Here is a 60948-nt window from a genome sequence, read left to right as displayed (position 1 = left end):
GGTCGATATGATGACACCAGGTTGCAACCCAGACTGTTCAGAAGCTCAGTGATGACCTGGTCCAGATCTGGGAGGAGATCCCCCAGGACACCATCCGTCATCTCATTAAGAGCATGCACCACCCCTCCCCCCCGCGACCCAACCACCCCATCCAATACCCCCCCCCCCACACACACACAAACACGTGGAGGCAATACAAACTGAGTACGAATTGGAGTTGATTTGGAGACCCACAAAGATGTTTGGGGTAGCTGCCCTGTATTTTGTAATTGGTTGTAACACAGTAAAGCAACTGGCTTCATGGAGTTCAAAATGGAACTGATGCTTAGGTGAAAAATGGTGGCATTTAAGGAGAGACAGAGGAAATGACAACATTGGGGTTAGACGTGGAAGTGATGTCTTCTGGGCCGGAACCAGGAGTGTTGTCATCAGATTTGGGACCAGAAGTGACGTCATTCGGGCCAGGCGGAATTTCCCCAGAATGGTCTGCAGGAGAAGAAGAGAAAGGGTTAACACAACCTCTTGTCCTACACAGAATTTCGCTCATTCGAGCCGTTTAACTGCCTGCCATGCGCACATGTGTGACAGCATGCATATGAAATAATAATATTTTAGGGACAGGATGTGTATGAGTCCAAGATGACAGTGACATTCTATTTTTGTGATCCAGTTTTAATTGGAATACAGCAAGGAGTAAAACATCAACAGTGAAAATGGCAGCATCAGCAGTTCATAATTGCTTGCCTCCTCTTGTGTTTCGTTTCTTATTAGATTTAGTGACACGTTAACTCCTTTTACTTTCACGTAAGTCCTGGTAGGTGACACCAATGTACGCTCCTGCTCCTTAGTCACTGGGCCACTTTACCCATTAAAGCTGACTTTTTTATTGTTCCTTTAAACAGCTACACCTTCTACAGGATTCTTGTAGAAGAGAATGGACTTAGTGAAGATATTCCAAAGCCCCTTACAGACACCTTATGGTGAGGAGCGAGCTGCCATAATGAGCCCCAAGGTCAGACTCCCCAACATTACAAAGTCCATTCCTTTATCTTTCTCCCCTGACATGTGTCACTTTCAGTGTTGTGCATAAACTCGTTCAAAAGAGCGCCTTCATCGAACAAACTCATTTTTCTAAGAACGGTGAACTTAACGTAACGGATTTGCAAGTGAAGTACTTGAACGTGAGCTCGTTCAGTTTTAGGTGACATTCTGGATCAGGTTTAGGTCAGGGTGAAACGTAATGTAGGGGTGGAGCCGAATCTGAATACGGCATTCGGATATAAGCACAAATAGCGGATTTTTACAAATACTTATTGTGAACGAATTTTTTGCCATTTATGTGTATTCGGAAAAATTGACGTCAAATCAAATGGCACCGTCTGTGTCTGCCTGCTTGTGCTTAAGCTGCACCCCCGCTGACACGAGCACGCGGTGAAGCTCCGCTTTCGCTTTTAGGAAAACGTTGGACTTCGCGAGGCCACCTTATATTTTAGACATGCAATATGTGACGCGAATTTTGACAGGTTAGTTCACCTACACGCTGGTCCACAGTCACCATTTGTGTCGCGCAGTTAGAAACAGAGCGGTAATTTATATATAGACTTACATCTATTTAATTTCTTTTTTGACCGGGAGGATATTAGCATATATGGTTATACGTTTTTGTTGCTGGGTATATAACTCAAAGTGTATTTAAATAAAAAAAAGTCTTCATAATTATTGTATTTTATTCAAGAACACTGTAATAGCCTAATATATGGCGTGCAAAATTGAAAAAAGTAAACTCATGGGTCATTTGTTCTCACTCCTTAAAAAATACAAAAACAACTGAACATGAAGGAGTTCAAAATTGAAATGGTGAACAATGAACGTGAAGTTATTCATGTTAATCTGTGCGAACTGAACTTTGATCGAGTTCTTGTGAGGCGTGAACTACCACAATACTGCTCACTTTGGATTTTGGGGGATTCGTGCCACATGATGGTTATTATTAATGGTGCCTGTGGGATGTTGGAGTGGATTTGGAAAGTGCACTTTATTCCAAGTGCGTAAGCCGCTTGTCACACGTTCTGGTTCCTTCTAGCATCTAATAAGAATGAGGCATACAACATCGACTCCATCTAAGTAGCAGCGCCCGATGGCTGACATGCACTGCTATCAGACTCAGTTATACAAGACAAAAGGTGACCAAGTACAGTCAGATCGAGAGAGATCCACCCCCCTGACCCCCCCCCCCCCAAACCCCCTGTCAGGCTTCCCCGTTGTCACCCCCTTTGGGTTTTTGTCTCAGGTTAGCGTTGCTCCTTTTTGACTCTCTTTTTTTCTCTGCTCTCTGCTGCCACCTGCTGTGTGATGTGGTGAATGCATTCAGAACAAAAGTGCGGCAGAATATGCATTCATTTTTTTTATTTTTTGCAGGGTCTCCCATGAGTTTTGGGTACAAAGCAGGAACCATTTCTGAATGTGACACCAATCCATGGTAGTGCACGCTGTCTTCAATGGGTTATTGCAGTTGCTTCTGTCTCTGTGCCATTTTGTATTTTTATAACTATTCAACACCCCATCTCAGGTTGGCTCTTTATCACTAACGCCAGGAGCCATCTTAACACATTGGACACGGTGGGCATTTGCTTGGGGGCCCCACGCTAATCTATGTATGTTGAGACTTGCTAAGTGGTTGTGTAGGTAGGGGCCCCAGTGCACAGCTTTGCCCAGGAGCCTATAATGTTGTTAAGACGGCCCTGCTAACGCCCATCAAGTCAGTATGCAGCCTTGGGTTGGTGATTAATGCCCAGATGTCCTTCATTGATCATGTTGTGGTGGTCACTCTGTCTTGCAGATTCACTCCATACAACATAAAGAAGATCAGATGACATCTCTATGGAATATGCAGCACAATTCCTGGTCCAGGCTTTGGTCTTCTCACATCAGGACTCTCTGCTGGCATGGCTACCTTCAAATGATTCAAAATGCAGCAGCACATCTGTTTTTCAACCAACCGAGGTGGGCACACGTAACCCTTCTTTTCAGATCACTACATTGACCCCCTGTAGCAGCACAAATTAAGTTCATATACTTGATGTTTGCCTACTGAGTAGTCAATGGGCCTGCACCTGAGTATATGGAGACACTGGTGAAGTCCTCTGCTCCTTCTCGACCACTTGGGTCTGCTGATGAATGGGGTCTGGTGATGTTGCCTCTGAGTGGCGTCAAATCTCAGTCCAGACTCTTTTCATGTGTAGCTTGTAGCTTCATTCAAACGTCTCACTCCCTCAATGTGTTTTAGAAGTGTTTGAAGACCCTCGTTTGGTGAATTTGTCCCTAACGGAGCTGTTAGGTTCTTGTATTTTGTTTGGTGCCCTTCTCTTGTGAAGATCAAATCTTGTCTTTGTCCTGTCACACTTGTTCCCAAACACTCCCCACTGACTGGTGTTGACCTCTTTTGTAAGTCACTTTGGATAATCGTGGCTGCTAAGCGAATAAATGTAAATGTTTGGTTACTATGATGCTGAGTGGTTGCTAGGCATGTGATGCATATGCCATATGACTTGTGACATCACGGAGGCCGTGATAGTCAACTTGGCAGCTGACATGAAACAAGTATCCAAACGTTAAGATCGTAATTTGGGTCTGGGAGGCTCTAGTTAACGCGCTGAACCCTTGAAAGCCTGAAAACTGGAAGGGGGAGGCGAGGGTTGGGGGCTGGTGTCTCTGACAATCAATTTTAAAAGAAAGCAGGGTTAGGTTACCACCTTAAGTGCCAGCAGGCCAGATAGGCATAGATGGTACATCCCGATGAGCACTTACTGGCTGTCCGCTCTCACGCACACAGAGCCCAGACAGGGACTTCAATTCCCAGCATTCCACGTTTTCGCCGCGCCACCTGACTAACTAATGGATGGCATGGCGCGCGTTTTAAAATGGACGCCGGTTTGGAGTGAAGGATGCTGTTTTTTTTTCGTTTTCCTCTCACTCACTCCTCCTCCTCAAACAGATGTTTTCGTTTATTTCTAGATTACAGTATAATTTTCAACAAGGATAGCAGTTAATTTTGGATTTGTGTCCGCTTTGTTCATCTTCAGATTTGTTCGTGAACTCTCCTCGTCCCATGGAGTGCACTACTTTCCACTACAGGGCATCATCAGACATTCACGTTATAAGGTAGGACAAAGTTTACTTCTTTACAAACGTGGCATTTCAAATCATTCATCGTTAATTTCACTTGTTGAACTGGACTCTTTTTGTGAAATCATTGACTGTGCGGGTTTCACACGATTTGCAGTCGCCCACTGGTTTTCTCAGTCGACGCGAATTTCATTTTCATGGGCCGTCGTTTCAAGCGCAGTATGCGGGGGTTCGCGATGCCCGATTTCATGTTTCGATTGGGCTGTCGATGGACTGGAAGACTTTTTGTCCGAAGTTTCATACGGCTGTCTTTGTGAGTGAGCAGTGGAGTCTCACGGGCCGATTTGCTGATGTTGCTATAAAATCTCATCATGCAGCGATGGCAGTATGTGCTGTGTATCGGGTACGGACGTTGTCGTGTTCATTTTCGCATATAAGATTTCAAAAATCGAAGTTTTAATAGCAACACGCATACAACTAAATGGCGAATGACGCTCTTGGGGAAGCCTTTAAGAACACAAATTAAACACTTAGAGGTAAAGTTAGCTTGACTGGCGACATTCGATTGACATTCGGACTTTGAGGCTTCATAATTCCAAAATGAAAAACCAACTACGGAAAATGTATCATTTTCTAACAATTTGTTTACAAGCATTCCTTTTTTCAGAGCTGTCCCTATTTATTATTATTTTTTTGTAAATATCAAAAATAGCTCTTTAAAACACAATCAAAGTCCGAAATCGGTCCAAAACGGATGAAAAGTTTTCATAAAAATCGACACTAATGTATAGTGTTGTATCGATCAGTACATAAAGAAATCTCCAGGTTGTAGTTTCCGAATACCTTCTTTATTACAGCAAAATCTCCATCTCACCCTCTCCATAGGCACTCTTTTTCCGTTCCTCTCCCAGTTCTTTATATATAATTTTTGCATAATGCCACCTACTGTCCAAAATTAATAACACAACATAACATACAGAATATTTTAAAATGTGTGACAGCCGTTACATTTTTGTGAACATAATTATTTTAAAATGCTTTTCAGAATAATACGTAACTTACACCAATGTATTGTCAACTGGCTAAAAAAAAAAGAAGCTAAAACACACATCAATCCAAAAATGTTTTTTTATTTGTTTACGATTGATGTCTAAAGTGCGTTTTACAACTCCTATTTTGCCTTTTAGTCCATCGAAGACCAATAGCGTGCGGAGGGGGCACTCCGCCCCAGGCGGCAAATTTTTGGGGGGCGGCATTATTGGCCGAAAGGCTCACGTGTGTACGCAGCAGGGTTTCGGAAAAATATCACTCATTAATGAAAAAAGTAAAATTCTCTGATTTGTATCTACAAATGCTTCAAAAATAATTTTCAGACTGTCTTTCTGTGACGGCATCAGACACAGTATGTTTCTTTTTGTTATTGCCTCATAAATTGCAACTAAACATTACACCGATAATAATTTCTAGGAAGCGAAACCACTAATTTACAATTTATAATTACGTTTCGTTATCAATCCCAATGCTTTCGTGATCTGCACAGAAAACATCCCCACCTCTCACTTGTACACGACACCGGTTCTGGTTTTCGCAGCGTAATTATATTAAAGTAATAATTAGAACACGGCTTATCAGTGCGTCTATACTATATTTTTGTTTAGTTGACGCTCATAAATAAATGTTAAAAATTAGTGCTGTTTCTCTATACTGTAGGCCTATATGAATAAATATATAAAAAAATTATCTTCATTTTTCTGTATACGTCATTTTAATTTTCTATTTAAATAAGTTAACTTATTCAGATATGTTGTAGGGCGGCAAATTGAAGCCCCGCCCCATCCCGTGCGGCAAGAACTCGAGCTACACCACTGTCGAAGATCCTTGAAATGTCATGCAGAAGTCCCTCGGATTTGTACAGCCTCGTTTCTCAAACGGTATAGGTGTACATGTTAAAATTAAAGGATAACATGACCAGGGTCTTCCATTGAATACAATTGCATGAATAAGAGTTTTAAGAGCACAATAGGAGTTTCCTTTTATTTTGGATTCTGTGATGTGACTTTGTGGCGGCATTGTGTGTGGCAGGTTCTTTAATGGCACTTTGTTTCTTTTCTGGGTTGTGTGCTTCCTCATTGCTTGACCAGCACCATTTCATTCTGGCGTTCTTTGCATATAAAGTTGGTTCTTAGTGTTTTGTAAAAACTCTCTAACAATGTAGAAAGAGAAAAAAGTTTGAATGTTTGGCAGCAGAACTCGGAACTCTAGCAGATTAAGGAAACTTGGACTTGGCCTGAGTTACTTCATGTATGTACAGAAAGTTCTTTTAAAATCAGGACCTGTTGGTATTTCCCAAATTTGTGACTCTGTCCCTGGTAATTTACCATATGGATCCTGTTCTGAAACAAACAAAAGGGTCTTTCTGGATCCTTAATGTGGATGGGATCTTTTAGGTGCCAGAAATGGTTCCCCTGTGGCATCACTCTGAAGAACCACTGTGGCACCTTCATGGTTTAACAGGGTGGGTGGTGTCCAGGCATCCCCAAATCGCTGTTTAAATCAGTTGATCTTGGCAGCCCTGCAGGGCCACTTCATCTTGGACTTAAAGACTGAACCAAAATCAAATGCAGTTGGGGTGACTTTGGTGCACACCCTGAGGTCCTGCTTGCATATGCCAAAAAAAATATGAACAGAAAAAGTTTGGGAGTTTCCACCAGCTGTACAGACACAGATGGCAGTCCGCTATCCAGCACACACCTGCTTTGTGAGTGACGTGAAGGATGTTATGAGGTCAGTCATGAAATGCTCATTGCCTGCCCACTTCCACTATGGGTGAGACCAGGGTGGTCTGAGGGTTATCGGACTCAAAAAGTGTTTCATGACTGACATGGGCTTCACTGACCGGCGTCGTAGGTATTGCAGGCTGTGTCTAGAATCATCTTGTAAATTCTGGTAAATCCTCACTGGTCGGGCAAACTCTTTGTATCCTTTAATATTTGGATGGCTGAATTTTCCATCATTGACTCTTCGATGATTTCTAATAATGTCCTGTGGTGCAGGAAAAAGCACCTGCAACTCAGCATTAACAAGACAAGAGTTGTTGGTGGACTTCTGGAGTGCCAGTCACCATTCAGGGGGAGATGGTGCAGAACTACAAGTACCTGGGGGTCCACAAACACCACAATCTGGACTGGTCTGATGATAGAACGGCCCTGTATAAGGAGTTCCGGAGCAGACTGGACTTGCAAAGGATACTCGGGTCTTTTGATGTGTGCAGCAAGCTGTTCTACCAGTCCATAGTGGCCAGAGTGGTGTTCTATGCTGCAGTCTCCTGGGGAAGCAACCTGAGCACAAAAGAAGCACAAGGCCTGAACAAACATATTGGGAAAGCCTACGCCATCACAGGGCCAAACCGGGATACACTGGAAGCTGTTGTGGGTGGGAGTTGGGGGGGAATCTGGGTTGTTAGGATGGTGGTAATATGGGATGGTGCAATGAAAAATCTCCTCCGGGAGATGTCCTCTTACATCACTTTTGGCCAAATGTGTGGTAAGAGGTTCCTGTGGGTTTTTTTTTCTCCCTGCAGGCAATTCAATGCCAATCTCCCCCCCCCCCCCCATCCCAAACTAAATGCTTAAACTCTAAGTTCATTTTGAAAGACCTGCACAATACACCTTTATTATTTAACGATTGGCTATATTTGTCCCATCAGACTTTATTCTTTGTTTTTTACATTTCTCGTGCTTATTTATGCATATATTCATGCATCTAAATATTCCCTTGGGATTAATAAAGTTGATCTAACCTAACATTATCAAGCTGTCTCAGATTTCAGGTACTTCTCTAACGTTTTGGATTTCTTTAACTGGTCATTCGTTCAATTAAAGATTGTTCAGTTTTGTTGTTGTGTTTCATCCTTTGAGTGTTTTTATTTGTGTTTGTGTGTTGAGGAGGTTGTTGCAATGAGAAATGTTTACTACTCTGTTTGATGTTCTTGCTTTTTACTTAATCAAACTTTTTTTAATGTTATTTATAGTCCCGTGACCCTGTAGTTAGGATATAGCGGGTTGGGTAATGGATGGATGGATGGATGTTATAGTGTTTGTGATGTGCGCACTCAGTAGATAGCAGGGCTGGCTGCCCATCAAATCCTGTCGTTCAGGGGTCAGCCACACATAAACGAACGCTGGTGCTCCCCCTAGTGGCCAAGGCGCTGCAGGACACCAGGTCTGTAGCCAGTGTTTCTTGACTAAGATCTGGAAAGTTTATCTGATTTTACTCGTATGAGCAGAAACCAGACACATTTAGGTACACCAGCTGACAAAATATGTGAGACAAGCTAGCTGATTGGGGGTCTGTGGCACGGCAGGCTAGTTGCCCCAGTTGGTGCGTGACCAAGAGCCCTGGTCTGCTAATTTTATGTTGTCTTTGGGCAGGGATTTTTACAGATAAAAGCCGGTCTGGCCCATTGCCTTGAAGTTTATTTCAAAGCCATGCAGCTCTGCTGACTGAGGGGGGAAACTGCCAGAGAAGATGGACAGAGGCTTGTGAAAGACACACAGGCTGGCAATTTTAAACATTACCACAGTCTATCGAAGACCTAAATGACGAGAACAGGTGAAGGTGTTATTAGGCTACGTCCACAGATAGCTTAGACTGCTCTATTGCAAGAATTCTATGGAATTCTATGGAATGTGTAAGTGTTTATAATGATGCGGACCCACCACGAAGTCAGAAGCCGTCTGTCTCCATCCCACCGAGCATTCCTGATGGATGGGCGTACAGTCTTAGCATTTCCCTACCTGAAGAACTGGCTGTGATGACTCTACTGTTCCTTGGCTTCTCTCTGGCCTGGACATGTATGTACAGGGTAAACCAAAATGAAGTAGCAGATTTCTCAAGGTCATGGCACGAGGTAGAGGCAGCCGAGTGGGTTGAGTTGGGGGTCCTTTGACAGGCAATCCCTTGTAGTTTTCAGTCGGCAACATGCCTTGGTCTGGTGTGCACCATGCTTTCGCTGTCGAAGTGTTCTTCATCACTACGCAAAGCGCCTTCTGAACGCACTTCAGCATTCCTCCTAGCAATGACGTCCCAAATCGGAAAACAATGCTTCAGTAGGTGGCTAAATTTAGACAGACAGGTACAACATAAAACAGAAAATCTCCAGGCCATCCTCAGGCTGTACGAACACCTGAAAACCTCCAACCTGTAAGGGCATCAATTTTGCAGTCTCCTAGACGTTCAGCGCACAGACATGCTTCTGCCTTAGGCATTTCCAACACGTCTTTGAGGAGGATTTTGCATGAGGACCTTAATTTCCATCCATACAAAATGATGGGAGTGCAGGGACTCACTTGGAGAGTCATAGAGAGTTGTGCGCAAACATTCTGCAAACCATTCATCTAGATGCCATCGTCATGTACAGCGATGAGGCACATTTCCATTTGAATGGTTGTGTAAATAAGCAAAACTTTTACTATTGGGTTGAAACCAACCCTCGTGAACTTCATCAGAGACCCCTGCCCAGTGAGCGTGTTATACTTTGGTGCGCCATTGCAGAATTTGGCATTGTAGGCCCTTACTTTTTTGAGGAGGGTTGAGCAGCAGTCACTGTCACTTCAGAACGTTACACTGAAATGCTAGAGAACTTTTTGCAGCCCCAACTGGAAGAAATGGATGTGGTGGATGCCTGGTGTCAACAGGATGGAGCAACAGCTGATACGGCGCAGAGATCAATGCAAGTTTAACGGGAGCTGATCTCCCTGTGCGGCGATGTCGGGTGGCCTTCACGTTCGCCTGATCTCGCTCCATGCGATATCTTCTTGTGGGGCTATCTCAAGTCAAAGGTATACACACACCAACCTCAAAACCTTGAAGCCCTCAAGGACGCTATTCTCCACAAAATCGCCACTGTTCCCCTTGAAAAGGCCGAACGAGTCATGCGACCATTCACAAATCGTCTTGAAGAGTGTATCACTAATGATGGCCACCACCTCGAAGACATAATTTTTAAAACACAGTGAAAAAATCTGTTTTGTGTACCGTTTCTTATGTCATAATGAAATGTTTTTTATCTGGTAGCGTTTGAAATACGGTACTTCTTTTTTTGGCTCACCCTCTATAAATGATTATCCATTGTATTTTTGTGGGAATGGAACTTATCTTTTAAAACCAAGTGAAATACATATATCTCTATTTGTACCATATTTCTCTCGTCTGATTGTTTCCACCATTACAGAAGGGATGAGTATTGGCTCTGGTCTGCATCAAGAAAGGACACATCCCAGGGAAGAGAGAGCGCCCCCTACTGGATACAAAGTCACAAGCACAGTCCACAGCTCCCTCGCCCTGTGTGACCCCACTTATTTCTCCTATCTTGGGGTCAAAAGAACAGGGAGACCACAGAACTATGAAGAGTAAGCAACCAACCCCCCCCCCCCCCCCCCCACCCTCTAGAATGCGTTCCTAATGGACAAGACACTGCCTGCTACAGGTGAGGGAGCTGTACCATCAGAGTGAACATGCAGGTAAGAATTTCACCATCGTCTGTACTCACGACAGTAGTGATCTTATAAAACTGTGGTGGTTGATAGAAAAGCAAATAGACAAAAAGGAGGCACAGCAGTGGGATTTATTAATAAAATGTTCCCAGTCATAAATCCATGGCAGTGCTCATGCTCACTGTGTCTGGTTCATTCATTGCCCACCATCTTCCATCATCCTGCAGTTTTTGATTAGTTGTGCTGGGCTCTGAAATGAAGAAGTAAAGGACAGGGTTAACCGTACTGAAGCAACAAGAAAAGGAAACCGTTGAAAATGAAAAAAATGTAAAATTATTAATAATAATAATTGTAGTACTGTTCTGACCCACTCAAAGCTGTTTACATAGAGATGCGTGGGCCACTTCAACCCTCACCAATGTGCAGCGTCCACCTGGATGATGCAACAGCAGCCATTTTGTGCCATTACACTGACCACACATTAGTTTTTAGGTGGTGAAGGGATGAGACCAAAGATGATTAGGAGGGCTAAATGACTAGGCTTTGGTGGGCAATTTAGCCAGGACATCTGGGTACACCCTACACTTTATGAAGAGATCTTTTATGACCACAGAGAGTCAGGACCTCAGTTTTACGTCTCATTTATGCAGCACAGTGTCCCGGTCACTGCACTGGGGCATTGGGGTCCACACTCATAAATCGGCATAAGTGCCTCCTGCTGGCCTCTCCCATCCAAGTACTGGTTGGGCCTGAACATGCTGAGCTTCAGTTAGTAAATAAATAAAGATACTAAGTGTCTCATCAAATTAAAGGGTTATGGAAATTCCAAGCCTATTCCTGCAGCATCAGACACAAGAAAGGAACCGGAGGGGTGCCAGTCCACAGCAGGGCACACTCATGCCCACACTCAAGCAGGGCCAATTTATATTAATCAATAACCTGTCGTCCTATCACACAACCTCTAGTCAGAGGGGATGCCAAACTTCCCAACTGCGTTTGCTCATCTTGTCCCCTGAGGAGGTGGAATTACATGACTACAAATCGCAGGGGATGGGGTTGAGTAGGTGACCCTTTTTGTAACCATTAGTAATGTGCCATCCAACTGCACCAGTGCTACATGAGTGCTTTTCAGGTACACCAGGTTCAGCTGCAATTTCTTCCCCAACAACCCCCCCCCCCCCCAACTTCATTCGTGGTACATAAAACACAAGACGTTTGAGCTGCTCTTCTCCTCTTTTGTGGGATCTAAAACGCCCTCATTCTTTATTCCTTGTCACTGCATTTTATTCGTAGGACGTCCAACTGATCACTAATTGGCGGACGGCCCTCTCACACAAAGAACAGGGGGAGTCACAGACTAGTGAGAATTGGTCACCGGAGATGTCGGATTACATGCCTGTTGACCATCGGGGCACACCACAACCATCTGACTCACCAAGTCTGTGTCTGAAAATCACTGGACAGGTTGAGTAACATGTTGGGGCCATGACATGTCTTTGAGCTGTTGGAGGAAAACTGGAGCAAGGCCTATACAGGCACAAGGGGAGAACATGCAAATGTCGCTCAAACAGCAACTGGGCTGGGACTTAAAGTGAAGAATGATGGACCAGTGAGGCAGCAGTGCTTCAAGCTAAGCTATTGTTGTGTTCCCTCCCTGGCTGGGGTTCAAATGTCTCGTTTCTCTATTTTGCTCATTTTTATGTTATCAGGTTGGATTATTTAGTCTTCCTGTGTCAAAGTGTATTCCGTATTCCATGTACAGTCATGTGCCGATTTACAGCTGGTCAAGTTAAAGCAATGTGTACCAAAGGTGATTGGAAAACAATAAGGTGATAATGTTCTCAGAATTCCCAAATCCAGTCGCAGCCACACATTTTTCATTATTATTGTTATTTCACAGGGTCTTATGTTTTATGACGTTTGGAAGGCCCTTTTATGTTTGTTTTGTTGGGCGCTGCTCTGCTTGGCTATTTCTTTTGTATTTAGCCCACACTGCCTTCTTTCCGACGATGTTCCTCAACCTTTATGGTGCAGCACCCCAGTTTTGCCTATTTTAAATGACAATTGTTTCACCAAGGGAGCAGTTTACAAGCACGATCAGGGGGTCCCCCTTGGTGAGACACATCGTGCAGTGCTGCTGATCGCTTAGATGAGCCAACTTAAAATGGCAACCTGCTGCCCTCCAGTAGATGAGAAATCATGCCTTACACACAGACCTGATGTGCAGCGACAGAGACATGAAGATCAGTTTGGGCAACTCTGTACCAGCGGTCATACCAGTGACTCACACCAGACCCTCAGAGCCTCAAAGACATACAGCCAAACGGAGCTGTAATTTGAAACAGGACTGTTGTTCAGTGGGTGCTTCCCCAATTGGCTGAGCCACCTGTCCATCACTGCATGGGACAGCCATCAGCCCAATAAAGGCTGAGGAAAACCCACAGTCCATTGCGGTTCATTGAATGCACTTGTGGTGGTGGCGAGTTCTCCTGTGTATTTGGCTTTTTGATTTATTTTGTGGAGTACTGGATGTTTGACTCCATGCCCTGATTTTGTTTGCTGGACTTTTGATTGGGACTTGTCTTCCTTGCATTGCCTATTCAGCCATTCCCTGCTGTGCCTTTTGTACTCTTCAGAGATGTTTAACCGAGATTTTTATGTGATTAGCTAGGGTTGACTGTCCCCCTCACTTTAATTTGTGACTCTCAGATTCACAACTGCTGTCTGTATGACAAAACCAGACTATCAGTCTAAAAAGAAAAGATGGAACAACCGAGGAAAGTTAAGGAGATTGCCACTGTAGCCATTTAGACAAAACAGCCGCACAGCGCTAAGAAGTCAAACTGTACCAGTCTGACATGTCTACTTGGCCAGAAGCAAGCATCCCCAAACCGTCCTGCTGGCTCATATGAGCACTTTCGGTGGGGTGCTGTGCTGTGGTGTGGTATTACCTTTTGTCCCCTTGGTCCAGTAGATGGTGGTACTTTGTGATTTCAGTCTCCAGCTTGGACTTGATGCCCAGCAGCACATTGTACTCCTGCTGCTGATGAGCGGCGTCTGTCTTGATTTGTGTCAGGTTGGCCTCCATCATGTGTATGAGAGCTTGCAGCTCACCAAGGTGGCCGCTGTTCTGTTCCTCCGTCTCCTGCAGGCTCCTCTCCAGAGTGTCATTCTTAGGAAAACAACCATCCCCGATGTTAGTTTTGACACCTCAAAGGGCACCAGCTGACTTTTTGTCTTGATGTTACAACCTACCATGCTGAGCAGTGAACTCAGGGTGATCTCTAGGTCCTGAGCAGAGTGCCTGAGTGAGGAGACCTCTGTCTGGCTGGACTGAAGCTTGTCTGATGGGCAGGCTTCTGGGTGACAGTGGCTTTCAAACTGCAAAGGAGCAGAAAACAGTGAGACTTTGTGTGCACTCCCTCATCTTCACCTTTTTGTGACCCATGCACAGGAACCATTTGGAATAACCAGGTACATCTTTAGGGATGTGGAACAAATGAGGAAAACGCACACAAACACTGGGAGACCCTGCATAGTGCACATGGACAATGACCAGGAGTGGGGATTTGAACCCAGAGTGCTGGATCCTCATAGCATATGCCTCGAACACGGTGCCACTCTGGTTAAAAAAAGGAATTAGAAATGATTGATGGTCAGTTATTCTCAATCATTTTGGCTACAGAAAGGGAAAAGGCCATTCTTAACTTAATGCAATCATCTCGGCTGTGCAGCTCAAAGATGGGCACAAACAGGAAAACTAATAATCGATATTGACCAAAGTGGGACGCCTAGCCTCACAGGGGCTTTAAGTGGTGGACACGGACTCTGATTTCCTGTATAGCTGGACTGGCAGATCTATAGCCATTGTTGGTCTCATGTATTCAGGCACATGTGTTTCAGTCAGTGCTGGTCATTTAATAACTGCAAAACCCACCACTTGTACTTTCTTACCGTCCAGAGTCACGGCATTCGGGCCTAATGAACAGGCGGTGCAGCCTCACCTTAGTCTTTAGCCAGCTGTCCAGCTGTTCAAGGCTTCTTTCCAAAACATCTGCACATTGAGCTCTGACTTGGTCCATGACCTCACCAAGGCTGTCCTGCTGGGTAAGCTTCACGTCCACATTGATGGCTCTGCCTTGTTGACGACTGGCCCTCAGTAGATCCTGCTGGGAGACATAAGAAACTGGTCAGCCCACCCCATAGCAACCCAGCCTTTTTTTTTTTTTTTTATGACTTTTTTTAAATCCACTCATTCCAGGTTCTTGGCTCTGCCATTTTGTGCTTGTCTGTCATTTGAGATTTTGTCATCAAATTTCACCTATAAAAGATGGCGGCTCATAGCTTGTGACATCCATGTATTAAGTCCTCTTTAAAATCCACCTCATTGCCCAAGATATTTGGGGAAACTTAACACAAAGTTATAGTAGGACATTCTTCAAGTGTTCTTTGAGTTTTGGTTTGTTTCATGCACCCTCTGACCCCGTTTTTCCCCATATCCTCAGTAGTTTGTTTCGTGGCCATACCCTCCTGTTCACTTCCATCCCATTTCATGCAGATCACAACCAAAGGATGGTCTGCTCAGGGAGAAGCAAACATGAAAAACCAGAAACCCCGAGACTCTTGCCTTTGATGGTCCGCTTTAAATACAATTCTCTTATCCGGCCTGTTGACTTTGGGTCCAAAATGACTGCTGAGTTTAACAGTAAGCAAACCCGACTAAGTCTCCACTTTTCACTATGAAATTTCCAGATGTGACTTTATTTACAAAACATTAATTGCTGTAATTTTAAATGCTATATTGTCCTAGAGACAATGCACAATTAGGCTACAATGCTTGTCTTTAGGGTAATTTTTTTACCCATGATGTATTAGATCATGTAGAAACTAATTTACCATATATACTTGCATATAAGTCGGGTCTTGGAAACCCAAAAAGTCGACCATAAAATCAAACCCTGACTTATATGCCCATTCAAAAATGCGACACTTAAATTTTTTTTGCTTCCTCTAATCTCTCATCAGTTTCTCAGACACATCAAATTTTGATGCAGCAGCTCAGTTATCAATTTCTTTCATCACTTCAACGACTTTTAATTTAAAACCAGCTTCATATTTTCTTTTGATTGAACGCTCCATCGTAGATAAGGGATGCTCTTACGATAAAGATGTAGGAGGACAATTTAGAATCTCTAGTTAACCTGCACCTCTTATGGAAGTGGAAAGTAAAAAACCCAGAAGTAGAAAAAGGGTTTGGTTGAGTGAGGGGAACGTGTAGACTCGGCAGAGGAATGACGGAGTGTGAGCTGCAATGGTGAAACAGCTTTAGAGAGCAGATGGATGCTTTTACAAATTCTAGATGGTCTTGATGGTCTGACCTCCTTGTGGTTCATCTTCATGACCAACTGCTCCTCCTGCAGCTGCTGGGCCTCCTGTGCCAGGCCGACTCCTGCTTCTGTGATCTCTTCAAGGGTCTTCCTCAGGTCTCTTATGAAGGCCTCATTGCTGAGCCTTTCTGCCCTCTCCTCCTCATACCTAAAGTCACAAAAGAAGAAGGACATGTGACACAAGGGTCATAGCAGTGAATGAGGGTGGAGTGAAAATGGCAGACTGCAGGGTGTGCCATAGAGGTAGAGCCACCAGGTGACCAGAAGACCCAATTACAACCAAGTCACACAGAGACTCACAAAGCAGGGACAACGTGTGGCAGCAGTGCACGCTATCACATTTTCATTTGAAGGCACAGACATTAGTCTCCATTTTGTCTTTCGTCCACACCACCTTGGCATTTTGAACCCCCTAAAATGGAGACTTTTGAAAACACCGGCTTGGTGGTGCAAAGTGGATGGGCCGAGTTGGTTAATCCATTAGGCGACATAGGCAGCTGCCATGTTCTCTGGACACTGGGTGTTGGGGCGGGGGGGGAGACCCCAGGTCGTAGAAGTCTGATATTAACATCCCTGGGGCTGTTTGTGCTCCTGAACGGTACATGGTCTCTGTACACCGAGGGGAAAAGGTCATCGGGCTGTGATAATGAGTGGGTGTCATTAATTAAAGTAAGCCTGGGGTGTGTTTACCCCCCGCCCCCCCCCCCCCCCATTGTCAAACTCTGATGATTCCGAGTGTGGGCATTGCTACCCGCCATTTATGAAATTAAAAGTGTGCACTCCTTAAAGTCCGCAGTATATGCACAAAGGGGTGCACTATTTAAGGGGCACAATGGACACCAAAGGGTGGATGGGGTGAAAGGTCATTGATGTCCAATAATATGAACTACGTGTTGTGTATGATGGACCCCGCCTAGAGCTCCAAATAGGCTTTGACCATTTCTATCGATGGGTGAAAACGGAGAGTTTTAAAAATGGCAGACCCTAGTCTCGCTCTGATTGGTTTGTGCTCATTACGTAGCCCTTTACTGATTGGATCTGGCTAATTACAACGTCTCATTGCCTGATTGGTTGCTCTTCACCATAACCCAGCACAGAGGAGTTCTGTTCCATGGCACTGCTTGTGTTGCTTACTCCTGTGCGTCTCAGTTGTGTTTTGTGCCATTTGAATGCTACGTATGTGCACATGAGGCAAATAATTTACCAGATGCTACAGTTTTGCAATAATCCTGTGGCTGATGGAGTTGTCATTTCTTCAAGGATTTTTCCACCCATGTGCACGTGCCCAGTGTAGGCGAACATCTGCGTCATATGCATTTCCAGCTGTTTTACTAAACAATGTGAGAACGCTAATCTGGACGGAGATTATTTTCCATTTGGAAATGTTGTGGTATGGAAGAACACATGGAAATGTCATGAGTAGTATCAGGTTCTAACAGTCAGAGAAATGAGAAATATGGCCATAAACTCTAAGAGGTACTCTACAGGTGCCAGGGAGCATAACCAGGGGGGGTACTGGCTAAAAGCACAGTGGCACAGAACCTGCCAGTGCACAGTATTACAGATGAGTGCTAATGGGCAATGACAAGGCAACTGGCAGCATATACAGTAGCGCTGGACAGAGGTGCCCATGAGTGATAACAAAGAGCTTCATGTGCCAGGAAAAATTCCTAGAAAATGTGGTGCCAATGGACAATAATTGAGGGATTAGGCTCTGGACAGTACTATATTGAGACGACAGAAGGATGTAACACAGGTGGGTGTGAGTGGGCAGAAGCAGAAGGGCATGCACTAAGTGAACAGAATCAGAGAGAAGTGCCAGAAAATACTCTAACCTAGAAACATGCCAGTCAGGAGTGCCAGAGAGATGAAAACAACCAAAGCAATTCTACAGAGAGGTGCCCATGAACAGCAGAGTGCTGGCAAGCAGTGCCACCGACTGGCCTCACAGAAGGGTATCACTTAAGAATGCCAGGCCCACTTCTGGCCCCCCAGGGCTCGACTCCACATTCCTGAGCCTGTGACACATGGGGTGTCATTCGCACTCACTTTGACTGCAGCTGGAGGGCAGCCAGGTGCAGGTTTTCCGCTTCGGTTACCAGACGGGACTTGTCTTGTAAGGCAGAGAGAATCTGTCAACAGAACAGAAGAAATAAAATAAATGAGATGTGACAGCCGAAAATACAGACGGGCGGCCATCACCCTGTAGGACGCGGTCAGGTCACAGCCTCAGTGAGAGTCTCATGCTCCAGTGACTTCCTCCACGTCCCCTCCCAGGTTTACAAAAGGCTGATTCTAACAAGCAGGCCACCACGCCTTGGGGGGCCGGAGGCCTTTTTTAGGGGAATACTGAGGCTGAGAAGGAGGTGGGGGGGGCACTCGGTCCCCGGGCCTGATGGGGCAGGTCGCTGTACATTTATGAGAATCCAAACAAATCTGATCATCTATCTCCTGAATGACGGCAGTGAGGTGCAAGGTAGGAGCTAATCCTGCCAGGGCGCCAGGCCCACTCGCATTGATGTCTACTCTGCCACTTTAGTGCTGCCAATTTAACTGCAAACAAAACGGGGGGACCCGACCCACAGGGGCATTCATTTGCACTAATAACAAAAAGGCTGAATTACAGAGGACGTGTAAAGTGATTTAGACCAAATTCAGGGGCACGAGTAGATGTAAGGTAAAACTGGCCTAATCTAGTTCAGGGAGCGCAGGGGGGCTGGGGTGGGTCAAAGCTTATCTCAACAGCAGTGAGGTTGAGGCAGAAACCAACCCTGGACAGGCCACCAGTCCATCTGAGTCACACCCACAAGTATATAGAAGAAAAAAGAACAATGAGAGGGTCTTGAGGAAACCATGCAGACTCAGAGGGGCATACTGACTCGATCAGCAGCCGTGTCGCCCACTGGGCCACTAATGTCACCCCATCATTTGTCATGACCAGTTTAACTGCCATTTCCAGGGTAGCAGGCTGCCCCCCTAAATGTTTTTATGTTTACTTTTGTTCACTTAGCAGATGATTTTATCCAAAGTGACTTACAAAAGAGGTAAGCGTAATCGAGTAAGCTGTGTAAAAGAAACAGCCAGACACACAATGAAGGTTTGGGGCAGCCACCCCTATAGTTTCCCTAGCTGCAAAAGGCTTTATAGTAGATTACAATGTGTACTGGTTAGAGTCCAAAACAGAACTGTTTAAGAATGGAGGATGAGGGGTTTTTATAGCTGGATCACAGGAAGTGACGTCCTCGGGGCCAGGACAGGAAGGATTTCTGGTGTTTGGTCTGCGGAGAGAAAAGAGAGAGGTTCAGTGCACCCCACCACCCCCTGGCCTGGTGTTGAATTGTCATTTTCTGGTCCCTTTGGTTGACTCCCAAGCGCACGTGTGTGACAGCTGGGGACTGTTGTGAAACAAGAAGAAGGTTAGAAAACTGACCCTCACAAGTGAAGATCTCAGAACTAAACAGAACGACACAGGAGTACTTCATCCTTCGTAGCTACCAAGAACCTCATGTCAAGATCATCGTCAATTAGATATTAAGATATTCACAGAACAGGAGAGTCTTTGAGTGTGCAGTGGTCTTTCACACTCTCTAGACCTCAGTACCCTGTTAGGTGGCACCACTTCAGGCTTCCTCAGAGCCTCATCCTCCTCCACCTCCATCTTGGTGCACCTGACTCATCCTTTGCCTTTTCCTGCATACAATCAGACCACCTCAGTCTGTTTTGTCCTCCTCCACCCACCCAGTTCCATCATTATTGGTGTAAGAAAAGTTCATCTCTTTACAGGAGCCGTCGGCCTCATACTCACTCATACCCGCTTCTAGGCCGGGTGTCCACAGTCCGACTCCTCTCCTACTTATCCCTGCTCACCATCTTAAAGTCTGTGCCAAGTCAGATGGGCATCCCCAACGTGTAAGTCCGTTGTGCACTAAGGTGGAAGTCAGGATGCTTTGCATCAATCCCAGCAACCATTGCACTCCCATTTGACGTTAGTTGAGTCATTTGTCCATTTTCTAAATTCAGGGTCATTGGAAAGATGGGGTACAAGGAGAGAAACCACACTAAAGAGAGAGTGCCAGTCTGCCACTGAGCACATTCATGTACACAACCAATGGCTGATGAACCTAATGGGCACTGTGGGGAGAACAAGCAGAGCTCGGGCAGTAAGCTGATCTCAGGACTGCGGACTAACCTCAGTGTGGTTATGTCATGAGATTGGAAAACACATTTCAAAATATAAGAGTTTGCCGTCAAATGCTGACTTTGGTTATTTTTAAAATAAATTTGAGTATTCAATGAGCGGAGCCAGTGCTGTCAGGATAGGTTCCATCCCTTGCCACTCTCAACCAGACTAAATCGGTTTGAATGTCGTGTTTTGAAACAGCACATTTTGCAGAGCTGCAGTCTGGTGCCCCCTGCCCTGCGCCAGTCCTGTGACCGATTTGACCCTATGGGGTATCCTGCTTTTTCATTTTTTTTTTACTTCTTTGCAAATGGAAGTCTGATGATGGGGTCCACAATCTGCTATTGAGTTAAGTTCATACTCTGATTCTGTGATGGTCAAAACATCGAGGAAAAGTTGTTCTTTACATCATGGCATGGCATCTGTCTGTCTGTGTCTGTAAAGAATCGTAATTGATTTTCACATCTTAAAATTACAATTTCCGTCCGCAAATGCTTTTTGGCATTGTGTACAGCTTCTGGATGACTACATCCTAGCAGAAATCCACAAAATTAGAATGAGTGAATTCTGAGGTACTCGCCCCGAATGCAGAGACTCGTGTACAACAATAATGAAGAGCTCATCCAAAAACGGACGCCTCTTCTTCAAACAAGTCTGTCGTGTTACAGGCTGCCTGTTTGTGGTCCGGTGCTTGTCCTCCTGTTCTTCATAAATGGTTACACTCACGTCCAATGATCACTGCTGTGGAGTTTGCTTAATCTAACCAGAACTTTGGAATTCTTCTCCAGTTAGCCATGGGACCAGGCCTGCTGATTTGTGCACCAGTAGTTTTTGAGAGACCTCATTTATCTAAGTATACACGGGGCGTACACACGTATGGAGGCACACATGAGAGCAGGCACTGAAAGAAATGAGTCGGTGAAGGTAGCTGACCAGAACACATGCTGAAGTGCAAGAATTGTACACACACACACACACACACCTTGATCGTGAACAGAGGCATTAAGCCACTCCGCACCGATCTGTTTGGCCGGTTTGTGTTTAATTTCAAATTAAATCGTCTTCAGGTCGTTCATGTCATTCAATTCCCCGTCTACATTTATTTGTGTTGTCCCGAGGGTCGCCCTCCGGCCTCATCAGAAGTAAGCACTTAGTACCCCAGTATACGGGGGGGGATGGGTTGCAGTGCGGTCACATACTCTCCTGTCTCTTTTGTCACCCTCCACTCCAAGAAGACGGCCACTGAGGACAACGGACCCCGCCCCCTTTGTGGTCTACGAGCTGTAAAAGCAGGAGGTGACGCCATGGAGCTCCAATCCGGAGGCCTGACCACTCTTCAGAGCCTTTTAAGCTGCTGGCTGTGTCCTGCTTGTGTTTATTTACTGTGCCCATCAAACACTTGTTAACTTGAGTAAAATGGATGCGGAGGGGTGGGGTTGGTCATCTTCACTCCAGTCTCACCCTCACGTATAATTATCATAAATGTTAATGGACTTGATTGTATCATATTGTAAAATCTTCTTGATTTGACTTCACTAAAGGGGTTGTACTGCGTGGACCACCCCATACTGATTTCTCTTCTCTGTGTCCTAACCACTCACACAGATATAGGAAGGACACTCTGACTTTAGGGAGCTTCAAAGCTTGACTTGATGCTGATTTGGTTGGCAAGCGTTACTGGGCTGGATGGCCTCTTCTCCTTTATATTTTTCCAGTTTTCTTGTAGATAAACAGCACCTGATTTAGCTTTTGACACTCAAACACACAAAATATTCATAAAAAATGGAAAAAAATCAAACTTCTGATTTGGTGAATGATAAGAGAGCGTTCCCAGTAAGGCACTATAAAGGCATATTGTCGTCAGTATGAAGAAGTCCCCCTTGCAGCTAATAACCCACAGTCTGTGGACTGGCCTGTCGAAATGCAATCCCTAACCCCAACGGGTGGGCCCACAAGCTAAAGGGGAACTGATGTGGACTGCCCACCATGTGAAAGGAGAGTGATAAACATCTGAACGTCAGGATTGGCCATTCAGCCCAACAAGTTCCTCAAGTTCTGTTCATCGAGATCCTCCAAAGTAACATCAAGTTGACACCTGAAGGCCTTCTTTTCACCGCACTGCTTGTAGACATGTGGTCAAGTCTGTTTAGGTCATGAATTAGCGTACATTTGGTTGGCATAATGGGCACGGTTACATTTTTTTTTTTTGTATTGTGCCAATTGCAGATGCAGAGGCCTGTGAGCAATTTTCAGTTCAAATATGAGCGTTGCTTACACAAATTACTGAATCCAGAACTGGCACACATAGGGTACTATTGTGCCCTGACCCACTCACCATCTCAGTGGTGTCCTCCCCACATTCTCCGTGTGGGTCTTCTCCTTCCTCAGCTGTTCATATTAAGTGACGCGTGTCTGAAGGACTGGCACAGCCCACAGCTCCCCACCGTCTTGCACTGCACTAAGCCTTGACACCGGTGACCTGGTGGTGGTGAGTAACAGTGAGACGTTCATGTCCGACGCAGCGGCCTCCTTAAATCCGGTTGCCAGCTGTGTGAAGTTTGCCTGTTCTCCCTGTGCTTTTGTGGCTTTTTCTCCACATGCCCCAGTTTGCTGTGCATGTCCTACAGGTGCACCTTATCTTAGCTAACAATTCATGACACCTGGTCCAGGGTTGGTTCCTGCCTTACACCCAGCAGTGACAGTATAGCGCCCCTGCCCACCCTCCCTTAGATTAAGTGGGTTTAAGGATGTAAATATCCATATGAATTGTTTTCCTCTTAATTCTCTGCACCCCACTGATGAACTAAGCCAGATGCCCAGATCGGTTAGTCAAGGGGTCATTGTGGTGAGGACAACATATGGCTATGCGGCATGACACCTGTCATTTTAGCACTGTGCCCCCAAGAGGGATTCGGATGGAGGGCTATTTTAGGTCCTCCACGCTTTAGAGTCCATTTATTCAAACTTCATTAATATGAGCCTAGCATTTTGAAATGTGCCAATGGACAAGGGCCATTTTGCTGCTCATCTTCAGAAAGTGAATGTCAGTATGTCCTAGTGAGCCCAAGAAATTCTGATGCAGGGTGATGGACAGCATGAGGGTCACTTTAGAGGAGATTGGGTGTCATTGTGCTGTGCCCTAGGGCTATTTCTGAGCGGACCCCTGTCTCACTGTGCAGCTCACAGCCCTCCACTCTCTTTCAGATGGTCACACACTTTCATATGATCTAATCATCCATACTTCCCACAATCCCTCCCATCAAATCATATGAATCTCAAATTATCAGCCACTCAGAGTTTCCCCAACTAGGACCAAAGAAAAGGTGCCCAGCCAGCAGAGGGCAGCACCTCCTACCTGATCACACAGGCAGCTGATGGCCACCACGTATCCACTCGTGTCCCGAGGCTTCAGTGACCGCGTCTCATTCCATTCGCGGATGTGCTCCTCCAGGCTGCAGTTGGTGGACTCCAGCAGACGCACTCTTTCCAGATAGGAAGCCAGGCGGTCATTGAGGTCCTTCATGATCTCCTTTCCACTGCTGCTCACATACGTATCGGTCAGAGAAGAATCCCCTACAGTCATGGAAGTGACCTGAAGACTCATCCCAGGGATCCACCTTCTCTGTTCAACTACTGCTGCTCCGACAGGTGGGAATCTATGTGGATGTGTCAAACTATCGGTGTTTGTAACTAACCTCACAGGCCTGATTCCAGAAGGTACCCCCTGGCTCATGATATCCGAGTGAGCAGGGTCCATGTGTTTTCGGTTGACGCACATTACTGATCTGAGAGGCATCGTTCTGTTTTCTGATTTCTCTAGAGTCATTGATTTAGCAGGATCTACAGGAACAAGCTCCTCCCTAGCAAGTAAGACTGATCCAGCAGGCATAATGAAGGACGGACCCTCCTCTGGCTGTAGGGTTGATTCACAAGGCATGATGGAGGCCGGACCCTCACCTGGCAATAGGACTGATCCAGCAGGCATGATTGAGGCAGGTTGCTCCTGTGGCTGTAGAGTGGACTCATCTGGCATCATGGAGGCCGGACCCTCATCTGGCTTTACAAGTGAAGCAGCAGGCCCGTTACATGCAAGCATGAATGATCCAGCGGGCATGATGAAGGCCGGACGCTCATCTGGGAGAAGAAATGATCCAGCAGGCATAATGGAGGCAGGTTGGTCCTCTGGTAGTAGGATTGATCCAGCTGGCATAATGGAGGCCGGACCCTCACCTGGCAATAGGACTGATCCAGCAGGCATGATTGAGGCAGGTTGCTCCTCTGGCTGTAGAGTGGACTCATCTGGCATAATGGAGACCGGACCTTCACCTGGGAATAGGACTGATCCAGCAGGCATAATTGAGGCAGGTTGCTTCTGTGGCTGTAGAGTGGACTCGTCTGGCATCATGGAGGCCGGACCCTCATCTGGCTTTACAAGTGAAGCAGCAGGCCCGTTACATGCAAGCATGAATGATCCAGCGGGCATGATGAAGGCTGGACGCTCATCTGGGAGAAGAAATGATCCAGCAGGCATAATGGAGGCAGGTTGGTCCTCTGGTAGTAGGATTGATCCAGCTGGCATAATGGAGGCCGGACCCTCACCTGGCAATAGGACTGATCCAGCAGGCATGATTGAGGCAGGTTGCTCCTCTGGCTGTAGAGTGGACTCATCTGGCATCATGGAGGCCGGACCCTCATCTGGCTTTACAAGTGAAACAGCAGGCCCGTTACATGCAAGCATGAATGATCCAGCGGGCATGATGAAGGCCGGACGCTCATCTGGGAGAAGAAATGATCCAGCAGGCATAATGGAGGCAGGTTGGTCCTCTGGTAGTAGGATTGATCCAGCTGGCATAATGGAGGCCGGACCCTCCTCTGGCTGTAGAGTGGACTTAACTGGCATAATGGAGACCGGACCCTCACCTGGCAATAGGACTGATCCAGCAGGCATGATTGAGGCAGGTTGCTCCTCTGGCTGTAGAGTGGACTCATCTGGCATAATGGAGACCGGACCTTCACCTGGGAATAGGACTGATCCAGCAGGCATAATTGAGGCAGGTTGCTCCTGTGGCTGTAGAGTGGACTCATCTGGCATCATGGAGGCCGGACCCTCATCTGGCTTTACAAGTGAAACAGCAGGCCCGTTACATGCAAGCATGAATGATCCAGCGGGCATGATGAAGGTCGGACGCTCATCTGGGAGAAGAAATGATCCAGCAGGCATAATGGAGGCAGGTTGGTCCTCTGGTAGTAGGATTGATCCAGCTGGCATAATGGAGGCCGGACCCTCCTCTGGCTGTAGAGTGGACTTAACTGGCATGATGGAGACCGGACCCTCACCTGGCAATAGGACTGATCCAGCAGGCATGATTGAGGCAGGTTGGTCCTCTGGTAGTAGGATTGATCCAGCTGGCATAATGGAGGCCGGACCCTCGCCTGGCAATAGGACTGATCCAGCAGGCATGATTGAGGCAGGTTGCTCCTCTGGCTGTAGAGTGGACTCATCTGGCATAATGGAGACCGGACCTTCACCTGGGAATAGGACTGATCCAGCAGGCATAATTGAGGCAGGTTGCTCCTGTGGCTGTAGAGTGGACTCATCTGGCATCATGGAGGCCGGACCCTCATCTGGCTTTACAAGTGAAAAAGCAGGCCCGTTACATGCAAGCATGAATGATCCAGTGGGCATGATGAAGGCCGGACGCTCATCTGGGAGAAGAAATGATCCAGCAGGCATAATGGAGGCAGGTTGGTCCTCTGGTAGTAGGATTGATCCAGCTGGCATAATGGAGGCCGGACCTTCCTCTGGCTGTAGAGTGGACTTAACTGGCATAATGGAGACCGGACCCTCATCTGGCTTTACAAGTGAAGCAGCAGGCCCGTTATCTGCTAGCATGAATGATCCAGCGGGCATGATGAAGGCCGGATCCTCACCTGGTAATAGGGATGATCCAGCAGGCATGATTGAGACAGTTTGCTCCTCTGGGTTTACAAGTGACGCAGCAGGCCCGTTACATGGTAGCATGAATGATCCAGCAGGCATGATGAAGGCCGGACGCTCATCTGGGAGAAGAAATGATCCAGCAGGCATAATGGAGGCAGGTTGATCCTCTGGTAGTAGGACTGATTCACCAGGCTTAATGGAGACTGGACCCTCACCTGGCTGTAAAGTGGACACATCTGGCATAATGGAGGCTGGAGCCTCATCTGGCTTTACAAGTGAAGCAGCAGGCCCATTATCTGCTAGCATGAATGATCCAGCGGGCATGATGAAGGCTGGACGCTCACCTGGTAGAAGACATGCTCCAGCAGGCATAATGGAGGCTGAACCCTCATCTGGCTGTAGGCTTGATTCACCAGGCTTGATGAAGGCCGGACCCTCACCTGGCAATAGGACTGATCCAGCAGGCATGATTGAGGCAGGTTGCTCCTCTGGGTTTACAAGTGACGCAGCAGGCCCATTACATGCTAGCATGAATGATCCAGCGGGCATGATGAAGGCCGGACGCTCATCTGGGAGAAGAAATGATCCAGCAGGCATGATTGAGGCAGGTTGCTCCTCTGGTAGTAGGACTGATCCTGGCTGTAGAGTTGATTCTGCTGGCATCATGGAGGCTGGATGATCATTTGGCAGTGGAACTGATCCAACAGGGTTGATACCAGTGGGCTCTGCATTTGCATTCATTTGAACATGCCTTCTGCAGTTGTACATGACTGACCCGACGGGCATTATTCTGTGCACTACTCTCTTCGGTTGAGTACCTGACTCTGCAGGCTCCACTCCAATGATCTCCTCACTAGCCAAAATAATTGATCCAGCAGGCATGATAGAAGGTGGCACTTCATCTGCACATTGAAGTGATGCAGTAGGGCGGTCAGCAACTGGTACTTCTTTTATTGATCCAGCAGGCATGATCACTGCCAACTCCTCAGCTGGCCCTGGGACTGACTCAGCAGGTGTGGCTGCAGCAGACCCTTCATCTGGCTGTTGCACTGATCCATCAGACATGATAGCCGCAGTAAGCTTCTTGCTGACCTGCAAGTCCAGCTGAGTCTTGCTGAGATTCTCTGACCCTGAGGCGTGTGATTCACCTGCTCCTGGCTGACCCTGTTCTGTCACTGAATGGCCGGCTCTAAGTTTAGCTTCAGCCTTCATAGACAACATCACACCAGGAGATGAAAGAAAAAGTTGCTCTTCCAGATCCCAAATAAACAGCAGGAGTCGGCGGTCGAGATCTGCCCCTTCGTGCTGATTGGTTGTTGGTAGAGGGGGAGGGGGACACCTCTGGAATTATTTAAAAGTTGTAGAAATGGAGAGCCCGCCTTAAGCAATTTGGGAGTTGCATATGTGGTTGGGGGGAGGAGGGTGAGAAAGGCACACTAGACGCCTTGTATCCAGGGGGCATGGAGCAGTGAGTGCCACCTAATTGCTCGTGTGGTTGGACGATTGTCCTGTAAACTACAAATCTGACTGCACACATGACATGAATGTTCTTGTCAGTTTTGTACCCCTCAAGCAGTTTATTGTGCCTCCCCCTCCTAGTAGTCAGCACCTCCTTTGTAAACCATAACAATTGCTTCTTCACCCCTTCCCCACATTTCTCATGATAAATTAGAAGATGGTTCATTTTCTGTCCCCACCCGGCACTTAAGCAAGAAGAGGAATCTGACTAATCCACCTTGGGGGGGTGTGGTATCTTACAAGTAACATACAGGAGATTGCATTACAGAGCATTAGGCAATCTTTTGGCATCCAATAAGGCCTGCCAGCCTCTGGAATGCTGCAGGTCGGATGAGTCATCTTGTGTCCTAGAGAAGGTTGGTGCAGTCATGTCTTGACCATGGAGAACTTCACTGTTGCACTTGCCTCACTCCTGGGTGACTGAATGCCCATGCACTGTGTCGTCCTAGATAACACCCACCCATCCATCCACCTAAACCTGTTTCGCCAGAGCTGGGTCTCGGGGAAGGTACAGCCTATCCCAAGGAATCTCAGGACAGGACGCCAGGCTTTCGCAGGGTGAACGTGCCCACACACACGGGCCAATTTAGCATCATCAGCCCACCCAAGCTATGTGTGTTTGGACTGTGGTAGGAAACTGGAGCACCCAGAGGAAACCCAAAATAAAATGGGGGAGAACATGCAAACTCCACACAGGGACTACCACTGCTGTCCTAGATGATGATGATGCCCTTTCTATAGAAATTCTGTAAAACGGGTATGAGGCTGATCACGCCATCCATCAATGATGATTTTACCATGGTTATTCCCTGCTGGGCTAATAAACCTATGCCAGGAGACTTCCCTCCTGAACCAAGTGTGCTTCCTTAGGACTGCAGGTCTCATCGTGCGTCTAGAAAATATCCGATCTGCCCATAGCACCTTCGCTGGTTGTAATGAGGGTCTGCATCTTCCTATCCATCATCTGAGTGCTGTCTGCTCCTTGATCTAACACAAGGCCAAGGTTTCAGATGCCAGGGGCTGAACACCTCAGTGGATGCACCAGCCTTGCCATACTGTCAGTTAAGTGTTGGCCATTCTGTGGGCATCAGGCTTAATGAAGGTTTATAAAGATTTGAAGCAGGAGGCTGTCGGCTAGAATTCAGATTTTCTCAAAACTACTAAAGGCGGTGGGTCAAAAATACCGTTGGGCCAAGGATTTCGAGACAAACCCGACACTTGGCAGGTCTGCACCATAGAGAACATCAGTAAGAGTGCCAACTGCGTGAACATCCCTCTCCAATGGCAAAGTGTGTTCAAGCCATGTGAATTGTTGCCTAGCAGCCAGAAGGTGGGCGTGGCTTAAAAAACAGGACAGACACACCCATTACACATCCTGCTGATGACATCCCTTAGGCAGAGACCCCCATGAAATGTCACATACTGACTTTGGCCCCATCTGATGCCATCTTTTAAAGTAACTGCTGCCTCATCTTCCATCCATCCATCATCCAACCCGCTATATCCTAACTACAGGGTCACGGTGGTCTGCTGGAGCCAATCGCAGCCAACACAGGGCGCAAGGCAGGAAACAAACCCCGGGCAGGGCACCAGCCCACCGCAGGCCGCCTCATCTGGTAGACGTGTAAACTTCCATTCTACATGACCGTCATGTGAAGAAGTAAGTGCACCCCATCAAATGTTTTTAAATATGTGGGCATAATCAAAACTTGAGCTTTGTGTAAAACAAAAAAAAAGTTAACTAATTTATTTAAGGAAATATGAACAGACAAGCAGTTTTCATCTATGGAAAAAGTAAGCCATTCCTGGCTGGCATAGCTGGTTCTGCTGCCAATCTCAGGTACAGTAGATCTTTCCTGTAGCTGTCCAGCAGTCTCGGACATTGACTGGTAGATGAAGTTCATTTCCACTTCTCCAGACAGAGTTCGTTCATTTGTGTGATGTTTGAGGGGTGTCTTGCATGCGTAAGCACCACACCACCACAGTATCTCATTGGGTATTCAGATCTGAGCTTTGACTTGGCCATTCCAGAACCTTCCATTTCTCGATGGATTTAGGGCCGTCGTCATGTGGCAATGTCCACTTTCAGCTGCGCTTCAATCTTCTGACAGGTGGTCCCATTTCATCCTCTGGTACAATGAAGATTTCGTATTGAAGTCCATGTTGGTGAGCTGCCCAGACCCTGACGCAGCCCCAAACCATAACACTTCCTCCATCGTGCTTTACAGTTGCTGTAGGGTTCTTCTGGTCAGATGCTGTCTTGTGTTCCACCAAGTATAATAATAATAATTATTATGTTTTATTTATATAGCGCCTTTATGTCTTTGCTTTGTCTGGCCAGAGCACACTCTTTCAGAAGTCCTGGGCCCGTTCCATTTTTTCATTGGCGATGTATATAAATTAAACTTGCCGTAAATTTGTATACGCACATTTCCACTTTTGCCCATATGCCACATTTTAGTGTGAATTCTGCACACGGCATTATCCATGAGGCCCCTGGTCATGGGCAAACTTTAGTCTTGCCTTGACGCTCTTTCTGGACATCACGTGCCACATTGATCTAATTTGTGCCCTTTTTAATGGTGGACCCCTGCATTTTGACATCATCAGCTTGCAAGATCAACCTGTCGGTCCTGTGATGAAATTCTGAAGGCCTTAGAGACTTTGTTCCGCTCTTGCAGGGGTAGCCTGACCTGCTCAAGCTGCCCATTGTTTCCAGTCTCCTCCACTTGTAGAGGATCTTCTGGTGGATTTCTGATTGTTTGGAGATCTTTGTAAATCCCTTCCCAGACTCCAAGGCATCCGTAGCCTACTTTGTGAAGCCCTCAGAGAGCTCTTTTGGTCTCGGATCGCAAAAACACACACCTCAACACCAAGGAGCAAACCAGACTCTGTATGTGATGTTTAAGTAAGAGTGTGTCAGACGAGGTCCTCCCTCATTGTTGTGATAAATGGAGGGGTGGGCTTACTTTTTCCACATGTGACATTTGTATTTATGTTTCTTTAAATTATACAGTGGACTACAAAATGTAAACGTGGCCTGATGTTTGTTATTTACGGATGCTGCTCACATGGCGGTCAAATCTTCACACGTCCACCATACGTTAAAAGAGAAGAAACATTTCCTGGGGTGCACTTACTTTTTCACATGACTGTATATATGCACCTGTGCATGCTGGGATATTAACATTAAGTCACACCACGGCCCACCTGCTACAGATGGAGCCTCTGACCCACCCTTCATTCTATACACGCCATTAAAGTGACACCAACACTGAGGACTTTATCCAGCTGCTCTTTTATTGGAATGTCACCAGACAAGCAGGGGTGTGGTGGTCAATTCTGTCCACCAGGCTGATTTTCCTCCCCAGGGCGTCAGGTAGCAGTCTTCTGGCCCGGGTATTTGAAGTCTTCTGTGGGTGCCATCTTTCCGTCTGCCATCTCTGCCCCAGTCCTGGGCACACTGTGGGGAGTGTTGCCTCCACTTATTTCTTAAAAACATAAATAATATAAAAACTTCAGAATGAGAAAGACTTAGCAAATGTGAAGCCACACCAGGCCAGTCGTGATGGCTCCTGCCTCCTGGCACATTCTTTCCCCCTCTCGGCGTTTCGCTCCATTAAGAGAGGAGCCCCCCGGTGCTTTTTCCACTGTGAGTGAAGGAGTGGAAATGGAGGAGGGTTAGGATGGAGCCAGCAAGTCCACACTGGTTAGTCTCAGCTATGTAAGCCATTAATGCTCCATTGTTAATCAAGGTGACAAGGTCACAATTCCTCAGGGGTCTTAAGTAAGTCTCCTATCACAACAATCTCATACCTCCTTAATCCAGATTGGGGCCACATGACACTGGCCCATCACAGGGCTCTTCTTACCCACCCTGGGCTAATCTGTAGACCCTGGTAAATGTCTTTGCCATAGCAGAGCCCAGTTAGACATGAGGAGAACATGCAAACTCCACCCAGACAAAACAGCCAGCATCTATGAGGCAGCAGTGATGACAATGGTGCCACCAGGAGGCCTACCATCCAACATCATTGCATTCTCACACCCCGTTACTCCGATTCACTGGCACAGAGTGCTCCAGAGCTCATGCCATCAGCAGGGGGTGCCAGTCCATCACAGGGTACACCTACCCACAATCTGCAATCACCAATTACTGTAAGTTATCACATGTCTTTGGGGAAGAAGGAAACAAAATCCGTCTTGATGCCAAGAGAACATGCAAACTCCTCACAGACAATTGCCCAGAATCCATCCATGAGACTGCAGTGCAAATAACAGTACCACCGTGATGTCAGCAGTCCAATGCTAGAACATTCTCAAACCTTCTTAGACTAATTCTGAGGCACAGGGGACTGGACCCGATATAATCAGCAGGCAGGAACAGCTCTGGGCATGGCGCCAGTCCATCACCCACCCACAATGGACCACTTTGCAACTATCCATCTTTTGGGATGAGAAAAGTCAGAGTGAAACTCGTCCTGACACCAGGAGAACAGGCCATCACCGGGACACTGGACCCATGAGACTTCCGCACTAATGGCTGTGCCACTTTTGCTATTTAATTTCAAAACAATACTCTCGGACCTCCTTGATCCATCTCGGGGGGCTGCAGCCTATGCTGGCAGCACTGGAGACACCAACATTCACAATCACACGGTGACAGGTCAGCATTGCCGATACTCAGGAACAGGAGAACCAACATCACAATGACAGGGTGCAGTGCTTGAACTGTGTCACTCTGCAGCCCCCTAATCCCAATCTCTTATATACCTCCCTGCACGATTCTTATATTCATTGTATTTGGAACAATACTAATCCTATAGCAAGGCAGAAGTTCTCACATACCCTTTAGCTTGAGGTCTTCTTGCTTGTTTGGGTTCCTTGGGGACAATGGCGGTGACAGTGGCAGGGTGGCGGGGGAGTGGGGGTTGACAAAAGAGAAAGAAGATTTTAGTTCACACTCAAGTTGCATAAGAAACAGCAGGCACAATTTCCCCAAATAAGCCCCTCTGCTAGTGACTGACTGCCCTCCTCCCCCCATTCCCTCAACGCACACAGAGCTGGGACCCTCACTACCTTCCCCTTTGTCATTTAATAGATGCTTACACAGCATCTGCTTGACGGGACAGGAGACTCGGAACCTTAAGGCCGGACTTTGCCATTGGTCAAGCCAAGTCCCTTTATTTTATATAGCGCCTTTCTACATAAAACTGCACCTGGAGAATCCTTACAGGTACAGAGCTCTGATTTGGCTGCTGACATTAATTTTTTTTTGGGTCTTCATTTGAAACTCTGGCAGGTTGGGTGACCCGTTTATGGTCACGGGTGGGGCCTGAAACAGCTACTTTGGAGTTTAGAGCCCAGCAACCCCATGTCATACAAGGTGGGCTCACTGTCTAAAATTGTTTTGTGGCCATAAAAGGAGATGGTCCGTGGTCACACAAGATAATGGCAGGTGTCACCTGTATACCGTAAATGACAGTAATGGTCACTGTGGCTGGTGTTCCCTTGATAAACATGAAGAGTGATCAGTTGGGTGGGGGACCCCTAGCTAAACACTCATAGTGGTCCTAGAGATGTGTGCCCTCAGGGTAAATAATTGTAGTGGCTGTTGACATCGGGTGAACAAATCTAGTCCACAATTTATAAAGGTCTGTGCAGTCCCTTGAGATGGAGCATATGGGCACATTGGGGTCACAGACCCCCATCACGCTGCAGCTCCCTGGCAACCACAGCTGGGCAGATTTCTGCCAACTTCAGTCTGTGGCCCTGCATATGGTGGCTGAATGGACGTCCTCACAAGTCAAATGTGTCATTAGGCTTCTCTTCCAACTCTTGCCATTTCCCAGCACATAAGGCACGCAGTCCCCTGGTGCCCCCCATGCCCTTGGCACAGTGCCATTCCTGCCACTCATTTACCTTTTGTCCTCCATGTCCAGCAGACGACGATACTCCTGGATTTCAAGCTCATGCCTGGTTTTGAGGTCCAGCAGCGCTTTGTACTCCTCGTCCTGCCGTGACGCGTCCCCCTTGAGCTGTGCCAGCTCAGCCTCCAGCTGATTGATGAGGTTCTGCAGCTCGCTCAGCTGGGTGTAGTTATGCTGCTCAGTCTCATGCAGGCTGCCCTCCAAGGCTTGCTTCTGTTGGAAAGAGGAAAGGTGGACATTAATGGGCTCAGGCCATCATCCTCATGAGACTCCAGAATGGGGCGGGAGTCAAGTCGAGTTTTTCATGCAGTTATTCCTCTGCCAACTCCATGGGTCTGACTAACATTCTGTTGGGGACAATGGAGGACTTCTGGCCTGGCTGCTTATCCATTTACAGTTAGGTCCATAAATATTTGGACAGAGACAACTTTTTTCTAATTTTGGTTCTGTACATTACCACAATGAATTTTAAATGAAACAACTCAGATGCAGTTGAAGTGCAGACTTTCAGCTTTAATTCAGTGGGGTGAATAAAACGATTGCATAAAAATGTGAGGCAACTAAAGCATTTTGAACACAATCCCTTCATTTCAGGGGCACAAAAGTAATTGGACAATTGAGTCAAAGGCTATTTCATGGGCAGGTGTGGGCAAGTCCGTCGTTATGTCCTTATCAATTAAGCAGATAAAAGGCCTGGAGTTGATTTGAGGTGTGGTGCTTGCATGTGGAAGATTTTCCTGTGAACAGACAACATGCGGTCAAAGGAGCTCTCCATGCAGGTGAAAAAAGCCATCCTTAAGCTGTGAAAACAGAAAAAACCCATCCGAGAAATTGCTACAATATTACGAGTGGCAAAATCTAGTTTGGTACATCCTGAGAAAGAGAGCAAGCACTGGTGAACTCAGCAACGCAAAAAGACCTGGACGTCCACGGAAGACAACAGTGGTGGATGATCGTAGAATCATTTCCATGGTGAAGAGAAACCCCTTCACAACAGCCAACCAAGTGAACAACACTCTCCAGGGGGGGGTAGGCGTATCGATATCCAAGTCTACCATAAAGAGAAGACTGCATGAAAGTAAATACAGAGGGTGCACTGCAAGGTGCAAGACACTCATAAGCCTCAAGAATAGAAAGGCTAGATTGGACTTTGCTAAAGAACATCTAAAAAAGCCAGCACAGTTCTGGAAAAACATTCTTTGGACAGATGAAACCAAGATCAACCTCTACCAGAATGATGGCAAGAAAAAAGTATGGAGAAGATGTGGAACAGCTCATTATCCAAAGCATAGCACATCATCTGTAAAACACGGTGGAGGCAGTGTGATGGCTTGGGCGTGCATGGCTGCCAGTGGCACTGGGACACTAGTGTTTATTGATGATGTGACACAGGACAGAAGCAGCCGAATGAATTCTGAGGTGTTCAGAGACATACTGTCTGCTCAAATCCAGCTAAATGACGTCAAACTGATTGGGTGGCGTTTCATGATACAGATGGACAATGACCCAAAACATACAGCCAAAGCAACCCAGGAGTTTATTAAAGCAAAGAAGTGGAAAATTCTTGAATGGCCAAGTCAGTCACCTGATCTTAACCCAATTGAGCATTTCACTTGTTGAAGACTAAACTTCAGACAGAAAGGCCCACAAACAAACAGCAACTGAAAGCCGCTGCAGTAAAGGCCTGGCAGAGCATTAAAAAGAAGGAAACCCAGCATCTGGTGATGTCCATGAGTTCAAGACTTCAGACTGTCATTGCCAGCAAAGGGTTTTCAACCAAGTATTAGAAATGAACATTTTATTTCCAGTTATTTAATTTTTCCAATTACTTTTGAGCCCCTGAAATGAAGGGATTGTGTTCAAAAAATGCTTTAGTTGCCTCACATTTTTATGCAATCGTTTTGTTCACCCCACTGAATTAAAGCTGAAAGTCTGCACTTCAACTGCATCTGAGTTGTTTCATTTAAAATTCATTGTGGTAATGTACAGAACCAAAATTAGAAAAAAGTTGTCTCTGTCCAAATATTTATGGACCTAACTGTATAGGTCATAGCTGCTGCTTAAAATACGAGGATGATAATGACATGTCAATTATCAGCGGGGTTTAGGGGGCAGGGTGGAGCAGCCGGACACCGGAATCTCCTAGACCCTCCATCTTTCGGCAGGTCACATCAAAAGCCTCTTCTCATTGGTGCGCTTCACATTCGAGGCCCCAATCAGCTTCTGCCCCCACTGTCCGTCTCCCGTGTCACACGCCTTCCAGTTTAAACACGTTGAATTGAGTCCACAGTGTGAGTGTGCAGACAGTGATGTGCTCTCTGTGATCGAAGACTGCCGCAGTTTAGGAGACGCCCCGTGAAGATGTAGCGGTGGTCTACTGGCAGGCAATGAAGTCCATTTGTTAACCCACTTAGTTTATTTGTTGGGGGGAGCGACCGTTCTCTGGCTCAGCTTTCGTTCATTTTAATGCGCTTTGTGTTATACATGTCCTTGGCTCTAAAATTATTCAAAAGACCACCGAGGTGCGTTACGGAATGGAGAAAGACGATTAACTTTGCAAAATGGCTCGGGGATCTCTTCTGTTGATCAGTAAGAGTTGCAGTTCACGCTCTGGCCAGCGGGTGGCAGCAGCACACAAGTTTTATGCTCCTGGCTCCTCGGTGTGCTTTGGAGCTAGACATCCCCCACGCCGACCCCCGCACTGCACTTCATGGCAGGCTTGAACCTTTGACTTGCCTTGTGGGCAAACTCCTCATAATAATCCTTGTGCGCAAAGCTGCTCGAAAGCAGGAAGTGCCGGCACGTTTGTTTCTCGAGGCTCTTAAGTGGTCCTGCACTGCTGTGCGCGACCACTGGGGTCCCGTCCACAATGGCGTCCTGTTCTACGTCCCTTAGCACTGGCATGAGCTCTGAACTTCGGAAATGAGACGGCGGCACACAGATATTAACCTCGCTTTTATAGAGTGCTTTCCTCCCCACCTGTCAATTATATAGTGCCTTAAATACGCATCTGTGTTTCGTATGGTGCGTTCCCCTCTATTATATAGTGTCATAAATATGTATGTAATAGAGAGGAAATGCACTATATAAAAGATCAATGAAAGCAAGGGCATTATATAAAAGACGTATTTAAGGTACTATATATCATTTATATAGTGCCTTACGTATCCATCTGTCCTGTTATATTGTGCTATTCCTCTCTATTTATCTTGTGTATATTGTGCATTCTCTCCCTACCTATTATAGAGTGCCTTAAATATGTATCTTTTATATAGCACCTTTCACTCCTGTCTGTCTCTGTATAATATATAGTGCCTTACATACCCATCTGTCTATCAGTTGTTATATAGCGCCATTCCTCTCTTTTTATTTATCTTGTATAAAGTGCCTACCCTCCCTAGCTATTTCTTCTATAGTGCCTTGAATATGTAAATATCTTTTACATAGTGCCTTTTGTTCCTGTCTGTCTTTTAAGTATATAGCGCCTTACATATTCCTTTGTCTATATGTTGTATTGTATTATTATCATCTCTGTTTTACTTGTATATAATGCCTTTCGTCCTTACCTTCGTTTCTATTTTTTATCTCGATTATAGTGCCTTTTCTCTTACCTATCTATTATATAGTGCCTTAAATATGTTTTCCTGTCTGTTTTCCTGCCTATCTCTGTAATGTATAGTGCCTTACATATTCATTGGTCTATCAGTTATATAGTGCCTTAAACATGAATCTTGCCTCTTATATAGCCCCCATCTGTCTCTGTTATATAGTGCCTTACATATCCACCTTTGTATCTCTTATACTGCGCCACTGTAAGTCATGATTGGCCAGGTGTGTGGTCTCGGTCTCCATCCTAACCAGTACGCCGCTGCGCACACAAGTCCGTCTAATGGCACCTCTTCTGGTGTTTGGCCGTCCCACCACTTGGCTTGTGCTCTTCGCTCTTCCCATTTGTTCCGACTCACTCCCTGCCTGTCCTCATTTCAGCGACCGGCCATTCCAGAAGTTTCTTTTTTATGATATTATGGTGGACTGATGATGTCTCCAGATGCAGTTCAGCCCCTTTGTAGATGGACACCCTCCTAGTCCGTTTCCGCCGGAGCCCCACCAATTCACAATGAGCTCAGAGCTGGACAGAATGACTGGACACAGCCACGGTGGCCCACTTCAACTTGTCTCAGAGTCCCTGGAGGGGAAACGGCAGGAAGGTGCAAAGAACGTGAAGACTCCCCAATGAGAATGGCAGGCCTGAACTGGAGTGCAAGTGCTGTGAGTGGCAGAGCACCAAGCCTCTATTATGGACCACCAAAATCACACCAGATGGCCTTCGATGCTGATGTGTGCAGATGGCCACTGGCTTCTGTTCAGGGAGGCTGACGACTTCTCCTTCATCGGCTCAGCTGCCCCCTGACACCCAGTTGGGCGACTTGATGGCCTGCAGGACCTGGACCTGTGGTCTGGTGCCCCCTTAGGATGACTCACTTAGCAGAGAAACTGACAGACAGGGGGCTCTTCACAGTCCCTTTGACCACTTTCCTGCCCAGGACCACCCGTGTACCAGGCCATGCCCACACTTACCAGACTGATCAGCGACTGCACTTCGATCTCCAGGCTCTGAATGGTGCGCTTTAACTCGGCCAGCTGGCTGCGTCCTGACTGGAGCTCCTCGGTGCTGCTGGAGACTTGCTGGTTTAGGTCGTCAAACTGTAAGAAGTCAGACGGTATGTGAGATGGAACATAGGTGGTGGGCACTCATAGACAGGTCACTGTGCCCACAAGGGGCAAGATGGAGGACCACAGCCATTCTCCACCCGTTTATATTTATCTGCCACTTTTACCCAAAGTGACTCTCAAATTGTACTCGCTACCCGGGGAAGTGATTTTCACAGGTGTCAGAGGTGGGATTAGGACTTGCCATCTCATTTTTTGTATTCTCTTTTCTAATGCCTTTCCATGGTGAGCAACAGAGGGTACATGGTAGTTGGTTCAATATTGGCCCAAGATGGGGACAGAAGCTGCAGTTTAGTGATTTTATATAGTGCCTTTCAACAGTGAACGCCATTCCAAGGCACCCCATGGGCACAGCGCTACTGTTCCTTGTCTCTAGAGTGTGACAGCTCTGAGGATTTACGGACTTGGGCACTGAAGGTGTGTGCCTGTTGTTTTATATGGCTAGATGGCTAACAGATGTGGCAGGACTGTTTCATGAATGCTGAAGTGGGTGTGGTGCCAGGGTTTGGTGACTGAGCCCACCACAAAGCTGTCAGCACTAGCTATGGATCCTCTCATCTGTGCATAGCACCTTTCCGTAGTCAACGTCACTCCATTGCATCATTTATGTGGTGCTGTACTGGCAAGTTCTGACCGTTTCATACGACCCACTCAGGGTCAGAGGTCAGTGAAAGGTGGAAAGTGCCGACTTGTTATAATATAGCGCCTTTCCATCAGCGACATCAGCTCAAATGCATTTCACAGGTACTGTCAAGACTCGGGGTCACACAGAGGTGACAAGTGGTGTCTGATCTTGCTGTCCTGTGATTTCTATATAGCGCCTTTACAGTTTGCATCATCACATTAGTCTTTATTTACAGTAGCACTTTTCTGCAGGCCACCACCCCCCCCCCCCCCCCTTTTTCAATTAGCGTCGTATTTATAAATTTATAACACTTCAGGTGTGCAACTCATTCAGAGTCACAAAGATGTGGTCTTGTAGGCAGGTCTTGTAGCGTCTTGATTTAATGTAGTACCTTTAATACTGTGTAGCTTTATGTAATTTAATGTGGTGTTAATTTAATTAAATAATTAGAATTAATATAATGTAATAGTTAATATAACATTTACTATAATGCAGCGTTCATTTAATTTAATAATTTGTGTTAACGTAATACAGTATAATGTAATAACATTTAATATAACATTTACTATAATGTATTGTTAATTTAATTCAATAGTTTGTGTTAACATAATATAATGTAATATTTAACATAGCATTTAATATAATGTAGCGTTAATCTCATATAGCGCCTTTACGGTTTGCTCCACCACATTAGTCTTTATATAGCGCCTTTCTGCAGGCTAGCGCCACCCCATTCAAACTCACTTAACAATTTCAATAAGCGTCGTATTTATAAAGTTATCACACTTCAGGTGTGCGACTCATTCAGAGTCACAAAAATGTCGCAGGTGGTGACAGATCTTGTAGTTTCTTGATTTAATGTAGCGCCTTTAATACTAAGTAGCTTTATTCAATATAATGTAGCATTAATTTAATTAAATAATTAGCATTCATATACTGTAATCTCTCTATATATAATCGTATATATAAACTCCAATGTCTGTCTTTCTGTATGTCTGTCCACTTTTCATGTTAGAACTACTTCACGGATTTAGATCGTTTTTTTTTTTCTGGAATTTGCTTGAACATTCCGGTTGGTTTTGCGACTTCTCTCGCACTAAATATCATAGTTCGCTCGCTAATCCGAGACAGAGACTGCGGGGCCAAAGAGAAGAGGAAGCGTGATGTCAGGAGTGGGGAGTCTGTCTACCTCTTCGTTTCGGAGTGTAACTTGACTCTGCTTAGCTAGCGATACGTTTGTATTTGTTGATTTTTAAAGTTTGTCCTGTTTCACTACTACACGAGCAAAGCCACGGGGAACGGCTAGTAGTTAATATAACATTCAATATAATGGAGTGTAACGGCCTGTGGCCGTCAGTTCATATAGCGCCTTGCCGCAGTGAACGCCAGCCGACAAAGCCCACTCTACAGGTACATGAATCTCATTTCTCTGTTGTTGAGACTGACGAGGGTCGGGTGATTTGCTCGGGGTCACAAATCAGTTACAGGAGAGAGCGACTCTGTAGTCCTGTTGTTTAATGTAGCGCCTTTCACATAGGGAGTTTACATTCCAATGCATTTAACAGCGACTTCAGTTAATTTCCATCTTGCTGAATAATACATGACTTGCCTGGGCTTAACAAAGCTGCCCCTGGCAGCGACTGGCCTTGAGGTTGTGTTGTTTGATATAGCGCCTTTCCACACCAATTCTCTGTGTCTGCACTGTGGAGACACTGACGGATTTTTGTGACTTAGTGGTAGGCAACGGACTGCCAGTGTTGTGTTTTGTAGTGTGTGCACCACTAGAGGGCAGCACCTGCCAAGGTATTCACCTGTGATGACTAAAACAGGAGAAGGAAAGGGGCACCGCCTGTAACAGCGACCCCCTTGACAGCAATAATAACCTGTGAAAGTTGAGGTCCTAAAGTCAGGATGGCAACAGAAAAGAGTAGCAGTGTGCTCTTTTAGCCTACCCAGGCACTCACTCTCACCTTCTCCCTTGTCACACTGGCATGCCAATCTAGTGCCCACCCCACACAAGTTTGATAGCTCTGCTCACTCTCGTGCCCAGGTGGTTGGCAGGAGCATTTGCTTGGCTCACCTTCTTCTTGTACCAGGCCTCTGTCTCCTGCTGGTTCCTCTCGACTGCCTCTTCATACTGGGCTCTGATTTCAGCGATGGCGCTCTTGAGGTCGACCCCAGGGACGGCGTCCACTTCCACATTGATGGTGGTGCCCTGCTTGGCCAGCAAAGTGTTCATCTCCTGCAGAGGGAGAAGGACGGACGGGTGATCAGGTCCCGGTGCACACGGGATGGGTGCCCCCTGAGCCCACGTGCCACCTCCTCACCTCTGTGTGGTTCTTCTTCAGGGACAGCCGCTCCTCCTTCAGTTCTTCCACCTGCTTGTCCAGAGTGTTTTTGGCGAATGTCAGCTCGTCCAGCAGCTTCTTCAGCCCCACCGTGTCCGCCTCCACAGCCTGCCTCATGGACAGCTCAGAGTCGTACCTTATTGGGGGAGGGGGGGGCAGACAACAGACAGAGAGAAGAGGTGTAAGTGGGTGCAGACACCACTGCCTTGGCACTCAACCCGAGAGACCATGAAAAGCAAACAAACGCACTTCATTTTATAGTCGTCGGCGGCCAGCTTGGCGTTGTCAATCTGGAGGACAATCTGGGTGTTGTGTTGATTGGAGGCATCGAACTGTGGAGATCAGCAAGAATTCAGACATGAGCACCCTGGGCACCTCTGGGCACACAGCCATCACAAGGTTCTGTTACTGGATTCCAAAAATCTGGTAAATCAAACTGACAACCTGACCTTGCACAGCCAGGACGGCACTGCCCACCTCAGGAATGGACAAAAAGCCACTGCCAAGCATCAATGGCCTTAATAAAAATATGTTTTATTTATATAGCACCTTTCCCTTCACTCTGTACTCTGTCCATAAAGACTGGCAGCTGAACGGCAGACAAAAAGCAGCAAATCTGTGAAGCAAATGCCTCTAACTCTGGAATGCCAACAGAGACCCAGCAGAGGGCAATGGATGGCACCTGGCATCATGCAATGTGGTCATTTAGCAGTGCTGGCATGGGCCAGAATACAAAGGAGAGGGTGATCTCATGGTGGACCTAGTGGAGGGCAGCAGTGTCCTCTTACAGCCCTGGCAGAGGGCAGAATCATCTCTTTATGGAGTTTATGCACAGGATGGCTCTTTGCTTTTTTAGGACTGATAGTAGGCACCAGCGTCTCTTTACAACCCTATTTAATTGGCTGGCATGGGGAAGCAGTGCTGCCTTACATATCCAGATGATGGCAGCAGTGTAGCCTGGTAGCAAAAGCCAGCAGTGTCTCTTCACTTCATTGGCAGGGGCAGCCCTACCCCTTTAAATGCTTGGTGTATGCCTGACAGATGTGGTCTCTAGTGACCTGGCACATACTAAACAAAGGGCCAGTAGTGTCTCTTTACATCACTGGCAAGAGCAGAAGTATCTCTTTAAATGCCTGGCAGTCTTTGCCTAGGGTGGCATGGACATCCCCTGGCACATACCCAGCAGAGATAATCACTGTCACTTAATACCCAATGGCTGAAGCAGCACTATCTCTTTATAACACCCTTGGCATGTCCCTGGCACAGGGCCTTTATACCCCTTTTTAAATTCCGGGAAGAGGAAACCACAATCTCTTAACTCTCTGGCATATAACTCAGGTACCCCCTGGCAGAGACAACACTATCTCTTTATAAACCTGGCAGAGGGCAGCACCATCTCTAAGCCCCCCTGGCACACACCTGACAAGAGAGCTTTAGTGCCTCTTTACATCTCCGGCAGATGGCACTGCAATCTTTTAGTCCCCTGGCACATATAGGGTCTGGCAGAGATAACCACTGTCTCTCTTGATACCCCTGGCAGAAGGCAGCACCATCTGTTTACCTCACTGGCACATACCTGGTTAGAAGCCACCATGCCTTTTCTACATCCCTGGCAGAGGGCTGGTGACAGGTGCAGACATGACACTCTGTTCATTTGGTACCCTCTTTTCCAGAGAGCGTGCAGTTGGCCATGGCATCTTCACCTTTCCTGGAATGCCTGCTGAACTGAACTCTGAAGATGCCCACATGACCCACCCTCACCCACCTGGTCCTGCAGGCTGGCGACGGTCCTCTCGTACTCGCTCAGGTCTCTTGGCATCGGAGTCTGCTGTTTGTACCATTCTCGGATGTTCTGCTCCAGACTGCTGTTGGCCAACTCCAGCGTGTGCACCTTCTCCAGGTAGGACGCCAGCCGCTCATTCAGCTTCTGCATGACCTCCTTCCCATTTGGAGCCGAGGAAATGCTGGGCATAAAGAAGAAGCCCCCCCCAGTGCCAGACAGCGCCATGGACTGGCTTGACCTGGAAATGGAGATACTCTGCCCCCCTGCACCCCCACACACACTGGGGGGGCGGCGCAGCAGCTCAGATGGCAAGACTCGACTGGAGTATGTGCTGATATCTGCCCACATGGCTGATCTGACTGGCACTGCCCTGTCGTGACCCTCTGCTGTGGCACTGATATGGAGCAACTTGTGGGTGGGGCACCTCGGCCCCTCCCTGGGAAGTAACCAATTGTGGCCATGGCACCTGTGGACAGCCATGCCCCCTCTGATGTGAAAGTGAAATGGAGAGGAGGGAGTGGTGAGAGACCGCCTGCAGCAGCTGGTAACTCGAGAGCAGGATGGGAGACCACTAGGGGGCATCACAACACCTGCAGCTCTGCTGAATATCCAGGGAGTGCAGAGGGCACTGAAGGTGTGGAATAAGGCAAAGAGTTACTGCACCCGCTGCACCACATGGCAAAAAACAAAAATGCAGTGAAGAAGAAGGTTTACTACACCTGCTGTCTCACTAGGCTTGGATGATACTTAGAGTGCCTGTGCCTGTGTAAATACAACTGCAGGCACTGAATAAAGCAAAACAAAATCATCACCCAGTGCCATACTGCCCGATGGGCAAAGGTGGGGGGTATGGGCCAAAAACAAAATGCTTTATGAGCACTAAAACAACTTTGACTGCATTCAGTGCCAGCAAGTGAAAAAAAGAAGCTGTCTGTGCCCAATGCGGGCATCCCTAGGTGCCCTATAAATCAAAATGTTGGCTGTGCCCAATGCAGGCATCCCTAGGTGCCCTATAAATCAAAATGTTGACTGTGCACATTATGGGCATCTGTAGGTGCTCTAAAAATCCAAAAGCTGTCTCTGCTCTATATGGGCAACTCTAGGTGCCTTATAAAGCAAGATGCTGTCTCTACCAATGGGGGCAACCCCAGATGCCATATAAAGCATTCCATGTGCCCAATATGGGCAACTGTAGGTGTCCTATAAAGCAAAATGTCTCTGCCAATGTGGGCAACCCCAGGTGCCTTATAAATCAAAACGCTGCCTGTGCAAACTGCAGGCAACTGTAGATGCCCTACAAAGCAAAACATTGTGCCAACGAGGGCAACTCTAGATGTCATATGAAGCAAAAGGTCTGTGTCCAGTGTGGGCAACTCTACATGCCCTTAAAGAAAGAAGCAGTGTGCTCCCAAATTGGGCAACTCTGGGTACTCTTAAAGGCAAAGGTCTTTCTGTGCCCAGCACTAGGGTTGTGTGGCACACCACTGCTGGAAAGCCATACTTATCAATGGTATGGTACGGCACCGGAAGTAAACTCCAGCTTTCCACTCAGCCCACCCACGACTTCAATAGGCATGGAAAATGGGCTTAAACGTGCCTGAGACTTCCGGAAATCACAGGCATTGATGCGATCGAGACTTCACAGGGGGAACCCCAGTTGTTTTGACTCGATTGAGACTTCACCCCCCCACTTTCTTTAACACGATCAAGACCCCTTATGACTTTGATGCAAAGTTTATGCTATCAAGAGGGAAACGGTGCTTAGTGCGATGTGATGGCACAGCCCACCAGGGAGGATGGAGTAAGACCAGGGTGGGGTGGGGGGCTTGGAGTACCTGTTATTTATATAAGAACTGTTTTGGTACCAGTACTGGGGTCTGAAAGCTGGCATCAATACCAAAGTCAAAATTTGGGCTACCAATCCAACACTGCCCAGCACCCCTCTGAAGTTGTATGAAGGCATGCAGTGCCATGCCCTACATCTGGCATAAATGTTTACATCTGCCAGCCCCCACCCGGGCTAGCAGACTGTAAAGAAGATGCTTATGACTGAATTACTAGCACTGCCGGGGGGTATGCCATCCAGTGCCCTTCTGCTCTGTAGTACCAGGTGATCTTTTCAGTTTTCTGCCAGTTGTCTTCACGTTTTCTTTCTTTATTTTCTGTCATCATTCAAGATGCACTCCTTGAAAGGTGGTGGGCTGTAGACATGAATGTTAATGGCTTGTTCTACAGGATGGCAATAATGCCACCTAAAGCTCAATGTCAGCAGCATCTCAGGGCCTCAGACAGACAGCACTGGGGGTTGCCTGAGAGAAATCAATTCTTACTCACCGAAGACTATAAGAACTACCAGCACTTGTCAAGGCGCTTTATAAAGCATTACTGACCTGACCTCCTCGGTACCCAGGGGGCACTCTAACGTCCCTCCGTCCAGCCATCGCTCCACCTCTGTTTGTCATTTATGTGTTTGTACTGATTAAAGAGGAGCTCAGCCACTGCATTTCATCAGACAAACACTCGCTGAGCACCTAGAACCAACCACTGGCACTGTGGCACTGGACAGCATCAAGAGCTACAGAAAAGGGCATTGGCAGCAGGCACAGCACATGACCTGGGGGTCTGAGGGGGTACAGAAAATCAACACACACATCTACACACTAGGTGTGGATGAGGCAAGAGCGCCTAGGGGAGCAGAGCTCTCCACGCAAATGGGCACCCACAAGGCTGAGACTGGCATCAAACCCTAAGGCTTCACACTATTGACAGGCCATTTAATGTCTGCAACTGCCAGTGTTGCCAATGTCTTGCCTTTGCCACACCACCACCCCCCCCTTACAAGTTCAAGGACAGCCCATGAATGCTGCCAGCTTTAAGCCCTGCCACTTCTAACTTTTCTCATGGTTGAGTTCAAAGTTTTTCAACAGCCACAAATGTGGGCATTCGCTGCCCAACAACTGCTGTGCCCAATACTTCACTAGATAGCTTGTGTAGCCTCAGGATGCTCACCTGGTAATACCATTGGACCTGTGGGCACCAATTAGGGCACCCCCCAGTCACTCACTGATCATGATGCCTCTGACTGCTATAGTAAGACACATTGGCTGCCCAGAGGGGGTTTCTGTCAGCATTACCCATGACATGGGCACATAGGCCACTCCCTAACATATCTCATATGACCCCCTACTGGAGGGCACTCACTGAATGAGGTACCCTGTCCATATGTGCTGCATCTCCGAAGAGTCAGCATCCGCAGCTCCAGGGTGCTGGGTTTGAACCCGGTGCTGGTCATTATCAGTGTGCCATTCCAATGCCCTCCTTGTGTCTCTGTGGGGTTTCCTTTGGTGCTGCTCAGATCCACTTGTGAAACTGACTGGATCTTCTAAATTTGCTGCCTGTGGGCATGTGAGCGACTATAGGGCCCTGCCTAGGGTTAGCCTCAAAGACAACTGAACAGCTAATGCCCCCAACCCCATTATCAACCTCTCCCAGCATTGGCACAAACACTCCAGCTGTTTTTGTCCTGATGACAGGGTCACGAAACACCAAAGATGCCCGTCTCTACTTATGTTGCCCTCCAGCAGTTCCCAGCTTTTTGTGTCAGAACTGCTGCCAGTCTGGGCTCGAGTGACCTTGGCACTGCAGCTGAGGTGAACGGGGTGAGGAGGGGGGAGATTAAGCTATAGGCCCCCGCCTGCCTATTCATACAGCTCTGAACCTGGGAGTGGCCCTCATCTGCCAGCTAGGGGGCAGCTGTGCCCCATGGCTAAATCTCACTTTTGGGAACATGAGACGGTGGGCAAACCTGCCAGACAGACTATCTTTTACCAGCAAGCCGCTGGTTATCCTGCCCACTCCCTGAAACTTGATTCTTGCATTGAGAGGGTGCATCGTTTTTCTTTTTCTTCGGCCCATCATACCTTAATTTGGAACCTCCTTGAGTCAATCATCACATCACAGACATCAAACTCTGGTAATGTCACAGCTCCCCTCGGGCGCCACCAGTTGTGACAGGCCAGTCAGACCAGCAGGGGCAGAGCACAGCAGTTGGGAAAGAAGAGTTTGTGACTGGCCACAGGGAAGGACCTGTCACTGCTGAGTGCTGCCTGGGAACTGTGCCCAGAGTGCCATGCAGACCTCGTGCTCTCAAACCAGTGTACATTTTCTAGCCCATCTGATGTTCACTGGGGCGTCCATCCATAATGCTAAGGTTAGGGCCTCTCAATAACGCCCAAAGGTCAAGAGGTGGTCGACCATTGGATGTGACAATTTGATGGGAAGGTGGATGAGTCAGCCACAAAGAGCTCATCAGAACAGTGGAACCGGGCAAGAAATCAAAGAACACAAAGAAGAACCATAAAGTAAGTACCAAGGAACAAAGAAATGAAACCTCAAAAGGCTAAATAAACAATGAATGGAGTTACGGAAAGCCAAGTTTTGAATAAATAATTAGTCTGAAGTGTTTGGCTGGCGAGCATCATAATACGTATATACAAAGGAATATTTCGGACAAAATGAAATACAGTACAGTACAGAAATTCGTGAAATGATACCCGTCAGCACTGAGAAGGCGGACTCTAGTGAGTCCTGTGTTTTGATTGGTGAATCATCAGCACAGGGACGCACACAGTCTTGACTCCGCATATGCCTACCAGCTGCGGGAGTCTCAAAGCGCAGCTCAGTGTTCTGACTGTGTGCGTCTGTGAAGGACACGAATTCGAGAAAAATCTGACCAGCATTAGAATTAAAGCCCCAAATTCATCATCGGGAGTCTGATGTGTCTGCCTATAAATGTGACACTTCATGGCTTAAGATTTACGTCCGCTCAACTGACGAGTCCCCATTCACAAGACAGAACTCTCAAGAGCCCGTGAAAAAGCCCACGCCCCTCCGCTGGAACTGTGCGGGTACCGACCCTGCTTTAAAGTCGCCATTTACTTATTGCCATTTTCATATTTTGCAGCGTGTTTTTATTTTATTAATTCAGAATATGAATGCGATTCCAATTCCGATAGTTTTCTGTGCGGTTTCACTAAAAGTGTAAGTTGTTACATGCTTGCGTTAACGGAAACAGTCCATGAGCAGGATTCGTGTTGTTTTATTGGTCCCACCCCTTCCAGGAAAGGCGCTATATAAAGGAGACCCACGTCGAAAAATATTGTCTTTGAGACAGTCGCCTAATGCTTTTTGTTGAATGGACTTATGAAATAGAGCTACTAGTGTGTACTCCAACCCTTGAACCTGTCAGTTTACTTAACAAGCCCCAGTTTGGCTTTTGTGTCGATCACAGCGCTAGTTAGACAGGAAATGACATTTTAATATCATCGGATGAGGGAAATGCTACAAGGACTCTGTTATTAAAGTGTCGCATGGATTAATTAACAGTTCAGTTACTGGCACTGAGGAGCACGAGACAACGACCCCTGAAGTGGGACTTACTGTGAAAGGCTATAGATAGATAAATTGAGAGGAAAGGCGCTATATCACATAGAGAGAGACAGAAACGGCACTATATTAAAGACAGACCGGAAAGGCGCTATAGATATGCACAATGTTAAGATAGATAGATAAATAGACAGATATTTAAGACACTATACCAAAGATAAATAGGCAGATAGGAAAGCATCTACATTAAAGATAGATAAGCACTATGTTAAAGACAGGTAATAAAGGAACTTTATCACAGATATATATATAACCAAGCATGAAGTCAAAGGAATTGTCTGTAGACCTCAGAGACAGGATTGTCTCGAGGCACAAATCTGGGGAAGGTTACAGAAAAATTTCTGCTGCTTTGAAGGTCCCAATGAGCACAGTGGCCTCCATCATCCGTAAGTGGAAGAAATTCGAAACCACTAGGACTCTTCCTAGAGCTGGACGGCCATCTAAACTGAGCAATTGGGGGAGAAGGGCCTTAGTCAGGGAGGTGACCAAGAATCCGACGGTCACTCTGTCAGAGCTCCAAAGGTCCTCTGTGGAAAGAGGAGAACCTTCCAGAAGGACAACCATCTCTGCAGCAATCCACCAATCAGGCCTGTATGGTAGAGTGGCCAGACGGAAGCCACTCCTTAGTAAAAGGCACATGGCAGCCCTCCTGGAGTTTGCCAAAAGGCACCTGAAGGACTCTCAGACCATGAGAAAGAAAATTCTCTGGTCTGATGAGACAAAGATTGAACTCTTTGGTGTGAATGCCAGGCGTCACATATGGGGGAAACCTGGTATTATCCCTACAGTGAAGCATGGTGGTGGCAGCATCATGCTGTGGGGATGTTTTTCAGCAGCAGGACCTGGGAGACTAGTCAGGATAAAGGGAAAGATGACTGCAGCAATGTACAGAGACATCCTGGATGAAAACCTGCTCTAGAGCGCTCTTGACCTCAGACTGGGGCGACAGTTCATCTTTCAGCAGGACAACAACCCTAAGCACACAGCCAAGATATCAAAGGAGTGGCTTCAGGACAACTCTGTGAATGTCCTTGAGTGGCCCAGCCAGAGCTCAGACTTGAATCCGATTGAACATCTCTGGAGAGATCTTAAAATGGCTGTGCACCGACGCTTCCCATCGGTATCCGTCAATAAGGGCGCGCACATAAAGGCGACCTTCAAAAGGGCGACCTCAATTGGGCGCGGCGAATAAAAGCGCACATCAATAAAAGCGATCTTCAAAAAGGCGACCTCAATTGAGCACCGAATAAAGGCGCGCGTAAATAAAGGCAAGCTTCAAAAGGGTGACGTCAATTGGGCGCAGCGAATAAAGGCAAACGCAACAAAATTATTACAGAAAATGTATTAGATAAAGGCAATGACTGAACGTATAAAAAGGTGAAAGCAAGAATATTAAAACATCCAATTAATTAATGCATGAACTTCTAACGAACTATTTCTAAAGCTCTCTATATTTCGTTGTTTTCAAAATTACAGAAAATTAGATTAAGGCAATGACTGAATGTATAAAAAGGTGAAAGCAAGTTACACTTGAAGCTGTAGATTATGTGCAATGCCACGTAGATATTCGAGATGCGGTCTATTAGCATAATCAAGGACAATTAATTTAATTCGCTCCGAAGGTCATCCTTTTGAAGTGCTCCTTTATTTGCGCTTTTATTCTCCGCGCCCAATTGAGGTCGCCCTTTTGAAGGTCGCCTTTTTGTGCGCGCCCTTATTGAATAGAACCCTTCCCATCCAACCTGATGGAGCTTGAGAGGTGCTGCAAAGACGAAAGGGCGAAACTGGCCAAGGATAGGTGTGCCAAGCTTGTGGCATCATATTCAACAAGACTTGAGGTTGTAATGGCTGCCAAAGGTGCATCGACAAAGTATTGAGCTAAGGCTGTGAATACTTATGTACATGGGATTTCTCAGTTTTTTTATGTTTAATAAATTTGCAAAAACCTCAAGTAAACTTTTTTCACGTTGTCATTATGGGGTGTTGTGTGTAGAATTCTGAGGAAAAAAATGAATTTAATCCATTTTGGAATAAGGCTGTAACATAACAAAATGTGGAAAAAGTGATGCGCTGTGAATACTTTCTGGATGCACTGTATATATATATATATATATATATATAAAATGTGTGTGTGTATATATATATATGTGTGTGTGTGTATATATATGTGTGTGTGTGTGTATATATATATGTGTGTGTGTGTGTGTATATATATACATATATATATATAATATATGATAGTGAGCAAAGTAATATAGGGAAAGGCGGTATTCCCTAGGTATTGTTTTACAGTGAAATAGTGTGGGCACTAGGTGGCATCACACAGCCCCAGATGCAACTGCACAGACACAGTTTTCTTTTCAGAAACAAGTTTTCCTCCACAATCAACAGTTCAATTCAGTTTTCTTTTCTTTTTCTTTTCTTTTCTCTTCTCCTCCACTCCTCCCCGGTGAGCGTTGTTCTTCCTCTGCTCCCGACTCAGACTCCCAGATTGAGGTGAGGCAGCTCCTGTTATATGGTGGTCCTTTGGAGTCAAGCACCTCAAAACAGGGGCACCTACTATTGGCAGCTTCCTCTGGTTGCACCCACGGCACCCAGGAGGGTTGCCCAGTGAAACTACAATTCCCATGTTGCCCCCCCAAGTATGCACATGAGGCAGTCCAGTAGGGATGCTGCCACCTAGTACATTCAGGGAGTATGTTGCCCTGATTGGTGGTCTTCCCCTCTCTTTAGGCTTAGCTGTCCCACCTAGGAATGGGAGCATCAACCAACCTGAATGGGATATCCATCCCTTCAGAGCCTTCATCCACTCTTGGGGACTTTCATCCAGGCAGGGGTCCATCCTTGATGTTCATTAAAATAGACAGGGATAACATAAAGTGCAGAGCAGAAAACCAAAGCCCCCCGCCCGCACTCACATGCATGAACTGGCACTTTCTACAAGATACGCCCAGCATATCTTCAACATACAGAATGCAGGAATCCCCCCTCCCCCCCATGCCAATGTGCCTGTTATACCTGGTCAGGATGCAGATGGGCACCTTGGCAGGAGTCTTTAAAACATCAGATGACTGTGGTGCCCCAGTAGCGCCTCCTGCCACACTTGTGGTGTAATGTGCTAATGACTGTAGGTGGTATAAGAAGCATCATGGAGAGGATGGGCAGCATTAGTCTTGGTGGTCTCTCATTTTTCCCCTATCCACTTTTCTGGCACCGTAGCCAGTGATGGACATTGCGTAGACAAAATCTTAGCAGTGCCAAGCTGCCTTCTCGCCTTAAGGGGTGCTGCTTTTGTCTTCAGCGTTTGTATTAACCTGGAGGGTCAACTGGCAGTCCTGCATTTTATTTTATTAATAAAGCTTCTTGATTTATTTGTGCATTTTGTTTTTAAATGAAGTAGTGGCAGGGGGTCTGGAAAAATGGACAGTGAAACACTAAGCCCACGTTTACTCAGCACACTGCTCCCACCCCACCAAATGGTCCATTGTCAAACCTGATTAATCCAGTGGAGGTCAAGGGGGGGCCGTGGTCATCCAACACCACTGGGCCCACCCAATGCTAAAGCCAAGCCTGGACAGGGGGTGCCTTTCAATCTTAAGTCAAAACCCTACACACACACCCTCAGAGGCAGGCGGAATTCATTCAACTCCTTCTTGGGGCTGTGGGACAAAAAGCAGAACACCTGGAGAAAAACCTCTGGGGGCACAGTGGGAGCATGCAGGCCTCACACGAACTGGCCAGGTGGGCATCAGCAGGCCAAGTTTTCGGGGGCTGTGAGGCAGCAACCCTGACACTGCGCCTCTACATCCAGCATTGCTTGTTAATTTCAAATCTAACATGGATGCACTTTCTGTATGTTGAAACATTTCCACTGTGGGCCCCCTAACAACAGACCCCGCCGACGCCTATCACTGCATTCCCTTCAACTCTGGAGATCTGCAGGACTTTCTTGCTCGACGACTCCTCAGCTGGGGAATACCAAGGCCTGACAGACTGTCATCTTCACTGTGTGAACTGCTGCCTTTCTCAGAGTATCATCTGCCAGCGCCATTGTTCCCATTGTTCTCTTAAATTGCAGTAAATGGTGATCGGGTTACCTGAGAGTAAAGGGCCTTGAGGTGTGAGGGGCTCCTTCGTGTTGCTTTTGTCTCCCCACCACTGAGCCGACTAAATGGGCGAAGGAGCCGCATGTGCAACAGCAGACTATGGAGCCATAAAGTGAAGTCATTCCATCTACTTAAGGCACATGGAGACCTGAGGGTGGCAGCTCATTGAGGGGGGGAGATTGGGGTGGGGGTTTGGGGCTCATACCAAACAGTCTAGCATGAGGGTCAAAGGTAATGGCAGAAGTCAGCTTGAACAAGGGGAGGACGCATCAACTTCACAGATGCAAAGCCAACCACTGAAATGGCACAGCGCCCAGTTATACCAACTGCAATGGACAGCCAACCAGCTCAGCATAACTTAGCAGTGGGCTAAGTGTACTAAAAGATAGATGGATGGATTCTGACATGCATAAATACTGGAATCACCCATCATGTCCAGCTGTTCAAGGTAATTTAGTCCAAAAAAGTACAAGTGAAAGCTAAAATGGTGGTCAGGAGGTTGCTAAATATGTTTTATCTTCACTGTGAGCACCAAACTCACTAATTTGCTCAACTGGCTTCTTCCCTATCAGGGAGCCTGCTAGTATCCTTGTTGCACACTGAACATAAGCCAAACACCAACCCAGGAAGGGATGCCAGCCTGTAAAAGGGCACATACAGCGAACTACACAGAAATTACAGTATGGCCAAACAACAGGCCCAGAAGCTTCCCTCCAGAACCCTTGAAATTGTTGAGAACTAGGAGTCCCATTAGTCTCGCAGGGCCAGACTTGATTCTCAAACTAGAATATGTGTCTGGGGACAACCCATTAAAAAATGAATACAAGATGTTAAAAAACTTGTAAATTTACTTTAAAACCGAGAATGGAATAAGAACAGTCCCTTCGCTATCATCCTTGAACTTTGGCTCCATGACACTCCCTTCTACTGATGATTGTCGGGACGTTTCCACACTACATTTGAAGTCCACCTGTGGTCAACTCAGTTAATTGACATGATTAGTTAAGACACAGACCTGAAAGGTCCACAGGTGAGCAGAAACCAAGACATGTGGTCAATGGATGTGCCTGAAGAGCTTAGAGTTGGGATTGTGTTGAGACAAAGATCTGGAGAACAGCTCCATGGCTTCCATAATTCTTAAATGGAAGAAGTTTGGAACAACCACAACTCTTACTAGAGCCAACCATCCAGCCATACAGAGCAATCCAGGGAGAAGGGTCTTGGTGAAAGTGTTGATGAAGAACATAATGGTCACTCTGGCTGAGCTCCAGAGAACTTTATGTGTGGATGGGAGAAACTTCCAGAAAGACAACTATCACTGCAACACTCCACAGACCTTGGCATTAGGGGTCAGACAGACGCCTCTCCTCATTTTAAAGACACATGAAAACCTGCTTGGAGTTTACAAAAAGGACACCTAAAGCAGTGTTCCTCAGCCACTGCCACCGGTAGGCTGCGAGTTGCCGTAGCTTATAATGGTAGAGGGTCACAGCGCAATGATCTCAGACTCCACACTGACAATTTCATGACACAGGATTTGGGCACAGGAGGAGAAGGTGGCGCTGACAACAGTGGAATGATTATGGGGTCATTCGTGCTCGTCCACTTAGATACATTTATTACAGTCTAGGTTGGTGATGCTGTGCAATGCACAGACGATAAGGACTAGTGAAAGTGAAGGAAGCTTTAAGAAACGGCATATGTGCGAAGCGGAAAAAGAACATGGAATAAGTACAAACATATGTTAGATGTGAAGCAAGCACAAACACAACAGCACTGGAATTTGGCTCAGTCCCGAGCTTTAAAGCGGCACATCAGTTGATGCACAAACTGGAGAGGGTCTATACCTTCCGGTTTCTCTGCGTCCTTATCTCCACTGACATCTCCTGGACAGACAACATCACAGCAGTCATCAAGAAGTCTCAGCAGTGGTTACACTTCCTGAGGGTCCTCAGAAAGCACAACCTGGACTCCAACTTGCCACTGACCTTCTACCGCTCGTCCATCAAGAGCCTCCTGACATATTGTATCACAGTATGGTACGGCAGCTGCGCCATGGCAGACAAGGAGAGGCTTCAGAGAGTAGTAAAGGCAGCACAGAAGATCATCGGCTGCCCTCTCCCCTCCCTGATGGACATTTACACCTCCCGCTGCCTCAGCAGAGCAAAAATCATCATCAAGGACAGCCCCCACCCTGGCTCTGATCTGTTTGACCTGTTATCTTCAGGGAGGCGCTACAGGTGCATCACAACAAGGACAAACAGACTCAAGAACAGTTTTTTCCCAAAAGCCATAACCATTCTAAACTCACACATGCACTGACTACACAGTCTAACCCCCAACCCCTGGACTTCCTTCTGTCCATCAACTGTGCAATATCCAATATCTGCATGGTACTGATAATAACGGTGCTATATCTGTATACTGTACAATATCATTACTCTCAAGGTCCAACATCCACTACTCACTGCACATGATCATCATTATTGTGTAATATTTAAATTATGTGCAATAACCCAACAGTACAATAGTTATTCTTTCCATATGTATATAGCGTCGCAGAACTTTCTTGCAACTTTTTGCACCATTTGTTTATTTGTTTATTTACTTGTTGTGTTCTACATATATGTCTGCACTGAAGGAGCTGCCTTTAATCTCATTGTACATGTGTATAGTGACAATAAAAGGCATTATATTCTATTCTATTCGACACCAAAGCGCTTCGCAGTCTCCGCAGGCGCAGTCGCACGTCAGCGTTCATTGTGCTCATCCGCGCAAACACTACACTTCCCAGCAGCCTCTAGCAAAGACTCGCGGATATCGCCGATAGGTTATTTTTTTAATTCATTTTTGCTCTTATCCGTCAAGTCGAACAGTTTATTTAAAACAGTGTACATACACGACACACACATAAGCAAAATGTAAGTGAATCGTTTAAACAGAGCCCTTTTATCGATCTCGTCTCAACGATGTCGATGTTAAATAAAATAAAACAACATTCTGTGAACCGCTTCATCCAAATCCTGGTCGAGGTGGCATGAGACTTTTTCAGGTCGTTCTGCCATCAGAAATTATTAGATTTACCCTGACAAATTGTTTCTGGTGGAAAAATAAAGTGTTATATTTGCTAATGACATGTAAAAAGAAGAAAAATGCAGTCTGATCCTGAGATTTTTTTAAATCGCGTGAAATGCAAGTACTGTATAGCGGCAGTGTCCCACATGCGCATGCTTTGAAAGCCGATCCTAATAAGATATATTTTAAATAATAGTTTGATTTAATACATTTAAATTATAGATGCAGATAATTTTGTTACTGTATATAATTCAGTCCAGTTGTTTGTGGTCCCTTAATTAATTGATTTTCCTTATACAGGGTAAATGTATTAGTTGGGGCTGGAAAGGGAGAATAGGGGAGATAGGTGGGGAAATAAAAGTGATTTGCGCTCGGTGCACAAGAAAAGGAAAGGAGAGGATGAAATGCAACTCACGGCTTCGGTGTCTTTACTCATATTTTAGGATGAGAAGGTAGAGCACCGGAGCGTCTCCTGGGAGCACCGGGCGCAAGACAGGAGTCAAACGCACCGTGATGGCACTGCGTTTCTCTGCTTAATAAAACTTAATAAATGTGGGCTTTAATTAACTGGGTGTATTTTTCATTTGTATCTTCATTCAAATACTGAACCTCCCATTTTAATGCCAAAATGCTTCTTTATTAAAATAAAGTTTTTTTAAACAATTCCGTACATTAGGTAGAAGGGCGTCATTTAATAAAAAAAATCCCCCATTCAACTCTTTATAAGTCTACAAGTGTGAATGTATATTTTATACGAAATAGTATTTTATTACTGGATGGGCCGAGCGTTCTGATTGGACGGGCACAACCACCTTAGGCCCGCCCACAGAGATCCAGTGTGTGAAACTGTGCTGCCGAAATGAACGTCGTTGCTGTTGCGGTTTCTACTTTTGCTATGTAGGAGAAACGAAATGTCCACAAGGTGGCAGTAAAGACCCGCTGCTGTCTTCAGCCCGAATCAGCCCTGTGCGTGTTAGTGGGGTCTGCAGCGGACTGACGCCCCTTCCAAAGCCGTTTCCTGCCGTGCACCTCCTGCTGCCTGGACAGGCTTCACCCGCTGACTCTGAACTGACTTAAATGGGTTATCCTCCTGTGTGGCACAGTGGTATTAGTGTTGGGGTTTGGGGGGTCATTTGCCTGTGTGGAGTTGGCATGTTCTCGCCATGATGGTCTGCCTGTTCCTTCCCTCCCATATGTCCAGACACAGTGGTCCCAGACATGAATGGCTGGCTGGCTCTTTTCAGTTCCCTTTCCTTCCTTGTGCTCAGTGCTGCATGGAAAGGCTTCAGCCCCCCGGTGACACTGCACTGGACTGAGCCGGTTATGGTGAGTGCCAGCTTGTAGTGCTGAGTGCTCGCTTGAACGTTTCTACAACATGAGCACCTTGAAAGGGTCACAGAGGGCCTGAATTTGTGGCCTTGGGGTTTATATAGTGCCTTTCCACGGTGGATACTATGCCTATCTATCTATCTATCTATCTATCTATCTATCTATCTATCTATCTTACTAATGTAGTCTTTCCACATGCCTTGCAGCTTCAATGATTTGCTCTCTTAGGGTCACAAGGAAGTGAGAGGGGGGCTACATTGCTGCCATTTTTGTTTTTATAGCTCATAGTGAATATCATGCCCGCACTCTTTAATGACGAAGTTCAATTTTTCCAAGAGGTCTTCAGTTTAAGGGGTCCATGGAGGGGGTGCACTCGGATCTTTGCAGTTCACAGTGCGACACCTCATCCTGCCTGATCTGTGCTTATGGAAAGCTGGACGGCGGTTTGGAGTGTAAGGGTCCAGCCTTGTGCCACACACGTTGTTATCTCCTGGCACAGCAGTTCAGTGTCCCTGGCAGCTGAAGACAGATGTCACCCTCAACAGGTGGTACAGGTGCTCAGACCCAAGGCAGCCAGAGAGCGTGGCCTTCCCTGACGCCTGCCATCGGCCATTACTGTTAATGACCACAACAAGCAGGGCCCGGGTGGGATGGTGACGTCTTCTTTGACTGAGGATTTTCTCTTTTGTGTGACACTTCAGGTCAGTGGGAGTAACCAGGTCAGTGTAGACCCCCCTACAGTTATCTTTGGGATGTTTGAGAAGTTGGAAGAGATCCACAGGGACATACAGAGAACACGCAGACTCCTCAGAGATTGAGACCTGGCTGGGAGACCCAGACCCCTGGAGGTGCGAAGCGATGTGAGGCCTGGTGTGTTAAGCGTGGCACCAGCATGGCAGCCAACAATACAAAGAGAGAGAGCGTTTTATTAAAAGAGGAAGACAAGTGACTGGAGGCGGTGAAAGACGCCCTGTGTGCCCCCACTTACCCCCCAAGGGGGGGGCACGCTGATTTCAGTCCCAAAGTCCTCAGTAGCTGATAGCTCAGTTAATAAAGGGTCTGACTGGTCTGTTAGCTCGATGGGCACCGTGCCACCCTTCAGCAAGGCTCAGCTATTTTTAACGACTTTATTATTCGGTGCTTCAGTAGCGTTCATGTTCTGAGTGCCTTCAAGCGCCGCACTTCTGATGCCACACATGCCATTTCCGTTTTCATGCTACTTCAGGGCGCTCCACCAGACCTGCCAGGGCAGAGCGAGGCAGCAGTTTGTGGTTTGAAAAAGTCAATAAAAAAAGGCAGTTACACCCCGCAGTGGCCGCCCTGTTTACACAGCAGTTGTGCCAATGAGGTGTAAAAGTCAGAGCCGCCACTGGAGGGCCATGTGCACAGCTCAGCGTTACCAGCGGAGGTCACAACATGGCTGCCTTAGCAAGGCTGGGGGGGGCATTGATATCTTCATTAGTCATGTGACAGGAACTTTGTGAGGCCGGGCATGTGGGGATGGCACTGGCAGCAGCGAGCCGAGGAAGGCTTTGATGCCCAGATGGCAGGCCATCATCATCACAGTGCCCAGGTCACCACTTTCCACCACCTGCTGAGATGTGGCACCCCCCACTCAAACACCCATGAGGTAAGACCCCATTCACAGTGTTCACTGGGGTCTCCAAGCATCCTCAGCTTGCCCCCTGTTTTAGACCCTGTAATGACCTGGTCCCACCTTGCTGCCCCCATGACTGGATTTAGCTGGCATGACAAGCTTATAATGCCATCTGCCACTGAGCGGTGACTAGTATGCAGTGGCATCGGGGCATCTTCAGTGGTATGCTTGCTGATTGCTTTGCCCTCGTGGCCGCCAGTGTCGCCATCTTTCATGGCAGTTCTGCCTGGCACCATCTTCTAGCAGACTCACAGAAATGCCTGCCTGACATGAGCCCTGCTGTCACCAAAGCAGTGCCCGCATGTGGGACATTAAGGGACGTCAATGACGGTGCCTTCAGAAAGTCTCGAGACCCTTCACTTTTCATGCATTTTGTTAGGTTGCATTTAATTGGCTCAATTCATCCCCCCCCCCCCCCCCCCCCCATCAATCAACACTAAATACCCCCTGAATGACTAAGAGTTTAAACATTTTATTGTAAATTTATTACAAATTAAAAAAAAACTGAAATCTCATGCTGACTCGGGTGCGCAGACCCTTAACTCAGGAGAACATTAAAGCCCCCTTTGGCAGCCATTCCCGCCTGACACAACAAGCTCCCCACACTCATTCCTCTCTCAAGCTCTGTCACGATGGACGGAGACCCTCGGTGGTGGGCTATTTTCAGGACCCTCGAGAGATGTTCAAGTCTGAGCTCTGGCTGGCCCCCTCAAGTACATTTCCAACATTGTCCCTACGCCTCTATTATGTTCTCCAGCCCGGCTGGAGGTCTGCAGCAGGTTCTCATTAAGGGGGTCTCTGCACTTCGCCTCGTTCAGCTTCTCCCTGAAAATCAACCCCACCGTGTGGCTCGACCAGCACCGTCCTTCAGCGTTGGATGAGCATAGCGCAGGTGAAGAGAGGTGCCAGGTGACCCCCCCAGACTTGACCAGTCCAACTTCGGCTTCACCAGGCCAGACTTGTGCCAGTGCTGCCAGTAGAGGCTCCAGCTCCCCGCCTGCCATTCTGATTGAGTAGACGGACGGACAGACGAAGAGGTGGATGGATGGAGAGGTGTGTCAGTGAATACTAAGAAAGAACAAGAAAATGTCTGCACGGCGTAACACTCAGGGGGCTCAGTCAATTTGATGACTTTGGTGATTGACGTTCTCTTACTTACTTTTGTTTATTAAATATTTTTATAACTGTGAGACATCTGCAGAACTGAAGCACAGTGACATGTGTTAGTAGACCACGATACACCTGTGAGGGGCTCAATGGTGACTTATAATGCCATTCATTGATCAATCACTTAACTGGCAGCATTTGTGGCTCACGCCCATGTAGCTCACGCCCGCCTTGCATCCAACGCTTCCTGTGGATGAGGGGGCTGGAAAGTGGAAGGACGGGGGGCCGGTTATTTGATTTAAGCTCTGCATGCCCCCCTCACCCAGTGAAAGTGCTGTTTCATGTGCTTTGTAAGAGCGATTGAGACGACCCACAGGCCCTGATGGCTTGGGCAGTTTGCACCCGCTGTTTCAGTCTAAGAAATTGCTGGGGTTTGTCAGTACCAGATCTCAGCATGAAAGGCGCTATATAACGCCAAGACTCATTGATTGGTTCATTTACACACACTGGGTTTATTTATCATGCAGTTTGAAAGGCGTTATATAATCTGAATCTTTACATGCGCTGCCTCTGATACATCACAACTGTATGCTTAAAATGAACTCAATTTAGAGCGTGTGCACTAAGAAAGGCGCTATATACCTTAAGAGTGACTGATTGGTTGGCTCACCTGCACACACTGTCCATGCCTAACACTCTTGTCCACACAGTCTCGTTCCTCACAGTCCGATTGTCCACTGGGGGCCATTCTGCAAACGCCAAGTGATTTTCATGTGCCGTCTGGCCATAAAGAGTGGAGAGTTGCAGTGGTGGTCGCCCTTCTGGAAGTTTCTGCCATCTCCACACAAGTTCACTGGAGCCCAGCCAGGGAGACCACCAGGGTTTGGCTGACCCCTCGTACTGAGGCTCTTCTCCCACAGTTGCTCCATTTGCTCGGTTCGTTGTTGGTCCGAACGTCTTCCATGTAAGAATCACGGAGGCCACGGTGCTCTCAGGACCCTCCAATGCTGCCAACATTTCTAGCCTTCCCCCCTGATTGGCACCTCAACACAATCCTGTCACCGAGCCCTGCATGCACCCGTGGGACCCCCCATAGACCGGCGTGTGTCTCCAACTAATCAGTCCAGTCAACTGAACTGACCATAGATGGATACCACGATAGGCGCA

At 46.8% G+C, this 60948-nt stretch overlaps 2 protein-coding genes across 34 annotated transcripts; both read right to left on the bottom strand.

Annotated features, from left to right (window-relative positions):
• Positions 1 to 10736: 10736 nt before the first annotated feature.
• LOC114664766 (nascent polypeptide-associated complex subunit alpha, muscle-specific form-like) lies at positions 10737 to 27353 on the bottom strand. Of its 33 annotated transcripts, none has more exons than XM_051936429.1 (12): positions 26649 to 27353; positions 26343 to 26423; positions 25716 to 25988; positions 25203 to 25427; positions 24417 to 25010; positions 23542 to 24320; positions 18056 to 18138; positions 15998 to 16154; positions 14624 to 14785; positions 13875 to 14000; positions 13571 to 13791; positions 10737 to 10869 (listed from the first exon to the last, which is right to left on the bottom strand). In XM_051936429.1, the coding sequence occupies exons 1-12, from the start codon at positions 27346 to 27348 to the stop codon at positions 10854 to 10856; spliced, it is 3417 nt and encodes a 1138-aa protein (XP_051792389.1). In that variant the 5' UTR covers positions 27349 to 27353; the 3' UTR covers positions 10737 to 10853. The 33 variants fall into 33 exon arrangements, with proteins under 33 accessions (XP_051792389.1, XP_051792390.1, XP_051792388.1 ...); XM_051936430.1 differs by having other exon boundaries at positions 23542 to 24368; positions 24513 to 25010; XM_051936428.1 differs by having other exon boundaries at positions 23542 to 24506; positions 24603 to 25010.
• Positions 27354 to 30926: 3573 nt separating this feature from the next.
• On the bottom strand, positions 30927 to 43416 carry LOC114665066 (keratin, type I cytoskeletal 19-like). Its single transcript, XM_028819438.2, has 8 exons — positions 43045 to 43416; positions 41529 to 41611; positions 41259 to 41415; positions 41012 to 41173; positions 38154 to 38279; positions 33568 to 33788; positions 32494 to 32528; positions 30927 to 31136 (listed from the first exon to the last, which is right to left on the bottom strand). Exons 1-8 carry the CDS (start codon positions 43408 to 43410, stop codon positions 31021 to 31023), a joined length of 1266 nt encoding a protein of 421 aa, XP_028675271.2. The 5' UTR covers positions 43411 to 43416; the 3' UTR covers positions 30927 to 31020.
• Between the last annotated feature and the right edge of the window lie 17532 nt (positions 43417 to 60948).

This window comes from Erpetoichthys calabaricus, chromosome 14 (assembly GCF_900747795.2).
Source record: "Erpetoichthys calabaricus chromosome 14, fErpCal1.3, whole genome shotgun sequence".
Taxonomy (NCBI): Eukaryota; Metazoa; Chordata; class Cladistia; order Polypteriformes; family Polypteridae; genus Erpetoichthys; species Erpetoichthys calabaricus.
The sequence above is the reverse complement of the archived record's forward strand: the minus strand, read 5'-3'. Positions and strand labels throughout refer to the sequence as shown.

Coding starts and splice junctions, on each gene's coding strand:
- LOC114664766 (XM_051936426.1), bottom strand. CDS start 27,348: ATGTTGTCTATGAAGGCTGAAGCTAAACTTAGAGCCGGCCATTCAGTG. Junction 25,983..26,561: donor AGTCCTATTGCCAGGTGAGG/GTCCGGCCTTCA, acceptor AGCCAGAGGAAG/GTCCGGCCTCCATTATGCCA. Junction 25,011..25,202: donor TGGATCAGTCCTATTCCCAG/GTGAAGGTCCGG, acceptor TCCTACTACCAG/AGGACCAACCTGCCTCCATT.
- LOC114665066 (XM_028819438.2), bottom strand. CDS start 43,410: ATGTGGGCAGATATCAGCACATACTCCAGTCGAGTCTTGCCATCTGAG. Junction 41,174..41,258: donor TGAAGAAGAACCACACAGAG/GTGAGGAGGTGG, acceptor CTCCCTCTGCAG/GAGATGAACACTTTGCTGGC. Junction 32,529..33,567: donor CTGGACATGGAGGACAAAAG/GTAAATGAGTGG, acceptor ATTGTCCCCAAG/GAACCCAAACAAGCAAGAAG.